This window comes from Ammospiza nelsoni, chromosome 19 (assembly GCF_027579445.1).
Source record: "Ammospiza nelsoni isolate bAmmNel1 chromosome 19, bAmmNel1.pri, whole genome shotgun sequence".
Taxonomy (NCBI): domain Eukaryota; kingdom Metazoa; phylum Chordata; class Aves; order Passeriformes; family Passerellidae; genus Ammospiza; species Ammospiza nelsoni.
Genome location: NC_080651.1, coordinates 3,072,680 through 3,144,011, shown reverse-complemented (window position 1 = coordinate 3,144,011; position 71,332 = coordinate 3,072,680). Strand labels below are relative to the sequence as shown.

The following is a 71,332-nucleotide window of genomic DNA, read 5'->3' as shown; positions in this document are numbered from 1 at the left end:
CTGTGATTTATAACTGCAAATACAACAATCCTCTCCAACTGCCCTGGTGTTGCTCAGGAACCAGAGTCCAGCTCAAGAGCAGGCTCAGGTCACTCGAGTTTAAGGAGCACTGACTTGGGAAGGCAGATAAATTGCTGCCCTTGGTCCAAAATCCCTGCAGCTGACTGCAGCTCTACAGCTGACAGATGGGATGGTGTGGTGGGCACTGCCCTGTCCTGGTGACCTGAGTGACAAAACAAGGCTCAAACTGCAGATGGCAGGGCTCATCCTCTTCTTCCCATCCCAGAGGCGTTGCTGGCACCAACAGCCACAGCAGCTCCATCCTGGCAGTTTCAGCACCTCCACTTGAAAAGAGGAGGCAAGATTGAAATTTTATTTTTGATTGACTGAAAACATAGCTCAAAAATTCTTTTTTTCCCACATTTTTGAGGTTTCAATTTTTAATATTTTTTTTAGCTTATTTCTCATTTGGAGGAAATGCTGGAACTATTTCCACCTCTGTTCTAAGGCATCACCTTAGTTTTGAGAATGTCAGAAGAGGTCATTGAAGTTATTCTTAGAGGAAAATCTGAAAATGTAAACAAAATCTTCAGCAAAATACAACATAGGCTCAGAAACATCCTAATATCTACAAATCTGTACTTTTCACTGGAAAAAGATGCATGAGAAACTATTGCCTGTGTTTACAGAGAGCTGATGGGAAGAGTCTGGTTGCTGCTACCCCACAAGGGCCTGTTCCTGTCCCATCCCATCCCATCCCAACCCATCCCATCTCAACCATCACTTCCAAACTGGGAACCCCCAGAGCCCCTCATGGTACAAAGGGCAGCACCAGAGTCAAAGGGATGAGTCAGAGGATCAGCAAGGAGCTCAGATTGCCCAGAGTCCCACCAGCTGCTCTCTCTGAGGGCCACACTGGCTCACAGCACATCCTTGAAACCACTGTTGGAAGCAGCCAGCAGGAGCAAAACCATCCTGTATTCTGTGAATGTCCAGAACAACTGGGTATGTTATTTAGCTTAAATGACACACTAAATATTCTGGGCTTTTTTCATATCCAGCAAGGCAGGGCAGGTGAGTCAGAGCTAGGGAATTCACAAGTCAGTTCCATTGGAATAAACAGCTTTTCCCAGAGCATTTTCCAAACTGCACCAGAACTCAGGGAGAGCCTGGGCTGGGGTTCCTCACTCTGCTGCAGTTGGGTGCTTCCCTCTGTGGCTGTGTTCCCACAGGAGAGGGATGGACACATTGGAACATCCTTGCACACAGACCTGGCACTGTGAGTGCCTGGAGCCTGTAGGGATGCCCAAGGAGAGGGATAATGGGAACACTGATAGAAACCAGCAAGAGGGGCAAAATCTCAGACTCTGCTCGCTCACCACTGCTGCAGATAAATCACTGCTTTTACAAGGCATTATTGAATTCTTTCCAGGCTGGCCATCCAGCCCCTCCACCACCATGGAGCAGACTGGCACAGAGCTGTCCAGACAGGATATCCTCCAGGGAACAGCCTCTGCAGAGCACAGAACAATAGAGCCCTGCCTCTGGAGCTGTGGATACACAACGTGCCCAGCCTCTTCTCCCCCAGCCCTCAGCTATCTGCTCCCAGCACAGCACCATGGGATCACATCTGCATCAGCATCTATTTCCTGTTTGTGAGAGTCCCACCAGTGCTGCAGGGAGCAGAGCAGGCTTTGTCCTGCGCCTCTGCCCACCCTGTGGATGCTGCAGCTTTTGGGAGCTCAGGTGTCTCCACGTTTGCTCTCTGAGCACAGGAACCCACCAGCCAGTCCTGCCCATGGCAATGGCAACAGGGCTTTCTGCAGCTCCTGTTCCACAGGTTCCCATCCCTGTTTTGGGATCAAGCACATGTACATAACATCATAGCAAGGTTTCTCATGAGGGCTTTGAAGAAACCACAGGACTGAAGCATCTTCCAGTCACCTTGTGGAGAACATTTCCAGTGGTTGTCAAACACCCAGCCAGTTGCTCACAGTCTCCTTTGTTAAGATGCGCTGAGTCAACTGCTGCCAGCTCAGCTGCCTGGCCCTATTCTGCTCTCAATTATATAAATTTGGCAAATTTGGAACAACTTCACTTTCACAGCATAACCTGGTTTACTGGAGAGCAGCATCTGCTGTGCATTCGAGGTTCATGCTGTGTAACAGGGAACAGACTTGGACCTCTGACTCATCAGCAAGGGAGCATACATTGAAATTTAGCTCCCAATAGGTAAACATCTCTTGAGCACAATTTTTTCTTGCCCTGGTTGTGGAAACAGTGTGACTTAGCACTGAACTGCAGCCTGACACCCACTGCATGCAAAGGGCAACTTCTGTAGCACTGAAAAGTCTATCTTCTGCTTGACAGTGAAATGGAAAAGTCTCTTTAAAAGCCATTTCAGACTTAATGCAAAGCCCTGACATCCTGCCCCTGGGAGCAGGAGCACGCTGATGGGCCCAAAGGGATGGCACAGCACTTGCTCCAAGAGCCCCAGGGATATTTCTCGTGGTGCATCCCACCTGGCTCTCCCTAGTGACTCTGCTGAAGCTGGGTTTGAATTGTTAATGTATTCATCAGCATGGGAACTGTTTATACAGGATTGTGGGAAGAAAACCCTTCAGAGAGGGGTTGGCTGCCATGGGTTGGCCATGTGTGGGGCAGGTGGCTCCTTGCTGGCTGCCAGTGTCCCAGGCATGTCCTGCCCTGCAGCACCCACATCTTCTGCAAGCACCTGAAGACACAGAGCACAGAAAGAAGCTCCTTTTCTCACACAGGCAAAGCAATCCTGTGCTGCCAGCACAAGCAGGAGATGCTGTTGGGAATGCCCAAGCAGGGGGGCTCCGCCTGGATTTCTGCAGTGCAGCACTAACTGGCCCATGATCACTTTAATCCCAAGACTTGGCCGTTGCTGAGGATTTTGATCCTGTGGGATCTTTGTCATCTTGAACCATCCCTCAATTTCCCAGCCTCTGCAGCAGACAGTGTAGAGCATCATGGAAGCGTGTGAGAACAGAATGGAGTGAAAGCCCTGTGACTGAGGAACATCTCCCAAAAGACTTAAAAGAGGCTCAAGCAATTTTTTTAGCACTTGTTCTTGTCTGAGCCCCAGCAGTCACTGTGACTCAGGTGTTCCCAACTGTTTCCCCATTCCCTTGGCATCCCAAGGGGGAGCAGCCAGACCCACTCTCCCCACAGCCCCTGCTGTCTGAAACTCAGCTGCTGCTACTCTTTATGGGCAATTTTTTAGAAAATGTCTTTTTGAAAATTATTCTTCTCTCACGAACTGATTTCTTTCCATGTGCTGAGTACCTAGGGTATCACGAATAAGAAGCAGGACACAAAAAGAACCTTAAAATCCCCTAAAATCCCCTTAAAATCCCCTAAATAATCTCTGGTGTCACTCCATGACAAACAAGACTCCCAGCCTGTGGTGCTGGATGCATTTCCCAGCAAGAAGAGCATTTTGAGCATTCTAAGCAGGAAACACCCATTCCAAGATTTGCTTTCTTTGCTGGGTGCTTGTCTTTCATTCTGCATCCCTGAGCTAGTGCAGGACTTGCAAACATTTTGTAATTCCAAGAACAAGCACATTAAAGCCTCAGAGCAAGGGGAAAGCCCTTTTCCTGCCAACGAGGCACTTTATTGTCAATACCCCATTGTTGTGCTCACTCTCACCACCCCTTAAAGCAATTAATGGATAAATCACGGATTTTTCTGTGGCATTTCTGTGGGTGGAGTTTATTCCCATCCTTATCTGAGCAGTGGATCTTTCCCACCAGTAACCTGGTGCCAGGGTGTCCCACAGCCCGTGACGCCGGTGCACGCTGCAGAACAAACAAACTCAATTAGGGGAGGATATTTACAATTGCTGACCAAACTCTCGATTTCCTTGGAAAGCTCCTCCAGACAATGTGCTCCAGCCCCCAATTGTACTGTCAAAAATTCATACAGGCCCAAGAATGAGAAAATATTGTGTTTAGATTCATGATAGGCAAAGCAAAACAAGGGAGTGATGTTTTTGGAGGGTTCTCCCCCAACCCCACGTGTTTGTTTATTTTCACAGCCACAGAATGGAGCAGGATGAGTGCAGAGCCTCCCCTTGCCCACTGTCCTGCTCCTGTCCAGAGCCAGCCCTCAGTGCTGGCAGTAGCAGGGCAAATTCCCTGGGAGAACAGAGCTGCACCTTGTGCATGAGGCTTGTTGTGGCCCCAAACTCCTACTGTGCCTTCACTGGGCTCATTAAAACAGCTTTTCCCAGATCTGCCAGGATTCAAACAGGAAACCGTGCTGCCAACATGCTGGCATTTGCAATGGAGGATAAAGGAAGCCTTCACCTCTCATCACAGCTGTAATTCCTGCTCTTTCAAGGGGAGCCCTGCAGGCTGCAGCTCCCAGCCCCATCCCACACAGCACTTACAAGCTGAGATAAAACACCCATGTTTGCAGGGCATTTTCCCCCCTCTGGGAAGGCAGACTTTGCTCCCTTTCACTCCCGGTTTGTGTCAGCATCCAACCCCCCCTGCAGGATACGCTCACCTCAGGCTGCTCTCAGGTGTAAACTGAAATCCCTGAACTGAGAAGTCCCTCCTGAACTGGAGCTGCCCTGGGACAAGCAAAGTGTCCCTCCTGGAGAAGGTCTGGCAGCCATGCCCAGGTGGGTGGTGCTGTTCCCAGAGCCCTGAGCTGCTGTGGAACACAGCCTTGCAGAGGGTGATGCATCCCTGGTTTATTCCTCTGCTGAACAGCCTTGCTGGGGCCATGCTTCCCACAGGATGCTGAAAGGTGCCACATTAGGGGCAACATCTTTGGAGTTTTCAGAATGTTTTCCTGTGAGGAAAGTTTATCAGAAGATAAACACAGAGGAGATCACGTTCAGCCCTTATTTTTGCCCCAAGCAAAATTCAGGCTTACACCTTCATTAACACAGACTAACAACAGAGCTTAACTCTGTGTGGGCTGATGGCTCAATGTTGGAACCAATTCTGTTTCTTATTAAATCAAGAGCAAATCTTGAGTGATGGCACTGCAAAAAGTGTTTTCCATATTTTCACCAGTTTAATGAAAACCAGAATTTGGCTCTACATCTTAAGAGATAACACTCTCTGTACTTGTGGCCAATATATGAATGTCTTCCAGCATTGTGCATCTCTCTCCAAAACCCTTGCAAGCCTTCCTTTATAGGTTATCCAGGGATCAAGGTCTGAAAATCCATAAAATACATGGGCTGTGCAAGATTTGCATTTAATTTAACATGGCTTTTCTTCTCTTGTTTCACTGAAAACCTCCCTTTGTTATTTAGGGGATTAGGAGCGTTCAACGAGAGAGGAGGAGAAGGGGCTGATGGCTGTGGGACCTGAAGTCAGTAAAACACAGAATTATAGTTGTTCCTTCAGAGTCACAGCAGACTAACACCAACTTCTGCTTCAGAGAAGGAATATAAATTAGTTGGTTAATAAAAACTGGATTCCAACCAGCTGGATTAGGGTCCTGTAACACTCATGTATTCTACTTCTCTCTCCTTGTCCTGTTAATTGACTGCAGGCCACCCAGGGTAACAAAGACATATGCAGAAATATAGTGTATATTTATGTTGGCTCCTCTTGCTGTAATCTCCTTCAGGGTATGACCTGATTTTAGTAACTCAGACTTATCCTATCACTTTCTGGCTCATTTCTTTATGTGCTTATAGCTTGTATAATGCCTTTTGGTTTATTCTTTCAGCACATTTGGAAAAAGAATTTTTAAAAAGAAGCAAGAAAATAAAAGGAGAGAGGAAGAGGGAACATGGCTACAAAAAAATCATTAAAATCCATCTCCATCCTAAAAATATTTATTAGCACAGATCCCCTCCTGACAATGTTTTCCCACAGCCAGTAAGAGCATTTTCAGAACAACTGGAAGATGTGAGTGCTGCCATCTGTTCCAGCCTCAGTGAACTGAGAACTGTAAACATCTCCAAGGCTGGGTCATTTATCATTACAAGAAAGTATACAAAGAGGCAGGAGTTGAAGTAAAATCGGTCTCATTGTGGGAAGAAATCTGATTGTAAAGGCACACTAAAATATCTTCCAATGTATCAGCCTTCCTGAAAGCTTGCAGTGGCTTGTACATTCAGTTATCTGCAGTAGAGACTGCTTAAATTAATTTAAACCTGCCTGTTTATAATTCTTTGTGTACTTCTGATATTTTAGTTTAGATAGTTGTGTGGTGTTGATATAATTATGCTGCTAGAGTACATTCAGAGAAATTATGAACTTTAATGGGAATTTCAAATATGTTACTGAGATAAAGAGGAAGAAAACCTACTGAGCCTCAGTTGTTTAGGATGGAGCAGAGAGGTATTTGGGGTGGAAGTCTCCAATCTTTGATTTTACCTCAAGACATTTTAGATTCCACATCCTCTGTTCCACACCATTTGTTCACCCTGTCTTAAAGCAGGTACTTCCTAAATCTGAGATTAGAAGAATTAGAGTATGAAGAAAATTTCAGACAAAGGTAAGCTCATCCCAATGAGAGGAATGAGAACTGCCAGCCAAAGAAAGAGAAAAAGCAGCTGAGAGCAGATTGAAGGAGAGATCCCCAGGCACAGTGGTGCCTCCACGATGCAACAAAGGATTCAAAGGAGCCAAACATCTTGAGGAAAGCAAACAAAAGAACTGGCCTCACGTGAACTTTAATTTTGTCCAGAAATTCCACTCTGGATCAAAGAGCTACAGTGAAAGTTTAGTTGGAAACAGCATTTTCCTGCACACAAGTTCAGCTTCAGCTAGTGGAAAACTTTTCCCCTCCTCATGAAAGACTAGTTTTGTCAAAATCCTGGCCTGTTCTAGCCTAAGTCCAAAGGCATCTTTTGAGGAAAAAACAAGTGCAAGCCATGTCTGGGCTGTTATCTGGGCAGGCAGGGCAAGGCACAGAGGGAACATTGGGACACCCCTTCAGCAACTGCTCTGCCAAAAGCTTGGAAGCCAATTATGGGTTACAAAAGCCAAGAAAGAGAGAGGCTGGTCCAAAGGGAGATGTGGACGTGTCCCTGGGCCTGATCTAGGAGGATGTGGAGCACAAGGTGACCTAGAGACAGAGTCATGAACTCTGAGATGTGTCTGCTGAGCTTGGTGCTGTTCCTGTGAGGAAAGGAGCTCCTGGAGGATGCTGAGGGAAGAAGCTTCTGCAAACACTGAGGAGCAGAGAACAGCAAGCAGGGACAGCTGTCTCTTGTGTGCCTCCTGTTGAGTCATTCCAGTACCACTGGGGCACATGGACACATCTGTGAATTGTGTTCCATTGTGGGATGAAATTTCACATTTCAGAAAAGCAAGAGCCATAGCAGCTCTGAGTGTTAACCACCCATGCTGCCCTCTGATGAGGATTTCATCATTTGGTTTATAGAGATCAGACATGATAGATTTACTGCCTTCTCCCCCCCCCCCCCCCCCCCCCCCCCCCAGTTTATTGTCTATTGACATGGTTTTCTTTGCAAATTTTAGTTTCCAATGACTTGCTAGTATTAACACTGGAAAAGCAAAGTGCAGAATGATGCCAGTGAGCTCTGCTAGATGTGCTGTACATGACTCTCTGGCTGCTGCTCTCAGTTCTTCTGAATAGATTCAAAAAGTTATTGGAAATCTAAAGACTTTTGTTCAAAACTGGCATTACTATCATTTGGGTTTTCAAGGAACTGCACAAGGAGTTGTTTATAAAAATTAACTGACAAAAATCTGCCTTTATCCTTTGAAATAGGGGCACAGCTCAGGAAGGGATCCTCAGCACTGTAGACACAAAATTGTTCATATCCACCTAGTAAACTTCATCTTAGGGGGGCAAAAACCCCAACCAACAGTTCCTTTCCCACACTTCTTGAATGAAAGAAATACTCTGATGGCTAGAGAGACCTTCTTCCAAGAATTCCACCAAGAATATTTATGGCCAGCCTACACTTATTTGTTCTTGTGCCAATGTTGCCCTGTTGAAACAGTTCTTTCTCCCTGGTGCTTTACCCCTCCAAAGCATTTATTACCTTCCTGATATAATCCAGTGAGGATGGCTTCTACTCAGAAAGCTTTTACATCTTTCCCATTGGTTTCTCTCTTGCTGTCAGAGATTGTCAGTACCTGTCCCAGAGTTATTGAACACTTTTTAATGTGAGTTGCGAGTAACTGTGAGTTAAAAATTTTTAATTTAACTGTGAGTTAAAAGTTTTTAATCTGTGAGTTGTGAGTAACTGTGAGTTAAAAAGTGTTATTGAACATCTTCCTATAATGTCCTGTTTGTTCCCTGTTAACTTCTCTGAAAATGGATACAGGAAGAGGAATCTGACTTTTAGTCACAAGGCTACCATTGAGTGACACCTCAGCTATTGGAAGCCAGGACAGTGAGACACCAGCACATAAAGAATCTCTGGAAGTATAAATGCACATCTGCATTAAAAGTTAATTTATAACTTTTAAAAGTTAATTTATACCTTCACAACAGTGGCCACAACTGGAGACAGGACCTGATGGGTCAGTATTCCAGCCCACAACCCCTCCCCAAGGTGCTGCAGGTACTCAGTGCTCACACAGCAGCTCAGGGCTCTGGCAGATGTGTCATGGCATTCATGGCATTTCAGAAGCCAAGAAAGTGATTTGTCATCCTTGCAAAAAATAGGTTACAAACGTAAAGAAAGGCAAAAAAAAGTCACACCACGCAGATCTGAATATTGGTTCTGCCCACCTCAAGATCTGTGGGTGTTTGCTCCTGAATGTTTTTGCTCAAGCTGAGGTTGGAAAGGAATCAGCTTGGCACGTTCACACTTGATGTCTTTCTTTTGCAGTGATCCCATTGTTCTGAAACATAATGGGGCAGAGTTTTCTATAGTCCCACTGGGACTGTATCAAAATTGAAATCAGCACTGAAAAGTGTGCTGTGTAATGCTGCTCCCTGCTCTTAACACCATGACTTCAGCCAAGAAACAGTAAGTTATTCACATTTACGCCCAGTGAACTGGAAAGTCTTTTATCCAGGCTCCACATTAAATTTCAGCTGCCAAAAATGGTCTCATTCTTATTCAGGTCAATACTTTTGACTTCTTAGGCTTGTACAGTTCCCAGGGCAGCCCAGGCCTGCAGCAGCTCTGAGGAGCTCTGTTCTCATGGTGTTGTTACTTGACAGCATGCTGATTTTAGGGCACTGGCTTCCTTCAGACTCCTTCAATCAATACCCAGTAAAGGAGTATGGAAAACAAGCTAGTCAAAGGCATTGTATTCACCCCAATTTCTGAATTCTTGTCAACATCCTCACCTTTGACATTAAATCTTGAGGCTTCAGGCTAGACCCGACTGCAAAGTATTTTGTGCTTTTCACCTTGCCCCAAACACATGTACAGCTGAGGTGCAGCAGGTCAGACTGACCAACAGCCCTTCCTCAGTACCACATTCATAAACCCTCTATTAGTGTCCTCACAGTGCCTCATTTCACAGATTACATTTCTTTAGAAGAGCCACTGATGAACCTTTTCCCTGCCATTTACACTGGTGACATTCACTCAGGGACTGAATTCGTGCTATGTGCTGAGGGACAGAAGAGCACCAGGAGCCCAGGGAGGATGCTGGGGAAGAGATGCTATTCAGGGCTCCTACCCTGGTGAGAAAGGGCTCACAAACCTGAAGAAGCTGCAGGTGCTGTGGATCTATAGGAATTTAAAATTAAAATATTAAAAAACTACCAAAAAATAGGGTCCATGGAAATAATGATAAAAGATGAAAAATTATCAGACTGCTTATCCCTGAAGAAACGATGTTTCTTCTCAGTGATTTCAGATGAGGTTCAGGGATATCCAAGAAGCCAAACTGCCTCTTCCCTCAAGCAGGTAGGGTCTGAAAGCACTGGCACAGAGTTAGTGGGGAAAAACCCCAAGTTAAATTGCAGCCATTCAGTAAATGCTGTCTGGTCCTCAGTGACAGCCATGTGAGCAGCACTGTGGTCTGCACCAAGCCCTCTGAAAAGGAGCTCTCTTTGTTTTAAATTTCCCTTTCCACAGAAGTTGTTCCAGCACAAAGCTGGGGAAATCGAGTATTTTCTTTGGAAATGCCTCAGAGATAACCAGGCTCTCAGAAAGTGCTGCAGCTATGGCACCTTCCACACACACACCTCAGCAGAGGGCTGAGGGAGCAGCTGAATGTCCCCAAGCTCGCTCTGCTCGTGCTCCATGCTGGGGCAAGGCCTCACAGGCCTCACCTGGTGGGGCACCCAAGCTCTCAGTGCGTGCTGGCCTCCTCTCTCCTGGCAGCAAACACAGACCAACAGGCTCCTGTGAGTCTGTACCAGGAGATTTCCTGCTCCTGGACTTGTCTCATCATGGTAAAATCCATTTCACCACACCAAGCTTCCCCCCAGCTGGACACAGGCTGTATCAAGGGTCATCTCCTCTGTGCCCATAGGCTCTGCTGGGAGCTGTGCTGCTCTGGCCAGCACAAACCCACTTTGGCACCTTGACATAAAGCACCAGGCCAAAACTGAGCAAAATCCACAGCTCACAGCAAGAAAGGGCAGAAGGTGCTTTGCTTCCTTCTAAAGATCAGCCAAGGTGGCATTTGAAACCCCACCCAATGATGTGTGACACACCTGCACAGGATGGAACACCCACACTCCTGAGCTCACTGCTCTGCCCTCCACAGCTTTGGGTGCTGCAAACCCCAGAGATACACACCGAGGAATTTTGGGACCTGTGGATGTTTCTGCACCTGTTTGTAAATGCAGCTAATCCAAAATTGGCCAGGAGAAGTGGAAGAATCATTTGTCAGCTCCTGGTCTCCTCAGCCATCTTGAAAAAAATGTCACAGATACATTGACACTTCTGCTGCTGATTTAAATAGCAGCCACCGGCCAGGATCCACTGCTGGGTGAGGGCAACGTGGAGCTCCTGTCTCAGGCTCCTCCTGTATCAGATGACTCACCAACATGCCTGAGAAACTCCCTTGGACCACAGACTCCAGTAGCAACCCCACAACAAACACTGTGCAGGGCTGCAGCCACCCCTGGCGTTTGGGACATGGTCCTGGCACAGCTCTGCTCCCTTCTGCTGCTGCCCTGGGCCCACACTGCTGGGCTGGCACTCAGGGACATGGAAACCACTTGGCCACCATTTCCTTTGCCCCCTAGTAAGGTGTTTAGTCTCTCAGACCTGTTTTTCCATGAGTACATTTGTGGCAGTAAAATGTCCTCCCCAACCCTTCCAGCCTTTCCTGTGAGCTCCTTGAACAAGAGGACGCTCATCCATGCCCACATTTAACAGAGCATTGCTCACTGTGCTGGCTGGGCCCTTGTGCTGCCCCATCTCTGGACTGTGACGGCTTTTGTGGGGCTCCACTGAAGTGTCCTGATGCACAAATGCATCCTCAGAACACTGGGTTTGTGAAGCAGAAAAAGCCATACCCTGAAGCAGCTCCTGCAGGCCCCCAGTACCTCAAAGCAGCTCCTGCAGGCCCCCAGTACCCCCTGTGTGCAGAACAGGCCAAGGAGGGGTTTGTGCTCCAGCCCACGCTCTGGCAGCAGGACCTGCCAAGCCTGCCTTTCTCACATGGAAATGGGAGCTCCTCGGAGTGACTTGGAAAATCATTTCCCCTCCGCCTCTCCTATCACGCTGAGGGCAGGAGTGCTGATTGCGAGCTCCCAGCCCTACCCCAGGAGAGCTGCAGCTCTACCCCCAAAATGCAAGTTAAGCATTCTGCCTGTGTGGCTCCCCAGCTCGGAGAGGACACTCCTAAACAAACACTTCTCATGTGCACCAAGAGAAACTACAGAGCTTCCTATGAGCTCATTGTGATCTGCACCCTGACCCTCTGCAGCTGCACCAGACACACCTTCAGCCTCCTCCAAAAGCAACTCTTGTGCCCAACTCCAGCTTTACTCACAGGAGTAATTTCTGCTCATTCTGTTTCACCAGAATTAGTGGGGCTGCACACAGTGAAGGGCAGTACTTTAATATGGGTTTACAGGAACAGGCACTTCATGGTTTAAGCTATCCCAGCAAAACCTTAGCACACTAAATATTTTCTCTTCATCTGTCAAGAGAACTTGACCAATATCCAGGGATTTCCCCAGAAAGACTTGGAAAAAAACCCTGGAATACAGATGATGTATAATTTTCAATACAAGAGTGAAACTATTACATAAAGGACTTCAGAGCCAATACAAGTCAACATCCTATAAGGTTCTCATATATTTTCCAGATGAGTTTCTGCTCTGGCCACATCAGTTCTAGTTGTTTTTTTTTTAATATTGGGATTTTTTTTCCTTTTAAGATGCTAGTTAAAGCAAGGAATTACCTACAATTTTGGTAGAAAAACAATTGCTGAAAGAAGCAGCTACTAATCCTAGAGTATAACCATTAAGCTAAGTCTGATGATCCTTCTTAACAAGAGAAAAAAGGGCAATCTTTTGTTGAAAACATTACATGTAATTTTAAAATTGAACTTTTCCTGCTGTAACTTCACTTGTGCCATCTTGCCTCCACTGGTAATTAATTCTCTAAACACACAGTAACTCAAGCCATTACAGTTAGAAAGTTACTTTGTGGGAGTTTTTAATGCTCTGACAATAATGCGTGTTTATATCCAAAATCATGTCTTTATTTGGAACCCCACTCTTCAAGCACATAATTATGTAAACAGTTCTTGGCCAGGCAAAAAAGAGAAAATCTTGTCTTCAGGATTTGTCAGCTGTGAGCAAAAATCCCAAATCTGCTGTGGCTGTGCTAGGAAGGAGCCTGCACAGGCAACAGGGCAAGAGACACACACCCACCTTGGGCTGGGGGGCCAACATTTGGCTGTATTTATTATTCCCCATGCAATGCTCACCTTTTTTCACACAGTTCAGGAGTCTGGGGTGAGCCAGCCACAGCATCACTGAGTGTGTCCCTGCCCACCAGAGCTGCCATCCTTGCTGTGCCAGGTCAGACACAGGTGCTGCCAGCCCAGAACCCATCCCTGGTACCAGTGGTTGTGGGGTTTGATGTCAGCAGCCCAGGAGCCAGCCCTGTAGCTCATGATATATATAATTCATTGTTCTCACAGACCCAGGAGAGGCCCAGGGCTGTGTGTACATCCAGATGGAACCACAACCCTTCCCCACTGCTATCTACTGCACAATGTTTATCAGGGCTTACAGACCACTTCCTTTTCAAAACCCTTATTGAAATCTGCACAATAAACAATTTGCCCAATTGGGTTTAGGAAGCCCTCAGCCCTTTTCCTTTTGAGGCAAAAGAAAAGAGATTTATTTATTATATAGAAGCAGCCTGGACTCTGGAGGGGCTGGGGGAGTCAGGCAAGAAGGCTCAAGGCTCTGGATGTGAGCACAGACATTAAGAGGGGACAGACCTGCCCCAGGAGACTGTAGGACCTCTAGAGACAAGAACAGATAGTCTGGACAGTAAAAGTCACCCAGATCAGAGGTTAAAGCCACAGTGCTGGAGTGTGGCAACAGCACAGGTGTCACACAGCAGGGTCAGGAGTCACACAGAGCATGGCCTCAGCCCCTCTCTTCTACAGGAGCCTGCCCAGCAGGAAAGGCTGAGCTCCTGGGGACCCCGTGGCCCAAGTTTGCTTAGCCAGACACAGCTCTGCCCTTCTTTCTGCTTTTGGTCCCTGGATTTTGGTTTTGCTCCCGAGGAAGCTCTGGAAGGCAATCCCAGGAGCACAGGGGCTGCCAAGAAATCATCTCTTATCAGATATGGGTGGCACAGGAGGGAGCACAGGCACTTCCCCCTTACTGGGTTCAACTTTCAAGGGTCTTCCACATCTTCCAGGTATAAAACTCAGAGGGAATGCTGCATCTCATAGGAATGCCTATGTGCATGAAGGATTTGAAGAGCAGGCACTACATGCCAAGCATGCACTGCTGCATTCAGGGCATCAAAAGGGAGCCTGAGAGACAAAGGAAGAATCTTCCTGAACAGAAAAGGTACATTTTTAACACCATTACTCCAAAAAAAAGGGGCAAAGAGAAGCAAGGTAATGCTTGATTTTTGGGAGAAGATGCCCATTCAAATGAGATTTTCTGAAAGCCACACAGATATGAGGAGGACTGAGGAAATCTCAGTGAGAGCTGCTGAGACCAAAGCCCTGCCCCAGGTGAGCTGTTATGGGGCAGAGATGCCAGTGCAGGAGCAGGGGAAACTTTGAGCCTGCAGCAACTCCCAGCTACAGAGGACTCTCAAAGGGGAACAACAACTTTTCTTATTCTTTTGATAAACCAAGGATTAATACCAGCCCGAAGTCTGAAGAGTTCCCTCTCCTTTTTCTAACATGAAAACCCCTCTGAAAATCTTCTGTTGGAGTTTTGGTGGGATTTTTAGCTTTTCTATCTCAAGCTGCTTGTAGTACAGAGTACAGTGGGGAGGAGACACAGCTATCACCCAGGAACAGTAACTTTGATGCAAGATAGAAATAATTTCTTTTCTTCTTTGAACTGCCATCATCTGCAAGGGGCAGCAGAGCCTGGGTAGGGCAGGCAGCTGCTTTGGGCAGGAGCTCCCACACTGCCTGCAGCAGTGGGGAAATGCTGACCTTTCTGCAGGGCAGGAATTCAAGGCAATGCTGAGAATATGAGAAGTGCAGCAGCACTTGGTATGAGCTGCCACATTAATGATCCACATAACACCAACAGAGGGGCTTTCATGTTAAAGAGCTCAAACACTTCTTTTAATGAACTTTACACCATGGGCAGATCTGGAGGGGAAGGAGTTAATCAGCCAGCATCAGGCATGTTGCAGATGAGAGAAGTCAGGGATGGGTGCAGCGGCACCAGGCATGCATCAAGTGCAAAATCATTAGTGCTTTGAAAAAAAAAAAGAAAAAAAAAGGGAGTAGAGCACAGATTTCTGCTGGAGTGCTGGGTAGGAAGTGTCACAGCTGGGGCTGGGATAGTCCAGTCTTGCAAAATTTTATTTGTATTTTCTCAAGGCAATGACTACTTGCTGGGCAAGCCAAATGCAATTAATTCATGGTAAGAGCTGGCAAAGTACAATTCCAGGACCACATTTCCACCCTTCCTGTCCATCCTGACACACACATTCTGCCTCCAAGAAATATACTCTCATCAGGAAAGAAAGTGAGGAGGAGTTCTCTGTTCTGGGTTCCAGCTCTGCCTCCCAGCACTGAGCTCCAATCTCCAGCCTTCCCAGGGCCAGTCATTTCTTCTGTCTGCTTTGGCTGTGGTTAGCTTTCTTTGGGGAGGGGATGGCGATTAAATTCACAATTAATCACAATTTTAAAGCACTTCTCTACTTTTCAGAAGAGAGATTCTGCAGATGGGGGAGTGTTAGAAGGGAGCAGTAAAAGCCTGTGATTAAGCACCTGAAGGTCAGGGATGGCCTCGGCGAGGAGGAGGGAAAGCTTCCTCCCCACTGCCCCATCCCTTCATGATAGCACAAATTAAAAACAAAGACAGCTGTTCAGTCAGGAGTGACTTTAGTTTAAATCTTTCCGTTTCTTGCTCAATAACTCTTTCATTATGAGCTTCCTGCTGGGGGAGTTTGTGAGCCAAGGCTTGCTACTGAACACGCAGCACTCGGGGGCTGCAGAGCACAGCACACCCCTGTCCACACCTCTCGGAATCATTTCAGTTTCTAGATATGATGGGGAAAATCTACAATTAAAAAATAAAAATATTTAGATACAGGCTGTTCTCTGAGAAGCTAATCCCATGCTGGAAAGTTCTCTAGCAGCTTGAGGAGGAGTCAAGAAAACAGAAGCAGCTCAGGGATTTGTGTGAAGCAAGTTGTTCCTAGCCCTGCACAGATTACATTAATAAAATAACTTTTCTAATTGAAACAGTTTGATAATTTATAAGCTAGTTCCAAAGTCCTTTGAGCTATGTAGGAAATTCCCAGGATCTTGGATGGGCTTTTGCTCAAGTTCTCCATTGTTTGCATGAAGGGAAAAATATGAATATTGATATAAGCCCAGCAGCTTGGAGGCCTTGCTAACAAACAGGATCTGAACAAGGGAGGATGGAGACAAGTTAAACGCAGTCAGAAAACTGACCTGGTCCACCAAAGGAATGTTTGAAATGGCTGTTAATGGCTCTGGAACGCTTAAACCAGTTATATTTGGTATGTAGATGCAAATCAAAGAGCATCCCACAGTGCTTCCTAAAAGCTTCCTCTGAGGCCCTGCCCTCAGCAGGGACTGTATCAAAATCACTCAGGAGTGGCTGGGTGATGTGACTGTAAGTTTATCGGGCAGTGTTATTTTCTGTGTTACCTGCCTGCCCACATAACTCCAGGGGAAGTGCACAGAGCCCAGACAACCCAGTGTGGGCTGTGACCTGATGGACACTGCAGGCAGGGACAGCTGCTTTGTGCATCCAGAGAGTCCAAATATCCCCCCGGGCTGGGAGCATCCAGCTTCAACCTTTCCAGTACCCCTAGCTCAGATTTTTCTTCAGCTCAGATTTTTCTTCTGCTGAACCATAATTGAAGTCAATGACCTCTTCTAAGCTTCAGACCTGTCCACACAAACTTTGTTTATCCAGGCTTGTCAGCAGTTTAGCAAACCATATTAAATTGGGCTGGCTCCATCCCCACAAGAACACTGTGGCCATTCTTCCCCCTTCCAAGCCCTCTCGACCCGCACGTTGCTGACACCAGAGAGCCCAAACCCTGCTCCTCCCCAGCCCTGCAGTGTGTGTTCCATCCCAGCAGGTTCACCACCTTCACCCCAGAGCTGCCACTTCACCTCACTAGGTCACTCATTTTGGGTGTATTTATTTGCCCAAGGCTGAATATCCCGTGTCAGCTGCCGTAAGTGATTGCACAGCAGCAGAGCTCCTCTCCCACACACAGAGTGTGCTCAGGCTCTTGTGGGGTTTGCTTACACCTCACAGGCAGCTGGATCTGTGAGACATCAATCAATCTTTTGACAAATTTGTTTTAACCCAAGTCTCTAACCAAAAAATCCTACTGCTCTTCTACTGCAAAAGTTAAAGGGTGTTTTTTTCCCACCTACAATGAAACCTGAATACCAGGCCTGTTTCAAATTATAGAAAATATGAAAGTTGTGATTACAGAATTTAGCTCGCAAGTGGAAGAGGACACTGCCTTCTACCTCAGAGTGAGATTCCAGTGTGCAGCTACAAAAACACACAGGAGAAGGTAAAGGCAATGACAAGCCCTAATGACTTGCAGTAGCTCTGCAGCAGAGGCAGATTGTTCCTCCTACAGCAATGATCCCTCGGGAGGGGAACACACCCCTCTAAGATGAGCCTGAGCACAGCCCCATTCCCAGGGTTTCATCCAGTAATTTCTTCAGTTTTCCAAAGGCCTAAGATAGAATGTAACTTTACAGATAATCAAACCTACAAAAGCTTTAGAGCAGCGCCCCAGTGGGTTTAATCTCTCGGAGAGGCAGAACATTCATTAAATGAGCTCGTAATGTGCTAATTCGGGGAATATCTTTTTTCCGAAAGGCTAGCGTTACAAAATAGTGTCACCAGGCACTACCAGGAAAACAATCCAGTCCTCTCTAAAGTTCAGCAGCGCTCATGACGACATTCCTGTCCCGAGACTGCCACCAAGATGTTCTCAGACAGCCCAGGCATATGGAAATCATAGCTCCCACAGAACAGCTGTGTTTTTTGGAAGTGACTTCATATTTTTGAATGTTGTCTGCCACATGGAATCTAACATCTTCAACAGCAAATAAAGCTCTTCCTTTCATCCCCTGCCATGTTTCCTTCATGTAGTAAAGGTGGCAGATGATTTTTTAACTCCACAATCACTTTTTTCCCTGTGCTTTCCTTGGAGCACAGGGACTGTAGCTCTGTAAGTGCCTTTGCAAGTTTTGGGTATTTCTAACAGGAATTGCACTGAGATTTTACCCAAGAATGGAAGGATTCTCCTTTCCACTGGCCTCACATCTGGGCTGATCTACTGACTCACTCCCAAACAGTCACTCTGGAAAGTTCCTTTCCCAAAACCCTGTGTTTCATAATGGCAGTTCCACCACGTGTTTGCCTGGCAAGCCACACACATTGTTTGCTACCATCTTCAGGAGAGGTCCAGGCTCTGTGGGACATGCCAAAACCCATCCTGGGCCGTGCCATGCGAACCAGCAGCTCAGGAGGCTCAGGGGCTGCTGTTGGCCAGCACTTCTGCAGCCTCTGGTAGTTAAGGGGTGGTTGACAAGTCCTGTAAAGGGCAGTGAGAGAGGAGATGCAGCAAAAGAAGGGATGAAGGGCTGGGTTCACCTTCTTTATGGGTGGAAAATAGAAAAAGCTTTGTTTTTGCTTGGCATCTGCCCTTCCCCAGCTACTCCCAGCAGGTGCTGTCCTTGGAAGTGGAGGCAAAGCATCCTGGAGGCAGCATTTGTCCCCACGCCCTGGGGCAGACAAGCACAGGTACAACAGCACCTGTGGAGTCACTGAACAGCCCCACAACCATCAGCCAAGGCAAAACCAAATGCTCCAGCCATCCCTCCTGGCCTGCTTTGTGTGATAACCAAGTCCCTCCTCAGCCCTCCCTTCCTCAGTAAACAGGGCTCAAGACTCACTACAAACAACTGGAATTGTCCTTTCGTCTGCTCACGAACACACTTGGTAAATAAACCCCAAACATTTCCATTTGCAGTAACAGACAGCTGCACGGGCTCCTGCAGTGGAGCTGCCATTCCATCTCTCCAGGCAGCTGCTCACCCCTGGAAAGCAGCTGGATCTCCACAGGAGCCAAATGGACGAGCACCAAAGGCAGCTAATGAAGCACAGGGAGTGCTGCTCCCTGCCCCTGCACTCAGCATCTGCCCCAGCTCTTCTTTGAGAAGCTGTGCCAGGGACTCCCAGATCCACTGGCATGTGGCTCTTATCAATTCAGTTCCTGTAGGTGACCATATTTACTCCCTGGTGTGCCAGGAATTGACCAAAGAGCATCTGACTTAAGCATTTTGGAATAAACTCCAGACATCCATCAGGATGTTCAGCTGTTCCAGGCTCAGCTCATTTTACCTCTTCACTCAGATCCCTCAGGCAAACTGCAGATTTCATAGAAGGGTTTGAGGATCCAGATGCTCAAAACAGCACCAGGTTCCTAAAGGGCTTTAGAAAAAAATATTTTCTTTTTAAGTTTTAAATCCTTAAAGGCCTTATATGTACATTAAAGTACCTTTGAAAGTGGGAGGTATGTTGGTGTAAGCAATTAAGGCACTATAGGCCTTTACTTCAAAAGGACAGACCTAAAACATCAATATTTTCCCTCAAGATCTCCACTAGCTGCCTTTGCTTTCCAGTTTCCTTGCACTGAGAGCACTGCTCAAGGTCACAACTTGGTTAATAAATCAGGTTTACATTGAAGTTCTGCATATAATGCTGGAAAAGTCCAGAAGTGATTATATATATGTACATTTAAAAAAAACCCAAACACATAAAACATATTTCTATCTAGCTTAAAATCAAAGGCAGCAAGAGAGTGTCTTATCAAAAGATAACAACTCAAATAGATAAATGAAAGTACCCAACAGAGCCCAGGTGAGGAGTCAGACAGGGATTTGGAAGAGCTACAGACTGTTTTGTTCTCTTGGGTAATCCCTGGGTGGCATTGAAAATATGCATGCATATATCAATATATATACAGGCTGCTGCTAGCCAGGAGGGAAACAAGCAAGGAAGTAGTCAGGAATGGGGAATAGCAGGGTGTCTTTTAGTTATTTAAGGTATGAGCCAATGGGCATGCTTTTCCTGTTTTAAACAGACACAATAAGATAAAGGTCAGCAGGGGAATTGGTTACATTTCTCTTTCCCACATATAGGTATGGCTGAGGAGGATGTAATCCTCCCAGAACACTTCAAAGATACAGAAAAAGTTGGAGATTTTATAAGCAATACGTTGGCTTCCTCAGCCCAGAGCAAAGTGCATTACAGGTACCAATTCCCTGGGAAAACCAGAATTTATTGGGCTTTCTGATACTAAACAGTAAAACTAAATCCTGTTATACAAATAAGGGATCCTGTAGGAAAAATTACTTAGCATAAAAGCTAAGTGCCCTGTAAGCTTATCTTTATAAAAGAAAACATCACACTGTATGTAAAGAATATTTTCTAATCCTCTTTTCTTCAGTAGATAATTGAATTAGAAATCAAGCTCCAAGTGCACCAAGAGTTTTAATAAACACAAAAAACCCCCAATAATTGCTTTGGCCAGGCAACAAGATACTCAGTGACATTCTTCCAGATCTATTAACATGCAAACCTGATACAGACACCAGCCCAGCCACAGAACCCACCTTCATTTTCCTGACTTTCCTTCTCAGTCCTTCTCAACCCATATTTTTTTTTCAGTTCACTAAACAATTATAAAAACAGCTCTTTCAGTCAACAAGATATAAAAGGTACCACAGTCTCACATACCTGCATATCCCACTGGGATCAGTAGGAGCCTTCAGCTTACTGGGAGTTCAGGCTGACTTGAAATTACATTAATAAAGCACTTGGGCTCATTAGAAACCAATTAAGGACTGAACTGGCTTCTGAAACTGAACCCACCACAGACAGTTAATCAATTCCTAGTTCTAAAGTGCAAAGAAAGTTATGCTTCTTATTACAAATTACTTTTAAAGACTATTTTATTTCTTAAAGGAAAGAACATTAAAGGTTGAGATTTGTGTGTATCTATACACAAACACAGGTACACATTAACACACAGACACGTGAATAAAAGCCCAGGAGAATTTGTCTCATGGGGACTTGTAGAAGGACCTTTCCAATGGGCACAGTGGGATTCTGAGTGCTGCTTCTGTAGCCTTCAAACATGAAATCCAGGACTGGCAAATACCCAGCAGTCTGGCTGAGGTCTCAAGCGTGCTGTGTCTTGTGTCCAGGTCCCCTTTTAAGTTTCCTTGTAGCCTCCAGGATCAATACTCTGGAGAGCTTCTTGTTAACTCAGCAAAAGGCAGAACCCTGCTGTAAGGAGCTCAGGGAAAAGCTATTACAGAAGCCAAAGCATAAGGTGGGATGTTATTGGAATGTTCCTGAATAAGCAACTTTGGGCAATCAATTAGTTCCACTTTTGTTTTGGAAAGAGAGTAATGAAACATTACTCTTAGGGCCCAAAATGAACAAGAGATCCATTCCCTCCCTTTCTTGTAAAAAGCCCTGCATCTTGTAATATCTGCTGTAATGGCTCAATTCTGGGCCAGGGATTTCAAAATGTATATGGCTGTCCTCCAAACCTTCCTTGAAATAAGAGTGTATTTTGGTTTAACTTAGAAAAAATATTCTCATTGCGTGCAAATCCCTTCCCTGGCCTGCAGCAGAAATTAATCAGAGAGACCAAGAGCTGTGAAGCCTTCACTGGACAAAGCACAATAGTTGGAAAGACACCTCATTGCATCCTTCTGCCCTGTCACTGAAGGGCAGGGGTACAAGGATATACTCAGGGACTGGTTCAGGAATGATGTGTATTAGCTCAGGTTTGGTCCAGCAGAGCATCAGAACCCAGCTCAGCCTTACCCATCTCTGGATTCTTTGCTTAATCCACAACAACAGCAGAAAGTTCCAAAGTCCAGCCCCTTCTGTGGCTTTTATCCCAAGAAATGTATTCAGTGATTTCCAAATCAAATACGTAGGGCAGGGAATAAGGGGATTGGATACTGAGCAAACTGCTGCTCTTTGGATGCACTCAAATACCAGTTTTTGGAAAGGCTGTGTCTGCAGCTCATTGTGATACTACCAAGAACCTCTGGCATGGGAACAAACAAAAGAAGTGTTGAAGATGCCAGGGCTGGCTCTGTGAGAGGGCAATTTAAAGAATAATGGACCTCCAGTGGTAAAGTCTCCATGCTGTGCTATTCTGCTGGCAATTATTGAGGAAGTTTGTTTAGGATTTAGGCCCAAGAGCTCCTAAGAGAGGCTTGTAAACAGCATGGAAGTTGAGTTTCCTGTTGGTGATAGGGAGATTGACAGCTCACAGCAACCTTTTGTGTTGTGCAATGACAAGTGTGATTGCTGTGCAGTTCCCCTGCAATGTGATTAGATTGTAATCAAACTGTGGCTCTGCTGGATTTCTTGATGTCTTAATTGATGGCCCCAAACCAAATGTCTTTCACCAGAAAGAAAAAAACCTGAAACTTGAATTCCTTGACACTGAGTAGGTTTAACAGCCTCTAGAGCCAGGTCATGCTTGTGGCAAATGAACCTTATGTACAGTGGGTACAACCCATAGAAAGCATGGAAAGATCCAGTGACAGATTCTGTTTTATATTTTAATTTAGAGAATAGGTATAAATTTCTTTTCTCAGTTCCACAAAGTTGTTATGAAGATGAAACTCCTTTTAGAATTAAAAAGCAGTTGTCAACACTTAAGCAACTGTGGGTACAGTCTGGGGCTTATGGAAATCTGAAGGTTGGGTTACTATCACCAGTGAGATAAAGACATCATCTGGTGCATTAAGGAAAAAGTAAGTGCTTTCCCCAAAAGGTAGTTTATATATATTATATAATTTTATAGCTGTGTTGCTCAGAGCACATTTCTAAATTTTGAGAAATAATATTCACAGATCACCTACTTTAGTGAAGAGTAAGGCATAACAGAATGACTGCTTATATGTAGAAGGATAATAAGTTTAATTGAACAGATGTGAAAAACAAACAATAAAAACAAATATTGTCTGTAAAAATAACTGACAAAATGAAATCAAGCTAAATTAACTAAACAAAGAAAAAGTGTCTCATGGAAAGTATAGCTAATAAGATCATCTTGGAAATTTTTAAATTATCCAGAAACCTGAGACACAAACTTGTATTTGACAAACACTGCCAAAATGTTCCAACATCATATGGTATAATACATATGGTTCATATAAATATCATATATAAACACAGACCATGCATGAGAAAGTTGCCTATTCGTGCTTCATAAATCAATAAAGATGATGGAAATAAACCAGTATTTAAGAGCTGCTATTAAAACAGAGACTCCTTTAACCATTTTCCACAAGAAAGAGCAAACTCAGAGATGGGAGCTGAGTTCTCTTCTTGGGCGCACAATCACCATTTCCCTTCAAACAACCAACACAGCTTTTTCCTTTTTGTTTTTCCCCTTTCTGGCATCAAGGTTGTTCAGTATCACAGGGGAGGAGGCCACTCTGTGGCTGTACATGTTCATTTACAAACTTATAAACCCATAAATGAGCTGATGTTCTAGCACGTGTCCTTCCTCTGAGGGGAGCCTGGGGTGTTTCTCTACACTTCAAGGCTTTCCATTAGAGCTGCCAGCTCTGCCACAGGCCCCTCTCTAATCTCTCATTCCATCATCACTTGAGGACACTTGTAATGCTTGATGGGGCTTTAATATAAAACTTCCCAAGGCAGTTGTCAGATGGCCCTGGGTCCTGATCACGACACAGTTCACATGTTCAGGAATATGATTTCATGCTATGTGTGCTGCTGAACTGCAAGCTTTTGGTTCAGGCTTCATGGTACTTAATCTCTTCTCTGCCAAAAATTGCTTAACAACATCTCTTATGTTCAGCTGAAGTGCTCCAATAGCCCAAAAGGAAAACTTTGTTTCAAGGTGGATTTAAACTTTGCTGGAAAAAAAGGAAAATCTAATTAGACTACTTAATGTAATTTACACTGTTGTTCATTCTGTCTGTGATGTGCAGGGGATGCAGAAGGGCTCTGCTGACCTCAGTGAGCCACTCACAGGCAAGGCAGATCAAAAATCACCACCTGGGTTGTGTCCACACACCCCACAAAGACTGGGAGATCTAGAAACTACATCCAAATCCCCAAGCACTGTCATACCCACAGAACAACCCTCCCACTGCCACCTTTGAGCTGGGGAGAAAGTGAAGAGTCACTTTGCAGGATGTCCTTCACACAGCTCCTGCTCAGTCTTGTCCTGTGATGAAATGATCCCTCTGCAAAAAGCCCATCCAAAAGCAGCTAAAAAGAGTGGCTGAGTGAGATGGAAATAGCAAACATCCCTCACAGGTGGTGTGCCAACATCAGGGGCTAGCAGGGCTGGGGTCTGAAGAGCAGCCCTCTAACTCCTGGGCAGAACTGGCCACTTTTGCAAGTTATTTGAAGAGCAAGCTGTGACTGCAGCTCCTCCCCCAAGCACGTCTGTGCTTCAGTCTCTCCAAATCATTCCCCAGCCCAGCCGAAGGTCTGCTGCCCTGTGACCACACTGCAGCCTCCTGCAACAGAGGCTGGCTCCCCAAAACCTGATATTCATTGAGGACACAAAGCTGGGGAGACCGGCAGGGCATTTATTTCTTTCGAATACAGATCTGCACAGATGAGAGCTCTCCAAGTGCTCTGCAAAGCTGATGCCAGTCACATTTTCAGAGTTCCAGTGTTTAACAAAGGCTTCACTCTGGGGATAAGAGCATTGTCCAGCAGAGGAGGTGACAGAGACGTCAAATCGATCTGCCAGATGTCGGTGGCGTAACTTGTACCGAGCCTCCTTTCTCTTTGTGCACTTGGCCCTGCCGCCTGCAACGTGCATTTCCCAGCTGGAAAGGCCTCACACACTCCTATTACTGGGAAAAAAGAAAACTGCCCAAAGGGAGAAAGTACAAAAGGTTTGCCTGTGCTACAGGAAGCTGGAACTGCCAACAGTCTTGCTGAACTGAGTGCGTCGGCAGAATTAGGGTTTAGCAAGGTATCAGCAGTGGGACAGAAATGGAGGGAAAAAATTTCCCAAGTCAGGCTATTTTCTCTCAAAACCAAGTAGAATAGAGAAATAAAATTCAGTGATCAGAGCTTTACATAGTCTGGAATTTCATTGCATGAAAAACTCCAAGGTTATTCTTATTTTCTTACTTTCCTAAATAAGGATGCAAATCTCAGCCTCAGGAGTTTATCTGTGCATGGATTTAGGTACAGAGCTTTCATACTTGTGCATATTTCATTTCAGCAAAGTGAAAATCTTTCGTGTTATCCTGCTCTTTCTGATTTTTTAAATACAATGCAGTTGAAAATTAAATGTGGTAATGCAACGATTACAACTTCCTGTAAAAATGAATAAGCAATAAAGTTTACATTTCTGTGAAATGTTTTGACTTAACAAGATCATAGTTTTCCAGTGGAAGACTATTCCCTTGGGAGTTTCTGACCAGCTGTAACTGCAGCATTTGGAATACATCTGTCATCCTAGGAAATGAAGGATTATCAGAACCACAGGAGCACAACTAAGTGTTTGTTGTGGTGAGGCTGAGGGATGCTCTCAGTGGTGGGTGCACCAGGTTCCTTTTTCGTTCTTTGCAATTTTAAAGCTCTCCTAAATCTGAACGCAGAGTGTTAAATTATTGAATCGGTGTGTGAATATAAACACTCAAACTGTGCAATTAGAAAACAGAAAAAACTCCAGTAGATGGCGCTCAAAAATATCCCAAATTTGTGTCCCTGCTCGGCTGGTGCCGTGCGAAGGCCTGGAGGAGGCAGCTCTGCCAGCAGCCCTGGGCAGCCCCCTCACCATCACTCAGAGCCAGGGGATGCTCAGAGCTGTAACAAAGGTGGGCTCGGCAGGGGCTGGAACACAGAAAATGCACCAAAAGCAAGTGCATTAAGAGATCTGGGTCCTGTAAAAACACAGCAAAGTTTTGGAGAAATGTTGGGAACCAGGGCAGTTGTAGAACATGACTTTCCAGGCAGGGGATTGCCTGGCTGCCAGTTCCTGTGCAGTCCTGTTGTTCAGTAATGGCCAGTTCTGGGGTCACTTTTAAATTCTGTAGCTCTGGAAGGAGCCTGTTGTATTTCAAAGGCTGTTGAGTAGTAATTCTTCCATAGAAGCACAATTGGTTTGACCACCACCAGGGGAATGGTTTTTATTGACCATTCTGATCAAAGACCAGAGTGAAAGTTGATCCCATCTGATTGAGTCCCTGGTTGGTGGCCCATGGGAAATGAGCTCATGGCCAGTTAATTCCTCTGCAGTGCCACAAAGCCACTGCCAGAAGGGCCTCAGCCACTCCAGGGACACAGCTCTGGGGTGGCAATGCTCAGTGTGGGGCACCTGGCTGTCCGCTCTTTGTGCAGAGGAAAACAAAGCCCTTCACACAGCCAGGGAAGAGAAGCCTCCCCAGGCTGGTTGCCAACATGCTTCAGTCCTCCTCTGCAGTACTTATCTCTGCTTCAGCATTAGTGTGAGCAAAACACACATGGGCCTGTGGATCCTCCCTGGTTTTTCTGTCTCATCCTGAGCTCCAGGCTTCATGCTTTCACTTCTGGTCACTTTACAGACCAACTGCACTTTTCTGTGTCTGTGTCTGTGTCCCTCTAGTCCTGCTTGGCATGGGGCAGCCCAGGCTGCAGTGAGGAAGAGGTGGCAGCTCAGAAAAGCCACCTCAGCCCCACTGATGTCAGAAAAGCCACCTCAGCCCCACTGATGGCAGCTCCCAGAGGGGCAGGAGATGAGCAAAGCAGTGACTGTGATGTGAATGCTGAGCTCAACACCGATGGTTTGTGTCTTTCACAACACTTGGAGCTGGTGGCAGTTGAGGCTACCACACCTATCATGGCCCAGCTGCTGCAATGGTGGAACTTGAGGGTTTTGCCAGGGGAAGAACAGTTTGTTCTCTAAGTTTTTGGGGGTTTTTCTTATAAAAGACTAATGAGGTGTTGGTCCTATATGCATTTAGTTGCTCATTTTGCAAGAGCCTAAACATCAGCAATAACTTGACCACCTTTATGATCTTTCACATGAGTTACTCACTTCAGCAGTTCTGCCTTTGGGGATAAAAAGGGAAAGGGGCAACAAGATGCTTTGCTTCAAGCCTGCATTTCATTAAGCTTCTGCTGTACTGCTTTTTGCTCCAGATTAGGAAACAATTTACTTCCAGACTTCATTAGACTTTCTTGAGAAAACTGTTTATAGAGAAACAGTTTAAGAGATCAGGATATTTCTTTACAAGTTCATTTTGCAATCCAGAGTGAAAAGTCCTTTGCTGGTATGCTAGCAGAGGTCATTCTTTGAAGCACCATCATTTGGTAGGCAAAGAATGAAATTACCTAGATAGAAACAAAGCAGAAGTGGCAACAGAGATGGTCATCCATAACATACCCCATGGATTCCAGGGAAATAAGTCTGTTCAGGGGAATCTCAGCTAATTCACATGGATGTCTACTTTGTCCTTTTTTTACTGCGTGAAGCAGCAGATTTCTCCCTGCAGTGCAGCGAGGGCGCAGGGGAGAGAACAAAGAGCAGCAGGCAGTGAGAATGTGACACCATCCCTTCCCACAGCGCTCTGGGCTGCAGCTCTGCTGGCTGGATGTTATTTTAGTGGCTGTGCCTCCCTCCCATGCTGTCCCAGGGCCCGGGAGCAGCAGCTCTGACGCCCGGTGAGCCCGAGGCTTATTCATGTTCAGGAATGGGAGGGTCAGGGCCATCGACACACACCAGCATCCTGCTGCCTATTATTTCCTGCCAGCCCTGGCGTTGCACCAAGCCCTAACATGACAGGTGGATGGAGTTCACAAGGAAATCATGTCATGGGCCAGTTTTCCAGGAAAGCTGTTAACTCTATTCACAAGCCCAGGCCTTCAGATGGAAAGGGAACGTGGCTGAGAAGAGGCGGTGAAGGGCTGCTCTGCTGTTATTGATGGTTTTGTCACAGATTATTCACTGACATCTCTTGCTGCAGCACAGAAATCTTTACCTCTGCACAGTGCCTACACCTTCAAGAGGAGACTGTGGCTGAATGCCTTTTAACTTAAAAAAACATGGGGACACTGCCTCTGCAAATCCCATATGGGCATTCGACATCAGTCAGGCTGCAAAAGATGGTAAAAGAATCTGCTTTTTGCTGAGCTAAATGCTTCCTGGGAAACAGAAAATAAATATGAGGTGAGGATCTAAGACTGATGTTAACCTGGGGACTTAAAATATTTTATAAGGATGAAACTGAGGATAAAGTCCAGGATGTATCAGAAACAAGACTTACATATTTTTAAAGGTCTCAATCAACAAGGCACACTTACTATCTTTCCATTACTCCATGCAGTGTCCAACGTCTGAAGTTGTATGTTCTTCTTTTTCTTTCCTCTTTTTCTGTTTTTAAAATGTAGTAATTTTGATATTAGTATAGAAAGCACAGAAGAATAGTTAAGAGGAAAGGCAGTCAATGCAAAAGAAGTGTTTTTCAAAATTGCCATGTTTGCTACAAATGCAAGTTTTAGGATGCACAGAGTCAGGACAATAGGGGTCCAACTGGCTGCTCACAAGAGGAAGGATTAGGTCCTGTGTCATGTTAATAGTGACATCAACAACCTGAATAAAAGCCAAAAATTCAAGTTGATTTTGCAGTTTAAGATCATTGTTCTCCCACATGGTTTAGCCTGTAAGATTTAGTCTACACACAGATTTCTGCCAGAATTTATAGTTTTCACACCATACAGTGCAGTTCTTGATATGTAATGTACTTCAATATATAAAAGCTCTTCATGACTGGATAATATTTACATTGATATAGCTAAAATGTCATACAAGCTAGAGGCAACAAAGGTATTGGAAATATAAAAGCAAAATTATATCTGTCAATGCTTAAAGGTACCGGTAATATCTATGCAAAATGATGGCTATCAATATTGTTCTGCTCTTCTTATTTTGCAGCCCATTGTAAAAACAAATTAGGTGAAACCTGCTGATAATATGCACCAACTTCCACCTCAGATACCAAAGGAGCAGTAACCCTGAATTTGACTCTGGATAAGCAAAGCTGGGGCAGGAGCACGGGATATTCCAGAGGGTTTGTTCCTGGCCTGACTCTTCCGGATGCTGATGAGCCTCTCAGGCCTCTCTCCGTTCCTCACTCCGAGCTGGTTCCTGTTCTCTGCAGTAACACTGCACATTTGGTGTTTGGTAACAGGAGCTCTCCCAAGTGTCCATGGCAGAGAAACTTAATTCTTGACACAAGTCCATGAAACTAACCTTTCTTTCTCTCTTTCTCTCTCTCCTTTTTTTTTTTTTAACCTGGAAAATTATGGTATTAGAGCCAGAGTCATGTACAAAACACAACACGTGAAATGACTGGGGAATCGCAAATTGGGCATTTTGACTTGAACAAAATCTAAGCATTGTCATACCAATCTGATTATTATTTTAAAATACTGTCCCAGGCTATAACTGTCTTTGTGTACAATAGCAATACAGGGTGTAGTTACAGACACAATTTCCTGTGCTTAGGGTTTGCAATTATTATTTAAGATCACTGTAACATTTGCCCGGAGCACAGCGCAATTCCTCTATTAGATAATTTTCTATCCTTGTGAGGCCAGTTTTGCTTGTGCAGTGCTGCCAGGGCTTTCAGGAAGGGATAGACAAGCAATTGTGACAATAAAATTTGCACCAGCTCCCACCCAGCCTCTCCCAGAACTGAAACACCATTTGTGGCATTCAAAGCCTTTTCACACCAGAAGGGAAGGTGTTTCTGAGCTGGAAAGTCACTTTGATCTCCACAGGGTTGCATCCTTCTGCTTCTCAGATTCCCATGAGAAACACCAAGCAGCAATCGTGGAGTTCCAGTTGGCTCTGCATCAAAGACTTGGTGCACTGCAGCACCCAGCACCCAGGCAGGAAACTCCAAATCAATCCAGATTAGGTCATGGGGCTCAAAATTTGAAGCAGAAATTTTGGTTGGGCTTTAAGGGCTGAAAAGGATGTGTTGTTCCTGGGTGTGTAGAGAGAGAGAGAGAGAGAGGATAATAATGAAAATATCTAAAATAAATAGATTTGCAAGAAGAAAAAAGCATAGACTGTGAGACATGGGTAGGATGTCATTGCTGATCAGTCAGAAGAGATGATGCTACTGCTTTGGACTGGCCCAAAATCAATGCAAATAAATCATGGGGGAAAAGTCAGTTCCTAAGGCCATGTGAACACCTAGTGATGAAACCTTTGAAAACACCTTCAACAGCCTAAAACTCTCTGCCTGAACTGCTCACAACCTCTGCTTTGCTCCTGCAGGACACCAGGATCGGGTGCTGGGATTCTCCCGCATAAAATTACTGTTTTGCTCCTCTGAATGAAGGACAAACAAGCCTGACTGTGCACAGCCTTTCATTTGCTTCTTGGGATGAAGATGCTTGTGCATGTCCCTGATCTCTAAAGGACACAGACGATGCTGCTGAGCTCAGCAGCCCCTCTCACCCAGAGGCCTCCCAGCCTGTCCAGTTAGGTGGTGCTCAGGGGAGCACGGTGTGCCTGAAGCTTTGCTGTGCCAGGGTCACATCCAGTGTCACTGCAGTGTGTCTGTCCCTGCACACAGGCTGGGTAATGCCCAGGTGCCCACAATTAGCAAGGCAGAGGGTGATCCAGGAATTCTGCTGTGTCCTTGCCTATGCACTGCAAAAGTCAAAGAGAGCAGAGATAAGGAAAGGGAAATCATCTCTAGCAGCAGCAGAACAATTCTTACTCACTCCTATTTACCCTTCCTGAAAAAAAACTGCTCCAAATCCCCCATCATCTCCATTCCACTGAGTCTGGCTTTTCTTTTTTGACTTGGAGCTGAGCCTCAGCTTGTACCTGTACCTTCCTTTCACAGCAAGCTCAGCTGTATCACAGTGATGGCCAAAGGAGGACCCATGGGTGGGAAAGGCTTCTGGAGAGGGCAGTGGGCAGCTCCTGCTCTGGGCTCAGCCTAGGGAGCCAAGCTGCCACACATTAGTGGAAATCACTGCATCTCTGCAGCCCCTGCAGTTCTCTCCTCAGCAGCCCCCGAAATTCCACTGATGAAAAAAGAAATGGGGAGGGGAGAGAAGGAGTCAGAAAAACTATTGTGTTCCCAGGGAGGGAAAAAGATGAACAGCTCTATTTAGCTTCTCCAGCTTTGCTGATGTCAATCACTTCTCTCATTTTAAACAGGAAAGGCACCACTTTAGTCCACCTGTTCCATTATTTATCATGCTATGCGTTTCCCATGAATTGTCACTCATGCAAAACCTGTACATCGTAAGGGGACACCCTAATATTTTTAATGACCTTAAGCAAAGTGATTGACACTAGACACCGGTGTCAGATGTTCTGGTGACGCAACATGTTCTCCTAGCAGCAGGAAAGCTTCCTGCCGTGATTAACTGAGGGCTATGGAAGTGCTAAAATGTGTTGTCAGCTTTCCTCTGATGCAAGTGATTTTATTATAGCGTCTGGTAACCATGGAGTGTGGCAACGCAAATACTGACCCCAAACATCCCCTCCTGCACATATAGCTCACTCTATTTAAAACACAAGGTGCAGCTTGCAAATCCAGGGATAAGTTATGGATGTAACAAGCTTAAAGCATGGAGGGCAGAGGAAATGGTGCCACCTAAGCCATGATTCCTGGTGGTTTCAGCAGGAGAAGTTTAGGGATCCAGGATGAGGTGCAGAAGGAACCCCCTGCAGCACCCCTTTGGCAGGTGGGCTCTGCAGCAGCATCACCAAAACTGTCCTGGCTGCCAGAGGCTCTGAGGGCACAGAGAAGGCACAGGCCTGTCTCACCTTGGTAGTGGAAAGCAAAAATCACACCCAGCCCTTCTGAGTCTGGAGAAAGTAAGGAGGAAATTAAAAGAGAGGAAAAATAGAAATATGGCTCCATGCAGCCCCTTTGCCTTCTCATACACAGCAGGGTGGAAACCTGTGACTCAGCTCAGCACCACTTGTCCTTCAAGAAGGAGAAATCATGTTCTGTTTTGCTTCCATTTGGGACAAGCCTGTCAACAATCCATTAGCTGAGAAAAGTTGGAAGACCTCTACAACACAAGAGTTACAGAATCAACACCTCAGCCACAAGTGGAGGACACCTGGACCTGGCACCTGCTTTTCATGAAGATTTGTAATCCTAAAGCTCAGTCACCAAACACTACACATAGCTTTGCTTCCACAAGTTATTATTAATAGTTATGTCTCAAACTGACTGTGACAGTGAGTGTCTGCAGAACTGTCTGCTATGATTTTTCAATAATAGAGCTGTTAATCAAGCTGCAGAGGGTTGGACTATCAAACCAAAGTCCAGAGGCTGCAGAGGTTTCTGTAAGAGATCAGCAGTACATGTGTTCACAGTTATTGTCACAGGGGTTGTTCTACAAAAATAGAAATATAAAGCAGTCAGAATTGAAGATACAAGCTATCTTGATAGCAATAAAGAAATATTTTCTAAAGGTCCAGCAGCACTGGATATTATTTTAATGAAATTTATTTTTTAATTTTTATAGCAAAATAATCAAAAGTGCTAAACCTGACCACTTAATTTACAAAAATTCTCATGTTTTAAGCTATGATCATACCTTGTTATTTAGGTTAAACAACATAATTACACATTTCTACTGATTTCTATTCAATACTGAAACAAAATCAATATTAGTTGGTTTAAAAAAGGGGGAAAGTACCACAGGTATTGGGAGGGGGAAGTTACATAAAATATAAGAATCAGCTTATTGAGAAAATTGCAATGTGTTCTTATTGCTTTTTTTTTTTTTTTTTTCAGCTACAGTTTAAGTCCCAGATACTCTGGCCATAAGCTTGTAGTCACTTCAAATGCTATGACTTCTCCCTTGGTCAAATGTCAGTGTTTTAAGGAGACCTCTGGCATTTCAAGTCAATTCAAATTATTTTCTCAGTTCCCACACGTTCCCTTTCCAACACGATCAGCATGTTGGAGAATGCAGTTAGGATGGCTGCAGTTATGTGACACAGTTTTCTGTGAAGGAAAAATGGGTTTTCCTCTGTCTTGAAAAGAATCACTACCAAGTCTGCAGTAAGAAATATATTGAGAGCATTTGCAGAGTTGTTACAAGTATTTCTTAATCCGTTCCATTTTCATTTCAGTTCGTTTCCACAGTTAAATTAAAACCTGCAATCTCTCCTACTGATAAATAGCCAAGTTGACTTACAAAGGTTCTGCCTTCTGTCCAGCCTTCTCCTGGCTGCCTTTAGCCAAACAAGGTTCGCTGGTTCGCCACGAGCGCCGTCTGGCTCTCCCGCCTCTTTGCCTTCTTCTTGTGCTGCCTGATCTTCCAGCACACGGCGCTGGAAGCCAGCAGAACGAGTCCTGAGGACAAGAGGACCAGGCCAAAGACGGAGATGATGGAGCCATGGGAGTTGAAGATGTAGGCGACGGCGGTGACCACGGTGCCGGCGATGAGGATGACCACGCCGAAGGGAATGGTGCAGCGGTAGCAGGAGAGCTCGGCTCCCCCCGTGGCTGCCGTCAGCTGGCACTCGCTGACCAGAGGAATGGTGGTTATCACACAGTCATTGTTGTTGCTCTTCTCTGGGGGTACAGAATCAGGGAGCTTTGGGGTGCCCAGGATCTCTTTGATAGGCTCGTTTGTCATCTTGACTGTCTTGACTCGGCCGGTTCTTAGGCTAGAGCAGGCTCTGCTGAGCTCGTGCTGCACTGTGGAGAGAACAGCATGAGTTCAACCAATAATTACCAATTATGTGTAAGACAAATGAGGACACAGAAGTATCCCCTTGGGATCACAAGCAACCACACATTCAGACCCCACAAGGATTTATGCACAAGATCAACAGTGACACGACTGATTGTGAAGGATCTGAATCACTTCTTGTAGTAGTCAACAATATGTATGTAAGTTCTGGAAATAACAGAGTCACAGACCAAGACAGGCACCAGCATTAAAGTGTTGTGGGCTAAATCCTACATTAAGTTACATCCTGAAGTCAGCATTTCTGGACATAATTTAGATTTCAATGGCATTAAATTTTCTCACAAACAGGTGAAGTTCACACACTGTTTTGATTTTGGCTCACACACTTTTCACAGTTTCTTTATACACCTACACACAATATATTACACAGATTTGCTCCACTGCACATCACAATAACACGGTCAAGTATTAGCCCAGCAAAAACCAGGATGAACAGTGAGCTCTTTCTCAGTGCAAGTGCAGCTTAGGGAAAAAATTTGAATGATCACGACAAGGTGTAGATGTGGGGGGAGTGGGGATGCAAACAGATTCCTGCACTCAGCTCAGCTCAAGGCTAGTGAACCTCCAATATCAATGCCAGACTGACAGCTTGCCATTTACACTGGCTTCATGCAAAAGCAACAGGTCTCTTGTAAATCCCTGAAACCACATCCCTGTTACTGTGGGAGGTAGATTTACCATCATATTCACTCATCTCAGATAGAGCAGGTTGTTTTCCTCCTGTTTCCAGACTGTAAACACACTCTCAGTCCTGAAGGCATGCTCACTTTGACTGCATCTGCACAGGACACAAATACCTTCTGGCTCTGGGCCCAGGGAATAATCAGAGCCCACCTGCTCAGAGCAAGAGGAGCTCATAGCCCTCCACCATGCCAGAGCTCGGCCTTGTCTCCAGGGCTCTGGGGATGTGGGGTGACTCTGGGGCCTGCAGTGAGCTCTGCCAACACCGAGGCTGCACAGATGTGCTGTCCTGGCCCCAGCTCAGTGCACCCCAACACACACTCCAGAGACTGGGACACTGGGGAGCCACTGGGTACCCCCTGGCTGTCCTGCTGTAGCAGCTCCCAGCACTCCTCCACCACCCTGGCGTGGGCTGTGCCTCTGTTGCTCTCATGAGCAGCACGATATGCAGCTCAGAGAACAAGGAAGAGCGTTGGCAGTGCAGTAATGCTTTTATCACTTTTATCACCTTCACATCTGTGACTAGGAAGTTAATTGCCAGATACTAGTATTCTCCTTTTCCTTTCCCACCACTCCACCCTTGTTGCTAAGATATATTTGCTCACTGTGGAGAGCCCTTGGTTTTATGTCTCAGTACCTCCTATAACTGACTGTGGGTTTTACAAGAAAGAGGATTTCACTCTTTTTAAAAAAAAACACAAGCACAAACAGGCTAAATGCTGGATATAGTGTTTGCATACAAAGTCCCTTTGAACCCTCAAGAGAGAAGAAAAGCCCAGATCTGGTTTGCTAAAGCTTTTGTTGTACTGCTCTGGGAAGAGTGCTCAGCTCCCTGTTGGATCTGCTGTGCAAAGCTGCCTGTGGGCTCAGCCCTGCCAGAGGAGCCTGTCCTTGCTGGGCACACACAACACACCCAAGCACACACAGTGACAGCCCAAGAGGCATCAGCACACACTGAAACACTCTGATCACCAGGAAAGACTTTTATACTGTGAGGGTAACTGAGCACTGGAACCTAGTGAAGTTTTGGAGCCTACCCTCGAGGTAATCCAAAGCCATCTGCACAGTCAGCATTGCCTAGGAGCAATAGGGGGTCAGACCATATGACCCCCAGAAGTCCCTTCTAACCACGACCATTCAATGATTCTGCCTGTTTCTGTGAGAGTACTCGGTATCTCCAAGGTTATATCTGTATCTCCAGTGTTATATCTGTGCTGACACCTCAGATATCCTAAATTCTCCTAGGTTCAGTAGCTGTGTTCTTTGAGTCACAATTCATGGTTAAATGCCTTTTAAATCAGACAGAAAGAGCCCAGGAAAGCCATGGGTTTGCTCTTGAGTGTCATTAATCTGTTCCCATGTGGATCTGAGCCCAAGTTCTGCATTTTCAATAATGATTGACCCAGCAGAGAGATGTACACTGGTGCCATTATGTTGCTGCATTGCTTATCCATAAAACATTACAGAAGTTCAGCATAACATAAGAATGTGGTCCCTAAATGTCACCTTTTTTTAAATATTACCATTCAATTAATATAACATTTTATTATCAAATTTGACAGAGAAAAAATTTAAATATTTTCCATATAAAAGGTCTATTGGCTCAAATACACTGTAATAACTATTCAAAAGTCCAAGAACTCTAACAGTCACTGAATTAGGGAACTGCCAAATAACTTGAAAAAGCCCACAATATGCATTATTATTCTGAAAAATTTTAACCTCTAATCAAAATGTATTTACTCCTGTCTCTAAAGTCCTTGTCCCTCTGCTTCAGCTGCATCTTCAATGAGCATTAAATTCTCCTAGACCTCCTGTACAGAGATTTGTGAAGAAAGGAGATATATTTATACAGTCAAATTTATCAGGAATAAAAAAAATATTCTAACCTATAATAATTAAGTCAATGGCAAAATATCTGTTGATTTCTGAGGAGCACAGTTTTTTTCTGGAGTAGGATGCAAGAAGGCAGGCATTCATATAAAACAAATAAACAACCCCCTTCTCATACTATTAAATTAAATAAACAACAGAACCTATTTGAAGTGTGAGCAAAGGTATCTAGCCCTAGAAAAAAGGGCGCTGGATCCTCATTGCCAGCAAAGTCACTTCTGACTTAAGCCAACAGGTGATTTGGTTCAAGTTTCAGGGTAAGAAATTTAGGCAAAGACACCCAGCAACACCAGCATCCTCTCACTAATCACACCACAAGTACTATCTTAAGGAGCTGCTTTGAGTTGGAGGAAGAATGTGCTTCTGTGGCAATCTCTGGCTAACCCTGGGTAAAGGGGAGAGAAAAATTTTAGCTGCTAAAAAGGGTAAATTTAGATGTATCAAAATGACATTAAATCCATCAGCATGCACACCTACCAGATCCAGGAGAAATCCATGGTCAAAGAGTGCTGAAGATGTCTTGTGTGACAATTCAAGGCAGACAGAGCTGCTCGAGTCTTTGAAGCGTCAGATATTGCTGAGTGATGAGCTGGAGGTGCTAATATTTAGCATGGAAGTTTCCTGCAAGAAAAGTTGTTGGATATTTATCAGCTTCTTAAGAATAAAAGCCTTGAGTGTAAAGCTTCTGCTGTGGGCTGACTCCTGCTCCTGACCTAACCAAAGCAGGAGATGTTCTCCCTCTGGCTCTCCTGGTGGCCTCTGCCTCTTTTCTTGGAAGCAGCCACCCATTTCTGGCCCAATGGAACGTTTCCCTTTGATGCTGTGACGTCCCAGTGGTGAGTATCATAACCCAGTCATGGATTATGGCTCCACAGAAAGAGCCAGGCAGGAAAAGGCAATGCACAAGAAATATTGTAGATAAAAATCTTATTTAACTTAATTTCTATTGCTCACTTCACCTGTGTGAATAATGACTCAGAATACATGGGAGTTTGTCTCTTCTATGAGTCCAATTTCTTTGAGCAAATCACTCCATCTCCCTGCTCCTCAGACTTCCTAGCTGTGAACTGACTGCAACAACACACCACTAAAAAAACCTGTTAGATCTCTTCCACTATAAGAAAACCTAAGTAACATAATCCCAAAAACTCAGAATAAAAAAAGGCAGAGATTTACACAGTCCAAGAACTCTCTGTAATAAACACAAGTCCACTGTATTTACCATTGTTCATTTCTGTTCCTGGATTTTTAAAAACAAGATTCATAACTTCACGAGGGACAAGGGGGACTCTGCAGCAGGGCAGTGACAACTCTGCAGAGAGCAGAGCGATGGAAATTGTTATCAACTGCAGAAACAGCTGTGAAGTCACCAGGCAGCTGGGTAAAACACAAAGCAGCAGATCTATGTTGCTAATCTTATTTGACACTCTTTCTAGAAGTGTATGATCACGGGAGATGATTTCAACATGGAAGCAGGAGTCCTAAGTGGGGATGAGAGTAAATTCACGAGAATAAGTTTGTATAACATTAAACTTTGAGGGTTTTTCTGTTTTTCAGTTATTTAGACCCTGCTAACATTTCACAAACACAAACTTTTACAGGCACAAACTGCTGCTGTTCTCCAGATGATCCTTGGAATAAGCCTGTGACATTGCCAAAGTATATTTAGCTGATTATTGAAGTTAGCTAATAATAAGGAAGTCTACTTGCTTATCTCATTGATTATATTCTTTTCCACAGGACCTAGAAATTAGTTTAGCTTTCTGAAAAGTTTGGAGGGAATGCAGGAAAAAAAATCCTGACTTCAGATATATAATCTAGATTTCATTAAAAGAAATGCAGACCTCTGAAATGTGCTTGCAGTCAACTTCTACTTGGATTACAGCAAGGTTACATTTGTTTGAAAGCTCTTCCCAGCACGATTGTGCCCCCTAAGCCACTCTGACAGCATCTTGCTTGAAAAAATTATTTCCTTGTCAGTTATTTATTTGTATTTATCCCAGACTGCACCCAGTTTAAATATTTTTATTTCAAATTAATGTCTTCATAAAAAATTCTCACAGAGCAACTTCTTAGAGTTGAAATTTCTTCCTTTCTCCTTCACCCTCTCACCACAAAACTGAGAAGCAGAAACACATGAAATCTCTACATGAAGCTTCCAGCGTTTTAACTCTGAATCATTTCAATGTGGTGCTCTCTCAGGAGGCTCCTACATATGGAGTATCTCTGTGCAAGGGCAAAGAGCCACTACAACCCTTTCCTCCTTTTCATATTTTACTTATAACCAGTGGGACACGTTTTGAGTTTTCCGCCTTCAAGCTCTGGACCAGGTTGTCTCTATCTTACAACACTTCAGGCACCCTTTTTTGCTTATGTAAAATCCTAAAAAATCATAATGCTCACACTTCACACCATGGCTATGCATTAAAGTGACTACGGAAAATAGCGTAAGGAGTCCCTCTGTCCCGAGAGGAGAGCCTGAGTTCATTCAGAATTCAACAGACTACAGTAGTCCTCAACACAACCCCGCAGCTCTGCCCAGGTGAACGCTCCTGGAAATACACAACCAGAATTTGTACTTACAGGACTTCGGGACCATGCCCTGAGCTACAGAGGCAGCAGAAGAACGCATTGCCTCCATATCAGCTGCCTCAGGATGCAGCAAATTTCTCCCACCAAGTTTTTAAGTAAAATCATGAACAGATTTAAACTCTCGCACCTTTTTCGTTTTCCCGGCACAGCCGCGGTGTAGGATGGGAGCCAACCCAACCCCTACACAAACCAACTCTGTTATGCCCCAGTTGCAAAACTTTCGAACGTGCCTGCTGCACGCCACACACACACCTGGGCTAAAATCCTCATGTCCCCGAGCACCTCTGCAAGAGGGCAGAGGGGCGAGCAGGCGGGGAAAGCCCTGTGCCCGTACAGCCCTGCGGAACCGGGGGACACCGACCCGCACCGGGAGCGGCTCCGGCTGCCGAGCCCCCCGATGCTGGAAGCGGGGACAGCCCTGCGCCGGAGCAGAGCCCGAGCAGCCCCGGGGAGCCGGGCACGGCAGCCGGAGCTCCACGGGCACCGGAGCTCCACGGGCACCGGAGCCGGAGCTCCACGGGCACCGGAGCTCCACGGGCACTGGGAGCCGGAGCTCCACGGGCACAGGAGCCGGAGCTCCGCGGGCACGGGAGCCGGAGCCCCGCAGACAGCGGGACCCGGAGCTCCACGGGCACAGGAGCCGGAGCTCCGCGGGCACCGGAGCCGGCGGGGGCGCGGCCGCGGGGCGTGCGTCCCCGGGGCTGCCAGCGAGGTGAGCCGTGCCAGTCCATGCCACAGACTGGGTCACTGTGCCATAGCATGGGCCACTGTGCCCTAGCACGGGCCAGTGTGCCATAGCATAAGCCAGTGTGCCATAGCATAAGCCAGCGTACCACAGTACGGGCCAGTGTGCCATAGCATAAGCCAGTGTGCCATAGCATGAGCCAGTGTGCCATAGCACGGGCCAGTGTGCCATAGCGAGCCGTGCCTAGCGAAGCCGAGCCGTGCCTTACCTCCCGGCCGCCGGGCGGGACTGCGGCGGCCACCAGCCCGCAGGCAGCATAAGAGGGGATGCAGCTCGCCGCACAAGGGACTGTAAACAAAGTTCTCGGTGAGAGCGAAACAATTAAGGGACCGGAGCAAATTCAGCGGCGGGAGCTGCGGCGGGCGGGGCGGCAGCGGGACGGTCCCGGGGGCGGGGGGGCCGTGAGGGTGTCCGGGCTGGGCCGGGCAGGGGCCGGGCCTCTCCCTCCGCCCCGCGCTGCTCGCTGCCCGCCTCAGGGATGCGCACGGCGGGGACAGCACCGCGGCCGGCTCCGCACCGCGCCCTGCCCGCCGCAGTCACACACACGGGCCGGGGGCGCGTCCTGCAGCCCCTCCGCCCTCCCGCAGCCCGCTCTGCCCTCCCACAGCCCGCTCTGCCACCCTTCAGCCCCCTATGCCATCCTCCAGACCCTCTGCCCTCCCACAGCCCCCTATGCCATCCTCCAGCCCCTCCGCCCTCCCACAGCCCCCTCTGCCCTCCCACAGCCCCTCCGCCCTCCCGCAGCCCGCTCTGCCCTCCCACAGCCCCCTATGCCATACTCCAGCCCCTCTGCCCTCCCACAGCCCGCTCTGCCACCCTCCGGCCCCTCCGCCCTCCCGCAGCCCCTTCTTCCCTCCCGCAGCCCCCCGTGCCATCCCACAGCCCGTTGTTCTCTCCAGGCCCCGTGCCCTCCCGCACTCCCAGCCCCATGCCGGGTGTCAGGGCCATCCCGGCTGCAGCAGCGCGGGTCAGGGTCCGTACCTGTCCTGTCCTGAGCTCGCTGGGTGCCCGTGCTGGGTCACTTGGAAGCACAGTCCCTGCCAAAATCCAGATGAACCCCTAGCTCAGGAAGTAAAGGAGGAGGAATATAGCTCCGGATGGCATTCTTAAAGGATAAAGTTTTATGTATCATTTAGAAATATTTTAACTGGCTTTTCTAAGCTTTAATTACTCATTTTTGCAGCACATGAAATACTACAGGGGTTTGGAGAGGGTGGGTGTGGGTGTATGTTATTTTTTTACCATGATTTCTGTTACTTCAGACAAAAAGCAGACGAATTATGCTTTTAAGTCTTGTAAACGGACATATTTGAATTTTGTGGTTAAGCTCAACCAAAGTTTATATTTAAAAGGCACTATTTTATCAATGATTGATAAAAGAACAGTGCACCAGATGTATTTAATCAGCCACTCTGTCTCTGAAAGCATGCATGTACTTTTGACTCCCAGGGTGAAATCCTGGCCTCACAGAAATTAATGGCAAAACTTCCACCAACTTCACAGGGGCCAGGATTCCGTCCTGTGTGTTGTTAAGAACCGCCCAGTGATGGAGACCCTGCCAAGGGTTCATGTCCTCCAGACAAATCAACCAGGTTCTGGAAAAGCTCCACAACTTTCTGCAAGAAACTGTCATTTCCCCCCCCACTTGCTGCTGCTCCTGTCAAACACATCAGCATTTGAGCAGCAATGACAAAGAAACTGGATCTGAGGGGAACTCCATTAGGCAGGATCTCCTGACCATTGTCTGCTCCTTCCCAGTGCAGGCAGCCATGTCTGTAATATCTTTATTAGATTTCACAAGTTCCACCTCAAAAATAACCAGGTTTCCCACTCCTCCTGTTGGAGACTACCAGCCTTATTATTTTGGTATCTAGGAATCTTGTTTTTAGCTGAGTGGGTTCATAGACAATTATACATGGGCAAGTAAATGTTTGGCTGAAGCAGCTACTCCCTCTTTTGGCAATTAATCCTCTAATGCCCTAAGAGGGAGAAATTAAACTCTCTCAGGCTTGTTTTCAATCATTTTTTTACATGTCTTACCAGCTTCTTCCACAGAAGTACAAGTATTTTTTTTTCCTGGTCTACTAGAAATACTAACATTTCATAATTTTCTTCTGATTGTTCAGGATGTCTGGTTTGTTTTCTCCAGTATCAGTTTCATTTTTCACTTTATATCAGAAATTCTTGCTGTTTGCACATGTGCATGACCTAAATTTCACCCCATTCTTGTTACATCAGTTCCTCTCTAGTCCTTCCAGTCTCGTATTTGGTTGTCCTCTGTTGACAGAGAGCCTCCCTCTCAGGCTTACACCATCCACAGCTCCACTAGTACATTCTTATTTTTTCATGCCAACTCCATTACTGAAAGTCTTACATAAAATACTGAAAGTTTTACATAAGATATCTCATGAAACTGATTTTTTAAGGAGCTATTCTAGTACACATAAACAAGCACCGAAGCTGGGCTTAGAATTGATGTTTCTGTTCAAATAAATGCCCTAACAACAGGCAAAAAAAGTCACACACTCTGCTAGACCTCATGCAATTCTTATTTCTTGCTGTGAAGCATAAAAGCTGCAATAGAAAGCGATGGGAATGAGGGAATGGCTGAGAGAGCAGTGTGCTCTCCCCTAGAAGGATGGCTTTGTAGCACTCAGGCACTGAAGGGTTTGAAACAACTTGAGCACCAGCCCTCTGGCCTTTTCAAAAAAGGGATCACTGAAAACCTCTGTCTTTTAAGGTCCCGCTGTGTTCTGAGCACGGCTCTCCAAGGATGTAAGGAAAGAAGGACCAGACACACCCGGGGCAGCACGTTCGGCACCTGGAGAAATTCAGTGCAAACAGCTGAGGAGACTTCAGGGCTGAGCAGCAGCTGCACGGAGGGGTTACAGGTTCACAGTTTTGGACTGCCACGCTTCAGTGATACATAGCTCCCCTTTAGGACCTGCCCTAAATGACAAAATCTCCTCCCTGCGGCCCAAACACAGCTGCTTAGAGGGAAGTGCAGCCCCAAAGCTGGGCTGATAAGCAAGAGGCGTGTGTGATTCTGGAGCTCTGAGAGAGCAGTTTGGCTCCTAAACTGAGCAACGCTGTTGCTCTGCTGACTGAAACACACTTGCAATACTTCATGGCTTGCTTTGAGTTTCTAACAGTCTCCTGGGCCTTAACAGCACAGCAAACAGTGACTCACTAATCTGCCAAAGTACAACTATTGTGGGCTCCCTATTCACTTAGTTTTTCTTACCTTTTCCCTAACCCGCCACTGAATTTTCCTTTTATTTTATCCCTAAGCCCACACAGGGACACAACACATCAGTTTACTGCATTTTGTGAAACTTTCAGAAAGTGCCCTTTCAATGTGTTCAATATATATTATAAATTGTCCTTACCATGCCATGCAGTGTATGAGTTTTGTGATGAGGAATGGAGTCCAAAAACAGCCCAAAGCCAGAGAAGCAAATAATTTCTCATAAAATGCTGTAGCTCCCCTCTCCTGAACACAGTTTACCCCCCAGTTGGTTGATAGCTGTGCAAACCAGCCACTCTGTGGGTAATCAGGCTCATGAAATGGATGTGCTTATAACGACTGTGAGAAACCTCTCTGGTGGCTGGGAATATGGAAAGGAATTTTCTTTGAACTCCATTAGATCCTACTTGTGCTTTGGTCAACATCAGCTATCCTGCTGTGCATGTGAATTTTGTTATTGCCTTGCTTGACTTTCACTTAATCTTCCTGCAGTGCAGAAGAAGACAGGATATCTGGAACTGAAAACAATTATTCTTATCTCCTACTGCTTTCATAATTACACCAAGTTCCCATTTGAAGAGCTGCATTCCTTGTGTGGACATGTGCTTTTAATTAGCAGAGGGATGCATCACACCACCAGAAGCCAATTCCTCAACCTTGCATAAGTTGGTTACAGAACCTCTGGATCCTTGGCCAGACCTCTGGATCCGTGGCAGCTTTCTGGCCAAGCTGGGGGAAGCGTGGGAGCAAACTCCAGGCACTGTAATTCCACCATAACCAGGATTTTTATTAGAGACTATTGCAGTAGCATGCAGCAGATTCAGCTGAGAGTCAAGTTCAAAATAGGAATTATTTCTTTTCTTGGTTTTCCACCTGCACTGAGTCACCCAAAGAATTTACAGGGCTCTAAGACATGAAGGGAAATGCAGACAAAAAGCTGAAAAAGTGACTAGTCCAAGTTAGTGGATAGGGTCAAGAGACACTTTATTTCATTTGCTTCCCTTCTCAGTAGGTAGGGTATAAGGAGCATACACTGTTCCCTCTGCAAATGGTCTATCTAATGAACATGGAGCATTTCAGCCAGCTTTTATTGACTCTCCAACAAAAGAAAGAAAGCTATGAGTTCTAAAGTAAGCTATACAGGCCGTTGGCTGCATTACTTCCTGGCTGATGAGTCTTTCTGTGTCCTACATCACTACAATCCTTAGGACTACATTTATACACAAGATCTATCTAACATACTGCACAAAGTTAAAATACACAGCTTTTCTCTTACATAATAGATGACTGCTGTGAAATTTACAGTAAGTCAAGTGTCTGACCTAAAGGGCAGTTAAAAAAAGAAAAAGAAAAGAAAAGAAAAAAAAGAATAATTGCAGTAAGACCAAATTAAGTTCTTACTGTTCCCACAAAAGAGAGCTTTTCATATATGTCATCTGCTTCAGCATCACCTGCTAAGGGAAGTTTAGAAGTATTTCTACATCCATGTAAACAAGTTAAGAAAGTAGAGGGTGTGGTAGTGATAACTATTTACCAAACCAAGTGAAGATCTAAACAGGCTGTCTTATCTTTTGAATGAGTCATTTTAGGTCATGCAGGTAATGGTGAAATCCCTTCCTTCCTACAGTGAAGTTTAAAATTACCCCTCTTTCCTCAGGACCAGGTAAATACATTGAACCTCTTTATCTCCAGTTTATTTGCACTGGGAGTGCATTACTTTCCAGAGAAACTGTGGCTACAAGATGGAAATCAAAGGCAATAATGGCCAAATGAAGGAGATGGGTTCTGACACCAGGGGTCCAGCACAATAAACCATCTACCAAAGGTAAAAAACACATCATATCAGAAGGCAGAACAACTGCAGAACGCCAGTTACCCTCTAAATCCTCTTCTATTTGGGTGGAACTGTTGAAACTAGATACTCCATACAGAAACAGTCATAGTTTGGGGTTAAATTCAACTCTATGAAGAAGGCCATTATAAACCAGTATTTAATAGCCCCTTATGACAGCTCAAGCAGTGCATGTTTTGTGCTATTTCTCTGAAAAAAATCACCCTAGGTGACCCTCCCTGCCTAAGTACTTAGGAATAAAATATATACATATATAAACATATACAGAACACATAAAATATATAAAGGTTTTGATGTAGCAGACAGACTATATTTTCTGTGTACTCTAAAAATGTTGAAAAACCAGATTTCCCTTTGACTCATACAAGAGAGGAGAATATAGACTGCCTTACACATGCGTGGCTGAGATGGGAGATGCTGTTGTTACTTCTCAGCTTTTTGGATGAAGAATCATCTTCTTGAAACTGTAAAAGTCATGAAACAATTTGTGAGAAAGACTTTTACATGATGCAGTCAATAAAGAACAGCAGCAGAAGCTTATAATTGCCTTGGCTGTGTATACTAGAAATGCAAATGTACAAATTGTATAAATGGTAGGACAGGACTACTCAGCAGCTTTGCAAAGTTTTTGGAATTACAGTAGTATATAAATGTCTGCACAGCAATTTAATTCATCAAAATCCCACATCTTTAGTTCATCTCCAAGAATTTTTCAAAGTGCACCAGTGCCACACAGAGACAGATAGAGGAAAACACAATATAGCTGGGAACATTCTCCCACATATGGATGTCCATATCCAAAACAAACACTGAAAATCACCTGGGGCCTGAAAACATCAATCTGTGTTGATTGCTGGTTTCAATTCTGGCCAATATGATTTTCTGATGTAGGAGTTGTCCAGTTTCCTGGTTTTGTGTTCCATGCCACAGAATTCATTGGATTACCCAGCACTGATTTCAGTAACAGAAAGGTTAGGTGTTAGTAGGGAATTCATACAGATTTATTTCCATTCTAAAAAACAGGTGGAAGATTTAGGTATATTAATGCCACTGATAGCCCAAATCAGCAAGTTGCCTTGAGGTACATTTCCCACTCAGAGCAGCAGCAGCTAAATAGAATAATAAAATCACAGAATGGTTTGGGTTGGAAGGATCCTTAATGATCATCTCATCTCATTCCAACCCTTTGCCATGGGCAGGGATGCCTTCTACTAGACCAGGTGCTAAAAGCCCAGTCCAACCTGTCCTTAAACACCACCAGGGACAAAAGCTAAACCTTCCCATACCAGAAAGCCTGGCTGAAACCACGTCTGCTAACTACAACACCACAGGGTAACTAACCTGAAGCCTGAGATCCACCAAATATGTAGAACAAGTTATGGGCACTTCTGAAACTCCCCCTCATTGCCCCAGAACAGTAACGCTCTATTTTCCCTTCAGTGGTATTTGGGTCCCTGGTCCATGTGTGGGACTGGACTTTGCTGTGTCCAGGCTGCCTTTGGGTTCATGTTCCCAGCACAGCTGCTGCCCACAGTGCTGGGGCAGAGCAGCAGAAAATCAGTCCTGAACTCATCCAGCCCACAGCCACTACCCAGCAGGGAAGATTCTAAAGGACTTGGGCTCAAACTTCAGCTTCGATCCCTAAGCTAAGGGCAATACATGGAAATACAAGGGATAAATAATAACACTTACGTAAACATACGTGAAAACAGAAAATAAACTCTCAGAACAGCTTGTGCTTTCTCAGTAATCACCACTCCTTATTTACCAAGAAAAAAAGGTCACATAGTAATGCCTTTTTTGAAAGCTTTTGTCCCTAGAGTGGCCTTGTGAGATAAATCTATTTTTCCATGAAAGTGCTGGGGAAACAGGGAGTGGTCAGGCAGATGAAGCCAACTTCCTGATGCCATGTAGACAACCATATAATGCAAAACATTGACCCTAAAATAACAGGCAACATGGAGCTGTGATCACTTCAGTCCTTTTGCACAAACAAGGAGATCAGGTAATCTCACAGGCATGTGCCCTTGCTGCATGTTAATGATCAGTTCTTTACTCACAACTCCTTTTTCATAGTGGGCCAAAGTCACCTCTGTGCAAACAAGAGCCACAAGCTCTTTCAGTTTCACTGAGCCCTATTTCAGAGAAAGAATGGGACTTAGAAGTGAGACAGCAATCTGATAAAAGCTTTGCAAAAGTAAAGAAATATTTCTTCAAGAAAAAAGAAAAACTAAATTATTCTCACCTCCAGGCCATTGCCTCAAATTCCATTTTAAAGACCAGCTCCTCAGCTGGGTGGGCAGCACAGCTTCACTCAAGTCAACTTAGCCAAGAAATTACTCATAAGGGATGAGCCATAAGAAATGTATTCCCTTGATATCTGGAGAACCAACTGGGCTCACTGAGAGCATGCCATTTTAAGTAATGTTTAAAAAAAACAAAAAAACCAAAAATAAGCCAAAATATTTATACTTATTATGTAAATATGAGTAATAATAATACACATAAGTTTACTACAAAAAATAAAAGAACTGAAATGTTTGCCAAGCAGTCTCAGTGGGGAGGTGAGAGCAGGTAAAATATGAGCAGATTTTTATTATCATTACTGACATTATTTTATGAAGATGGTACAGGTCAAGTTCTGGCATCAAATTTACATACTGGGAGGAAGTTTGTGAGATGCAATCTTGCCTTCACAAAATGCTCTCTGCAAAATTTTCTGGACTGTGCAAGGATGAGGGTCAGCCTGTATGTCCAAACCAGTCAGCCAGAAATCTTCATGCTCTGCTTGCAAACCAATTGACTGGAACTGGAAAGACAGCTGACATAAGTGAACTCTTTGTCAAAGACCTCAGCCACTTGGCAGGGAAGCTAGAAACACTGCATTATTCCAGCCTTGCACAGAGGTTACCACCAAATACATTGGCTGGTGCTGCCAGTCAGTAGGTTTGATGATGTCCCACTGCTCAGAGCTGCTTGTTTTATTCTGAAGACACGGTGTTCAGCAGGAAAATCTCACAGGAATTAGAAGAATAGAGCTGTAATGAAAACAGATTTACAACTCCTAGGAGAAAACCTGCCATAGTCACATTTTGAAGGCTTTAATGCTTGGCTGAGTGTGATAGGTGGTGTCACTGCAGAGCCTGAGCAAGATGCAAAATGTGTCCCTGGCAGTGGATTCCTCCTGCCCGGGAGCTCATCCCAGTGCAAGTTTTTTGCCTCTTTCCATCCTGCCTACCCCAGTAGTGCAGCCCAGTGCAGCCCAGTTTGCCATGGGCAGAGCCTGCTGCCTTTCCTCCCTGCCAGGCTGGTGGGGCCTCGCTGGGTGGGCCAGGGCCACGCTCACCTGCCAAGCAGCTGTACAGCAGTTTTGGGTTCTTTATATCATACTCTCATATGTACAGTCCATAAGGAAAACTGCCTGTCCAAACGTGAAGACATACAAAAATACATGTGCCCATAGTGTTCAGTCTGTGTCCTTGGGGGACACCCCAAAGGGAAGGCCCTGACCAGCGCACCCACGGACCTGTCCCGGTTCTGGCACCAGGCTGATGTCTCACACATTCAGAGGCACCACCACGGAGACCGCGCCTAACCCGGGTGCGCACGGAGCGCACCTGCAGGGCAGAGACGTCCCGAGAACCGGCCGAGAGCGCCGAGCCCGCTCCCTCGGCCCCGCAGGCTCGGCGGGCCCGGCCCCGGGGCGGAGCGGGGCGGGCCGGACGGGGGCAGTGCCCGGCCGGGGCTTGAGCCCGCCCGGCCGCCCGCCCGGCCGGGGATGGCGGCGCCGCCGGAGCTGGAGGCAGCGGTGGGGACGGCGGCGCCGCCGGAGCTGGAGGCAGCGGTGGGGACGGCGGCGCCGCCGGAGCTGGAGGCAGCGGTGGGGACGGCGGCGCCGCCGGAGGCGCAGGAGGCGCTGTCTCGGGGCTTCTCGGAGGAGCAGTTTGGGGCCGCCTGCCGGGAGCTGGACCAGCCGGCGCCGGCCGCGGCGGGGCCCTGGCAGCTCCTGGTGGAGACCATGGGCGTGCGGATCTACCGGCTGTACCACCAGGTGGGCGGGCTCCGGCTGCCGGCCCGGGGCGGCCGGGGGGCGGTGGGTGGCAGGGATGCCGGGGCGGTGGCGGCGAAGATGGGGGCGGTGGATGGCAGGGGTGCGGTGCTGACGGGGATGCGGTTCCCGCGCGGCCCGGCCCGCAGCCGCGGGTTCCCCGCACAGGCCTGGGCTCGGTTTCTCCAGGCTCGCAGAAAGCCGCTTTCCGGGTAATGCCATTAAGTGCTGATGAGAAAGCTGCTGGGCCGCAGTGACCCCGCGGAAGCGAGCTGGGGAATCCCGGGGGTTCCGTGTGCCACCCTCTCGAACCCCTCGGACGGGGGTTTGTGCTCAGGGGAGCGTGTCCCCGAACATCCCGAGCCCCGCCCGTGTCACAGCATCCTCTCTCCAGGAGCCCGCCTCCCTTCCTGCCTCTCTCCAGACCACACTGATTTCCCACCCTTTGCCCTCTAAAATCAGGTAGTTCAGAAAGGGTTGGAATGAAATTCTTCCCTTTTGGGGTGACTAACTTCTTTAATGAACTTCCGTGGTTTAGGAACTGACTTGTGATTGACAGTGTCTTCATTCTGACAGGGATTTACTATTCAATACTGACTTCTAAATCCATATTTAAATGTATATTTATAAATATCCTGGTTTTTAACTGAGTGATCATAGTTTCCTCTCAGCTCCCTCTGGACTTCATGCTGTTCTTTGCACGACAATTTTGTATTTGTATTCTGAGAAATTATTTCTGACATGGTAATGTTAGAAAAAACCAGAAAGCATACAGGGCTGTGCTAAAATCACAGTGGGGTGGGGAAAGCCTCTTTAAAAAAACATCACTTCATAGAACTTGGAATTTTCTTCAGTGATAAATAGTCTATGTTGACAGTGTGGATGTGGTGACTGGCAATGGCCAGAGGAGTTTATCAGTCAGTGCACACAGCTGGGTGAGACTGGGGTGCCTGCCAGGTATCCATGCAAGGATCAGTGAGTTGCTGGGGGTGTTCCTGCTGGAGTGGATGAAGTAGAGGATCTAGGATTAGATCTCAACCCAGAGCTGTGAATGCATTGTGCAGTGGATGAAGGCAAAGGAATTTTGGGAAGCTGGATTTGGCCAGGCTCATGGGAGCAGGGAAGCCCTGGCTCACTGCAGTGGCTGTGCTGCTATTGTATGAATGCAGCTGGTGAGATGGAAAGCAGCTCAGGCTTCTCCTCCTCATCCTTTTGTGCTTTTATGCACAGGGATTGTAGAGCTAAAAGGACTATTTGAAACTAAAAAAACCTATTTACAGGTGTCTGTCATTTTTAATGTAGTGTACGATGCCCCCAGTTTGGGCTGGATGGACAGACTACATAGGATGTGAGGGACCTTTTCAAGTCCAATCTTGGGACTCTTCTAGGAAATAAATCTACTGTTTTGTCTTTCAGTTGCTTCAGATTGCTGCAAGAGAAGATGAAGTCTAGAAGTAGGATCTTTGTTTAAAGTTGTTACTGGAAAAATTAGCTTTTAGCACTTACTGAACTGCAATTCCCCTGCAGCAACAGTACTCCAGGAAGCTGAAAGCAGCAATTATTCTTCCTGTTGCCTTTTTGCCTTGTCTTTCCACCTTCTCTGCAGGCTGCAGAAATAGATCTGGGCCTTCCTGTTCAGTGCTGCATTCCAGCCAAGCTGATTGACTCTCCTGATGACATGCCTCAGAAAAATGGAAACATTTCACTCTTGTTTTAACCTTCTTACTGTAAATTGCTGGTTTTCTTGTGAGAATAAAAATGTTGATGCCTCTTAGAAAGATGATGAGTGCGTGGGGTTACACAGATGCTGAATAGTTCAGGTTTGAAGCTGGTGATTGGTGCTCCAGAGAAGGCACAGTGAAGATGAGTAACTTAAGTTTCTTGCTCACATTACTGTTTTCTGGTACTTCAAATCCTCATCTTCTGGAGTTGATTTGTGAAGGCAAGGTAAAGAAGAAAAGAATGTTGTATAAGTCTTCTTTTCCTTTCCTTAGGAATGCTTTGATTTGATTTCTACACTATATATTTGAAATACTCTCATTGTTTTAATTTAGTCCTGAACTGTCATTGCTTTAAAATAGTCCTGAACTCGTACTAACAGTGGTACAAACATTGCTCCATAGGCACAGATGGAATTACCATATGTTGAAAGTGACATTAAACAGGAGATATCCTGCACCTCACCCCTTCAGTGCCTACAGCTTTCTGAAAGAAAATAGCTGATAAATATTCAAGGCAGATATGAGTGCATTGTATGTAAGCATGGACATTGTAAAGCATTCTTGTATCCCAGCCTGATGTGTAAGCAGAACTAACTTGCCACAAGAATTTAATGCTTCTGGTAAACCTCAGTGTGGGCAGGATTCAGTCCACACTGACCACTGGAGCTGAAGAGGGGACTGTGTGAAGAAACATGCTCCCTCTGGAACTCCTGATGAAGTAAAAGGGTACTGGTGTAAGGGAAGGAACAGCCATTGTGCAGGGCAGGTCAGCCTGGCTGCATTTACACTTTCATGTGTAGATCAAAAAGTCGAGAGGTTAAAGACTGAATCTTATATTGTTTTCTGAGCACTTGCTTTCACAGCTCTTGAGCATATTTGTAATTTGTGCTCCACCTAACTTCCTTCAGCTGTTCTCCCTGATGCAGAGTACTTCCCTTTCCTGTGTGACTTTTCCTCTCTTCATTCTGTTTCCACAGCAATCAGGACTTTATGAATATAAAATCTTTGGTGGTCTTGCTGACATTCCCCCAAAATTGTGTGCAGATGTCTACATGGACTTGGATTTCAGAAAAAAGTGGGATCAGTATGTTAAAGGTAAGCTCATCTAGGCAGTGTAAAAGCAAACTGGAATCCACATTAATTGTTCCCACTAAAACTTTCTTCAAAGGTATTTCGAAGTTACTGCCTCCAAAGACTTTGGGTCAGACTTAAATATCTTTTGGGATAAGGTTGCACTCTGCAAATACACCAGTAAACACTGATATGCAATCTCTAATGTCTCAACAGTATTTCCCTTTCCTCTGGAATGAATTCTTTCCATGTTGGTTAAAGCATATGATTGGCATCACTGGTTATGCTGGAGCACTTGTAACTTCTAGTTGTAATACTTAGGTTAAATTTTAGTAGATGTCTTGGGGAGAAATGGGGTGGTACCTTCTGTGCATCTTTGCACAGGGCGGTGGAGCAGTGCATCATGGAATTGCAGGTTGGAAGGGACTTCTTGGATCATCTGGTCCAAACTTCCTTGGTGAGAGCACAGTCAAGACAAGGTGGCCCCGCACCCTGTTCAGCTGAGTCTTAAAATTTGTCCTTGGGGAGATTATTTCAAAGGCTAATGTCTTTATGAAAATTTTTCCTCAGGCTTCCACCAGTTTGATGAATGGTGGAATATCTTTTCCTGAAAGCATGGGTTGTTCTTGGCACCTTTTACAGTCAGGAATGGGTGTATCGAGAGCGTATGGCTTTTACAGAGAAAGGAATAACTAATTAGTTACGTTTATTTAATGTTGTCTTTGAAAAGGGGCATTAAAACTGGATATCCATATGGTGCTAAAACATCCTAAGTCAGCAGTAACAAGGTAAGGGTGCAGCTGATGTAGGTATCTAGTAATCCATTTATTTTAAAGATGGGGAGCATTTTCTTTTTAAGCCTGTGCTTGAAGTCAGAGCAGGCCAGTAAAACTGAAAAGTGGTCTGAGTGTTTTGCTGAGCAAAGAGCAGTGTTAAAAACCAAAGACTTGTTAAATGTTGTGCTTGTAAGGTTTAGGACAGCTCCAGGGTGAATGATTGCTGATAATGCCAATGGCTGCATTGATACAGAGACCCATAAATTAAACTCATGTCAGTCTTGGGCAGATTTAAGGAGTAGTGTCTTCATGAAGAAGTGTTAATTGTCAAAATGCTCAATAGCTTTCTTGTAGCAAAAGCCATTTTGCCATTAATGAAACAAAGAGTCAGAGTGGGACTCAGCATTATTGTATTGGATGTAAAAATACTCTCTTGAGTTACTTCAGTAGTCTTTAAGTGCATTTAGGAGAAATGAATGCTTCTTAAATAAACACTTTTTTTAAAATTCCTTCATAGAGAAAAGAAAGGAAGCTGCTGGGGGAAGCTACACCCTTAAACTAAAAACTAGATAATGTTGCAGAGCTGACATTTGTATCCTTGCTGACCATGGTTTGTTCATCTCTTAATTTCTACTTGTGCTGGTGCTTTAAGTCCAGCATTTCATAGAAATTAACTCTTAGAGGGCTTAAATATAACATAATGCTTTCCTTCCTACTTAAAAATTGACACAAGCCCACCTGTTTTTTGGGATGATACATATGATGAAAGTGCTAGCCAATGTTTTAAATGTAACCCCAGTTCAGCCTGGGTTTTTTCTTTCACATTCGGGAAGAAACCCCAAAAACTTCCACTGAGAGCCTTCTTGCTCTTGGTGTTACTGTTTTTATTCCTTGGTGCTCTTACAGCCATGCAAGTGGCAGTCCAAAGGAGAAATCTCTGCTGAACATTGAAATAAAAACCTGATCAGAGCAGAAGTAGCTGGCTTTTTAGCTGAAAAGGCAACTGCTTCTGCATGCTTCTGAATATCCACAACATGTGGACGCCCTGAGGCCTGGTTTGTGCTGCAGCTGCCAGCTCAGCAGGGAAGTTGTGACTGAGGTCCCACGTGCTTCTGTGGCGTGATGCAGAATGGTTGGGCCTGAGCAATACTGAAACTGGCTCTACTCCTGATTGCAGCACCTTCCTGACTGAGATCAGACTTCCCAACAATTTCACAGTGATAACTGACTGCTGAAGCAGTAAGTGCTGCTGTCCCTATTATGGATGGAACAGACTTGTGATCTCTTCTAGTGGTGCTAAATGAAATCAAATTATTATTAAAATGCACTATATTCTGGCTTGAAGTGAATGCAGGTGGGATGCGGTTTATGTATTGTGGTTTTTGTCCTGTGTTTGCAAAAATACACAGGTAAATGAGGTAGCTAATAAGAGTTGTTTTGGGGTCTTTAAAACACTGTCATGGTGCCTTTGTAAAAGGAAATCTCTGTGGTTAGGAGCAAAAGCTAAGTGAATAGTCCAATGCTCCAGTGACCTCTGGTGGAAAACATAAATGTTGTGGGTTATTACAACACCAGGTGCATGCAGTGCTGCTCCAGCTGGAGAAGAGGAGAAGCTGTTTCTGTGGGTGACAGCTGGTCTGCAGGGCATGCCAACAGAATCCTGGTTTGGAATATATTATATAGGGAAAGAATCTCCCATCTGGGGCACTGTTCTTGCCTTGTCAGTGAGATTATTGCTTTATTCTGGCCTCACTTCCAAAAACCTGGCTCTGGAGGACATAGAGCACCTCAGGCACAAGTCTGCTGTAAAGGAAGAAGAGGCCACTGTGGCTGTGAAGGTGAAGCACCTTTCTGGATCCCACTGTCCTTTACTGCAGACCCTGGGCCAGCCCTGGCTCAGCCCCAGGGCTCATCAGGTTCCATTGCTGCCTCGGGGAAGGAAGCTGTGCTGTAGACAGGTTTTCAAACTCGATTGTGTGGTTTGATTAGAACTAAATTTTCTCCTTCAGACTACTCTCCAACTGAGTCACTGCCATGTTATAGGCACTATTCTTAGGTTACTTTTTTTTCATATTCTGCTGCCTTCTGATTTGAGTTTCCAGGCAGACTGAAGGTGGTGTAATGAAGGCTCATAAACTGCTCAAGATTCTAGTTTGCTGTTGCATGTATGTACTGCTGCGAAATTCCTGACAGCTTTTCCAAAATTCATTAATCCCCATGTAAGATGTCTTCAGGTGTTAGAAAGCTGCACTCATCCTAGTTCCATGTTAATTCAGTATAATTTACAAGGGTGATGACATGCCTGTGAAAGAGCACATTGTACTCTTAGATTGTGACTTAAACTTGTGCAGAACATGCACAGGTGAGGAAAAAGCTTTGAGATGGAAAAGCTTTGAATGAGCAAACTGTTGGAAAAGGAATTTGACTCTGTTGCCCTCAGAATTGTTCTCATTTTATGGTCTGGGGTTTCTGGATTTTTTGGGGGGTTTCTTTTTTTCCACCAATTAATCCAATAGCCAAAGAAAAACAGGCCACCTATTTTTGTGTATTTGATTCCTGAACAATCCTGGTACAGAACTTCTTAATGTCTCTTATTGCTAAAATTCTACATACATATCAATTTTGACATCAGGGTTGCATGTAAAATGTGTACATGTCAGAAATCTGAGCAGTTCTTGATGCCATCTATATTTCTGTTGCAGTAGACATTAAAAATATCTAACAGTCTTCTTCTTTCAACCGTAGAACTGTATGAGGAAACATATGATGGTGAAAAAGTAATCTACTGGGAAGTGAAGTACCCTTTTCCTCTCTCAAACAGAGATGTATCCTTTCAAGTTTTTGTTCCTCTTGCAGTTTCTGCCACTTGGTCATCCAGGAATCCCAGCAATGAACTGATTCCATCACTCTGCTGCACTGATCTAAGATCTTGCAGTCCTTGTGTTAGATGAATGTATGTGGCACGAAGAGGAGCGTGGGTGCCTCTTCCCACACAGAGCTGGAGCTCCCATAGCTGAATTACTGCTCTGCAGGATTGAATCCTGTAGGGACACGAGAAAGAACTTGAAGGAGGGGCTGTTTGTGATGGAACTCTCTTGTCAGCTCCTCATCCCTCCAAGTGACATTGTTTTGACGTGGCTCCTCAACTTGCAGTGCAGTATGTCTATATCCGGGAGAGCCGGGAGATGGATGTGCAGGGGAGGAAGATCTGGGTTGTGTTGGCAAAAAGTGTGGCTGTTCCTCAGTGCCCTGAGAAGCCTGGTATTATCAGAGTTAAGAGCTATAAACAAAGCCTGGTAATTGAAAGTGATGGCAAGGCTGGAAGTAAAGGTAAGAGGTCAAGAAAATGTGTGGCAAGTTGTGTAGGCAGGGAGTGTATATATTAGCAAAACACACAAAGAGGGGGACTGGAAATTTTAAGCCAAGGTTTACTTTAAAATGGATGAAACCTTTGGAAATGTCCAGTGCAGTGCACTGGTGTGAAGAATCTTTTTATGTAGCAGTTGGGCTGGGTGGTTAAGAATAGTCCACTGACCACTTCCTTCTGCCCTCCCATGCCAGCCCCAGTCTGTGCTGCTTTTCCTGCCAGACAGTTCAGCTGGGGAGACTGCTGCAATTTCCTTAACTCAGCAATGATTCAAGTATTGTGTTTGACAGATGTATAGATTAAAGGGTTTGCCTAGAGCTTGACTTCTGTCTGAGATTAGTCTTTTAAAGACAGTCTTCTTTTATAAGACATGGTTTACAGTAATTCAAATGCCTTTTGTGGCTCTGTCAGCTTCCCAGAGGTTAACAGGGAATGCCTGTATTTACTTCACATTTCACTTCAGGACAAGTTGAATTTTTTGTGCAGAATTTAGACTAGAACTGTTGTAGTTGGTGCTTCAGGATGCACTGACAGCTTCTGCCACAGTGTGTTAGAGCTGAGGCTCAGGTCACTGGTATCTGGTAACTTCTCTCTCTTCTCTAGTCTATATGTACTATTTTGATAATCCTGGTGGCATGATTCCAACCTGGCTGGTCAACTGGGCTGCCAAGGTAAGGAAAGGATTCAGATAATGATCTTTGGCTTATCTGTTTCAAGCAATGAATTCACTGCAGTCATACCCATCCTCTAGGTTTTGGGCAGAATTATTTTTTTCTGGAACAGATGCATCAGTGTTCCTAGCTTTTACACAGTCCCATGTTTTCTGTCTCACTATTGTATGCTTTCATGACAATGGTCTTAATTAATTTACTTATTTTAATTCCTGTCAAATTCCTTTGGTTTTTCAACCAGGCAGGTAAATTTCTGCAGCAAACCCCAAATAATCTGTGTTTCAGAGAATATATGAATAGCCTCAAGACAAGCAAACTTCAGTAATGCAGTTTATTCCCAAAATATTCAAAGAATGGCTTGATGCTATGTATCAGATCTTAGACTTTATCTTAGACAATTGGATATTGGATCTTAGAACTGTATCTGTTTGATGTCCTTGATCTATATAAAGGGAATGCTCATTTTGCTTATAGTTTTTATTGGTTTCATTATGCAAGAATAACTTTTCTGCCTTTCTCTTTACAGAGTGGTGTGCCTGCTTTCTTGAAGGATATACGAAAAGCTTGCCTTAATTATTCTAAGACACATGGGTGTTGAAATTGATTTGAATAATTTAATTCCTAGATCTCTGCTCTTACAGGAGCAGATGTTATATATTACACTGGATAAAATCTACCTCTAATATTGGAAAGAATTCTATTTTAGTTTGAGTTATGCCTTGAGTTTTATTAGATTTTTTTTCGACTGAAGAGCTGGCCACTGGCAAAGTAGCACCAATATCAGCTGCAGCTTTTGAAAATACTCAAGTTTTACCTTGTTCCCCATGCTTTGCTTATGCTGGTTGTCAGGTATCAACTAGAGGAGTTCTGTGCTGGATATGTTGCATCCTTGCACAAGAAACAACAATCTTACCAGAAAAATGTCTGAACTTGGACTTCAAATTATCTGCATGTGTTATGCCTGGATCTGCTTTTACTACCCAAGTTTGTCATTCTTAAACTCTCTGCCTGATATGAACCTAAAAAATGCTGAGGAATGAGGTAAATTACTAGAAATGTGCAATAGGAAGTCTGTGATGCTAAGCTCCCTTAAATCCAGCTGTATAAAGATCAAGCCTAAAGCCTTGCATTCACAGCTCCATACTTCTGCATGAAATGTAAAAACTTTTATTTGTGTCCAGCTAGAAGAAAAAGGAGGTGACTTCTTGCATGTCTGATTTAAGGGGAACAAGTTTTATCTCCAGAGTCAGTAGCCTTATCTATAAAGCAGCTTGGACACCAACTTGAAACTGGAGGTAATTTTAAACTGGGTGCTTGCCACTGAATGTGGATGAGCTTGATGTGGAACTTGGGCTTGCTTGCATTTTTAAATTTAATGCTGATATAAAGAATGGATGGTGACACACTAAAAGCTTAACTGAGCAGGAGATTAAATTTCCAGCACCTTTTTTGGGGGTGGGGTGGGTGGAGGAGGGACAGGGAGTGCATATAGGAATGAGAGGACGCCATTCTCAGGGATTTAAAATATTCAACATTTTTCCTAAATCGAATGCTGTTTCTGAATCAGTCTGGTAATGGAGTAGCTTTGTGTTGTAAAAAATAAACAATTGAAACGATGCATTTACACCTTGTGTGACTATTTCCAATAAATCATTATTTTGTCCATGTAGTGTTCTTGTTCTGTCTCCATGGTTTAAGAGTTCCATGCTGGGCAGGTCACACATGACAGGCTGATACCATGAGCTGCCTTACTGTTAAAGGATTGTAAAAGAATAAGTTGGATTAGAACTAAGCAGGATTCTTGTGTTCTGCCAGCAATTCAGGCATTTTTCAATGTGTTTGACTTGGAGGCTGTCACTGGATTGGATATTACAGTGTTACACAACATGATATAACAAAATTATAAAAGGAGGATGAATCTTCCTGGGACAATGATGCAGACTATTTAATTTGCAGTTTTTTCTGAACAAAACTGACCTCTGTGCCACAACAGTCCAAAACTTCCCTGTAATTGTAAACCTACCTTAAAATTTGAGTTGAGTTGAAATTTTGAGTTGAAATGTTTATAAGCAACATGTACCTAGTGAGCTGAGTATGTGCACAGAGATGAATCATGTATAAAATAGATCATTTTTTCATTCTTTTTCTCCAGACAATCTAATTTTGTTTAGTCTTTTAAGGAAGTGAAAGCAGGAGGAAGACTGAAAGCATTTTATAATCATGAATTCACTTTGTCTTAGACTGGGTATCCCTGTGTGTGCAGTGTGCTGAGACACTGAGGCTGAGAGCTCAGGGGGCTGAATGGCTCCATTGTCAATCCTTCCGAAAATTGGATTTCCTGCAGGCCCTGCACTGAGCATGCAGAATACACAGCCTTTGCTCACATATCCACGCTGAAACCATTGCACAGGCAGCTTCTTGTGCCAGACACAACTTTCTAAATTAAAACACGTTTGATTAAACAGCAGATACTAAACCCAGCTTTTCCACTGTTTACAAGCAACTAAGCTATGATGTGAAGTGAAAGCAACATCAGATCTTGTCTTCAGTTCCCTGTGGGCTTTTAAAGTAACATAAATATGCAGTGACACTTCAGTTTAAGTCTGGGTTACTACACCCATCTTGTATTACTCGGGAAGAAAAGTTCCAGCCTGTGTGATGAGGCTTCGTATCTGCATGGGAGATTGTGACTAAAAAGAGTTGGTATTTTCAGTCTTTGGATGTAAAGACATTCTTAAATAATTTTAGAGCATTATTAATGACTGATTAAATATTGATCTTCCATAAATTATACATGTGTCATGTGAGCCTTGTATCAAGCCATGATAGCTTGAGCAGGAATTTACCTGCAGGGAAAGTCACCATGCATTATGAATTCTGGTGCACAGGGTTATGAAACATGAAACCCCCTTCCCATGCTATTTGTTCATGTAGCACCTTGAAGTTGGTTTTGTTTCATCAGCTTGCCTAAAACTGGAGTGCAAAGTTAGTTCTTTTAGTGATCTGTTGTAAGGAAATGATTGTTTGAATAAAAAAGGAATGAACATTTCTGTTAGGTGATGACTGAGCCTCTCATCTTCTCTATCCCACCCCAGTTAACAGATTGGGAGGTATCACACTACAGATTACCAGGGACTAATGAAGTTTCTCAGCAGTCAAATAGAACTAGAAAAATGCTGTAGTTTCAGTCAACAAGGGCATCTGCTCCAAAGTGCAATATCAGAATTTGCATAAATCATAATAAGCTTTGGATCTATTCTCATATAGAACTTCTGTTGTAAATTTAGCAGCTCTTACTGAAACATGTTTTGGCATGTTCTCCACAGAAAGAAGTGGTGGTTTTTTTGGAATGACTGGTTCCCCACCCCCTGTTTCCATAAGGAATGATGCTGTAACAAAATGAATATAAATCATTCTTCCACAATGTGTTCCAGCCATTCAACTCCATTCTTTCCATGCAATCTCTCTATAAAATGAATGTATTTGAGTTGGAAGGTAAAGTAAGGCAAAGATTCTCAGTAACCCAAAGTCAACACAGAGAATGATGTTAGATTCACAGTCACTGGAGCTGCCTCTTAGAAGATGACGTGCAAAGGGAAACACAAATTATTTTTGCTCAGGAAACAAACAACTGGTTGATGCTTCACTTCTCAAGCAGGTCATCATCTGTTTTATGATTTAGTGGAACAAAAAATGTGGGAAGACAGGGGGATAGAGTGCTGATGCTAGTCCATGCTAGTAGATGATCTATCTTCCCAGCAGCAATTTTGCTTCCCATTATGTCAGTTTTCTATGTACAAAGAACATTTTCAAAAGGGATCTAATGATACTTAAATGTCACTCAGCTGAGAGCGATTTCTCCCTGAGCACAGATTTGCCTTCTTCTTATCTAGATGATAATTCATAACCAAATTTACTGTCTCACTGTAGTTCTCTGATCAAACTACTACACTTTCAAACAAAAACCTTTGTTCTCACTCCTCTCAGTTTAAATACGCTGAAAACTTCCACAGAAGTTAGTTTCCAAAATAGAAAAGAAGGCTTGTGGCAGGAGCAGAGTTGTTATAAATCCAGATGGACTGCATGAAAGATAAATGCATTTTGAGGAGCAATAAAAAGAACAAATCTCTACAGCAAAATTGGTTTTGCTGGGTTTTTTCATACCACTCTTGTTTGCAATTGCACACTTTGGAGTCCTGATCAATAAGGTAAATAAAACTGGTGTTAAAGCATCCTACTCATTCTTCTCTGTAACTCCAAGGAACGTATTAATTAGGATTACATTTGCACACATAAAGAGAATGTTATCTTTCTGTTAGCTCAGTATTCTCTGTTCTTTGAGAACTTGACCATAAACAATTATTCTCATTTGGAATGTGAATGATAAATGTATCCTTAAATCCTGCTGTGAGACAGGAACATTTTAAATGGGAACTCTCCACTGGAAACCTTCATTTCCAAAGTAAGGACTGCATCCTGTGAATAAGTGTTCCAATAATCATGTCAGAAGGCCTTAAACACACATATTCATTTTAGCTGTGAAAATTTTCCTGCATCCCAGCTGTGAAGCGGCTTAAGCTGAAAGCTGTTCCTGCATTGTAAGCACAAGTACCTGTAATATTAAGGTTTAAGTGAGTTTGCCTTTATCTGTACTCTCTGTATTTCCTGCAAATTCCAATATTTTTATAAGGCCTGTTTCAGCTCTGGAGGCAAAAGAGATTATGTGATGGACTGTAAGAATCAGGTTTTGCTCCAAGCTTAATTGTCCTATCATTCTTCATGTATGGAAGAAACCCATGAGAATTAATCATGTTCTTCCTAGGATGACAAGTTTGGGATTGAAGCAGTTCTTCTAGCACACATAAGGCCAAGGGTTCCTCTGTTCTGTGACCAGAGGCCTGCTGTGAAGTTACAAGGCTCACTGCATTGCTGAATATTTTGGAAATTTTAAGTCTTTCCCTGTTTAGATCACTCGGAGCCATGGGGAGTTTGACTTTTATTATTCCTGGTGCATATACATGTCTTCCAAAGCATGATAGAAATTGTGTGTAATTGCCTGGAAATGGATATTTCACATTCAGCTGCAACTTGGAGTTATGTTTTAAGAGTGGATTTTAAATATTATTTTTATTGAGACCAGGCTACTGCTGTGCATTTTGAAGTAAATGTGTTTTCTCAGCACGGAAGCCATAGAATCCATTTGTGCATTTGAGTGGATCTCACAAGAGGCCAAAATTGCCTGGCCAACCATTAACCCTGTGAAAGGCTCATGATGCTGTTCAACGATTCAAATGAAAACAAACAGTAGGAACATGCCTTCAGCAGGAAATTACTGTGGCACTAGAAGGGCCCATTGTCCCAGAGTGTCAGTGAGTCTGTATAAGAGTACATGGCCTTCCACTGATTTTTTTTCTTGATAACTGACCCTTGATAACATTTAAGGTGTGGTTTTAAGAACCATGAAGTTGAGAGCATTACCACTGAATAATGAGCTTGATAAATTCACTACGATGGCAATCAGGCATTTAGAAAAACAACTTTTAAATCCATTTGGAACAAGTTAGAGAATAAGGATAAAGAAGTAATCTGAGGATCTTTTAAGGTCTTTCAGCAAAGACAGGCCTAGAAGTACCTGCCAGGTCACCAAATGCAATTTTAGGCATCACATAATGTAAACCTTTCCCTTGCATAAAGTATGTTTCACAATTTTGTGCTTAACCCATCCTCTCTTTCAGACTTGTAATTCTGTATGCTCAATATCTTTGTTAGTAAGTTTGTTGTGAAAATATGACTTGTGTAGAGAACTTGCATTTTGCTCTTTTTTTAGTAATGTTTTTTTAGTGGCCAGTAGATATCAGAATGTTTTATGCCAAAATAAAAAAGGTTTTTTATCAGTGATGATAATCAGCAATGAAACAAATTGCTTTGAGAGACTGAAATCTCTGGTTTTGGAGATACTCAGGGCTGAAGTGGACAAGGCCCCTGGAAATTTATCTGACCTTGAAATAAGAGCCAGCCTCAAATTTGTTGCTGCTCTGGTCATTATTTGACTGGATGATGAGATGATCCCGTATGTCCCTTCCAAGCTGAATTATTACAAGATTTTCAATATTGAAAAGCTAGGAGATTACAGTGTGAATCCTTCTGAGAAGGCAGCATTATTTTCTTTCCAAATGCTGTTATTTAACAGACTGACTTCCACTGAGATACAATGAGACACACAAGTGTAGGAAAAACCTACAATCAAAATCTGTATTAAAAACAGGTACTTAGATATTTTTGGCAAGATACTTTTTGGAAGCTGCTTTGTTGCTTTAGTTTCTTATTGTGACTAAAATTACTGGTATGAAGTCGGTGAGAAATCTGAGAAATTTAAGCTAAATTAAATTAAGGCAGACTTTCTGAATTTTTGTTAGTGAAACAATATCATAATAAGCATTACATTACATTCCATAAGCAATAACATTATTGAGTGAGAGCATGGTGACTAAGTTTGGAAAAGGACAGCAAGAGCAGACAAACTGAGGCTGAGCTGCCCACTCCCAGAAATGTTACTGGTGCCATTTGTTATTGCTCGTTTCCTGTTGCATCCAGCAGCTGCAGATCATATCTGAAATGTTAAAAGCTGGGAAAGGGCCAACTGGGCAAGGCTGAGGTGTAATCAAAGAGAAGATAAAATGCAGATTTAGAATATCTAAGAATTCCATGATGATCCTGTAGTTGTACCTAACTATCAAGGCAGTATTTTTAAAGACAGCATGCTAAGCCAAATAGCATTCTCAACATTTTAGCCTTATACATTGTGGACTCTCTTTTTGTCAGGTGGGAATCTATATTCAATCACATTTAATTAAAATTAAATTCATATTAAAGGATATTTACTGTTAGTAAGTAGACTCTTCTTCTCCAGATCTGGTGCTTATTACCAGCCCAATTCAAAATATAGCAACAGAAGAAGAACAAATCTTTGTGTGATGATCCCATCGTGGACTTTCTTCTCCCCAGCCCAATGATGGATATTTCCAATTGACATTTACTGCTGAATGCAATGTCCTTTACTGTCACATGTCTTCCCCTTTCCCTTCCCCTTTCAATACTGTGTCAACATTTGGGATGAGCCCAAATCCCAGTGTGTGATCCGACCTTGTGACATCGCAGCCCCCTGAGCTGCCAACCTGGCCCTGCTTCCTGCTCCAGAGAGGGAGCACAAACAGCCCTCTCAAGGATCATCTGCTGCCCAGATATTATCTTTATCTCTGTTGCTGCTTGTCCATTTTAATGTGTTATAAAAATCTTACACGGATTCACAAACAGCCCTCTCAAGGATCATCTGCTGCCCAGATATTATCTTTATCTCTGTTGCTGCTTGTCCATTTTAATGTACCATAAAAATCTTGCATGGGATTCACGGTTGCCTTCCCAAAATATGTGTTTGGATCTGTGGATCTGTACTTATTGGGGAATAGGAATTATATCTTTTGGGATTTGTAACTGTTGAAATTAAGAAAAATGAGGGGGAAGAATAAAAATCACACTGAAGACACAGTAGTAAATATGAAATGATGTTGGTCAGTGTTAAGCAGGGCAAGAGCATTCTGAAAACAAACTATGTTTTTGTTTAAAATTATGTAATTAAATATATCCAGTATATTTGATAATAAAATATTCAATTTAAAAAACAGGGCAGTTTTTCGGGGGCATTAATCTCTTTTTTCATTTAGCAGAGACATGTTTTGAAATATGCAAATTGCATGTTTTCATTTTCTGGGCCAAATAATGAAGGAACACAAATGTTGGCCAGAGTCCCCAGAAACGGGACTATTTTCTAATTTGTAAAGCTGCAAAACTGTGTTAGTTTAGCACAGTGGCTCTACTGGAAACATCAAATTCTTAGGGTATTTTAGATAAGATAGCTTCGACTTCTGCTGTTTCCTGTTTTCTGCTCATATTTTGAAAGGTAAAAAAAAAAAAAAAAAAAAAAAAAATTTGCATTGCTCCACCCTTGCCTTGCAGAGAGGCTCCGACTCAAATATTATTTTGTTTGGGAGTAAGTTTGTTTACAGCTGCAAATAAGGAGAAAAACAAAAAAGGTTCCTTTTAAACTGCTCAGAATGGCAGTTTCAGTAAAACACCTTCAGTGCTTTCCCAGCAGAGATCAAAGGAATGAAATCCCAGAGGGCTTGGACACTGGGGTCTATTTTTGGTAGTGAAACATCCACACAGTTCCTCTGCTGTACTGGGGACATCAGAGGAAAGTGCAAATGCTGTAGAAGCTTATATTCTGATGTGACAGGCTTTTGGGTGGGTTAAAAGGACAAATACTGAGCCTTTCACTTTGGATTCCTCTTTGTTAGCTGCTGCTTATCAAGCAAAATGGTGTTTTTGTCTACCTCACCTTCATTGTCCCACAAACAGCAATTACTTTTTTCAAGTATTGGGGAAATCTGTAATACAGTGTAATACATGTAAACTACATGAATAAATAAGTTTTAATTTTTCACTTGGTTTTACAACATACATTAAAAATAGTCATTTGATTTGTTTCAAATACAAATACAAAATATTTAAGCTTTTCCCACCTCATTTTCTTCCCACTTTTCAATTATTAATTACTAAAAATAAAGTGGAGCTAGAGAAAGATGCTAAGAAAGGTATAGCAGTGAGGAAAATAAATCTTCTGATTTGGGCAGAAAATGGGCACAATGCTCCAACTGTCATTGAAAAATGAGGGGAAAACTATTTTTACTTTTGTGAAATAATTTAACGTTTATCAGCTCATTTTTCCACTGCTGCAGAACAGTTAATCCTCTGGATAAAACAGAGGCAAAGTATTAAGCTAGCAGAAGGAAATAAGCCTTTCCTCCTCTCCCAGCTGTGTGGCATGGGCAGAACATGAGACTCATCCCTCTCACACTGCTTAAGAGTTCCAGCACTGGCTTTGCTCCACATCTCTGCTTCCCTCTCAGCAGATCCTTTAGCAGAATCCTGCCCCTTTTCCCCTGTGTTGAGGAGTGGCTGCACAGGGCAGCGCAGTCAGGAATATCCATCTCTTCAAAGTGTTGATGGTGCTGCCTCGTGAGGGAGCAAACTCAGAATGAGTTGGAACACCCCAGTTTGCCAACCGAAGGGGCACTGCAGGATAGAAATAAATATATTTAGTACTATCCTAAATTTGGTCTCAGAGAGCAAACCACTGTCTGCACAGGGAATACGATCGTTCCTTAATGGACTTCAGGCAGCAGACGCTGATAATTCGAGGATGCTGGCAAACAAACCTGCTGTGTTCTGATGCAGTGGGTGATGCTCTAAATTGGCAGCCTCGTTGTCTTACAGCATGACCTTGCATCTGCAGCCCGGTGAGTCAGCTGGCAGCAGGATCTCTGGCTCTGCAATGTGGCAGAGGGGAAGGAAAGCAAAAATACCTTGGCACAGAAAGGCATGCATGGGAATTAACTGAGGGCGAAGCAGCACCTGGAAAAGGGCAGCAAATAGAGCTTAGTAGTGAGGAAACACTGCAGGAAACTGGGCACCCAAACACAGAAGAGCCAGGAAGGAATATCAAAGCATTTGCAAAGGGCCACAGGTACCATGTGATAAACAAGGGCACCAGCAGGCACACAGCCCTCGCTGGTCTGTGCAGGGACAACAGGAGCAACGTAGACACAGTATCTTTTCTCTTTTTTGATCTGAAAAGTCACATCAGCATTTGGTTTCCTTTTTCCTGATACTTTCCTGATGTTTCATGTAGCTTTGGGAAAACACCAGAAAAAATTTGAAAAAACAAATTTCATTTACATATAAAAAGTAAGCATTTTCCTAATTTATGCTATTCAGAGACTAAAGTACATCTCTAATACTTTTGTATATTAAAAAAATGTAGGATCTGGCCATCACTGAAGAAACAACTGAAGCAGACTCTGAGTTGGGACTATCAGTCATTAGGAAGGACCTCACTCAAGTTTATGTGAGACTCATACACAGAAGTAAATTCTGGTGCAAATATTATACAGAATTTTTACCCTGCAGTTCTACTGTCTCAGTGAATTGAATAAGAAACCCCAATTCAATATTTAAAATCTCATTAAATCCCTCCTTACTCCAACACATGTGTGCACAAACAAAACACATCCCCTCTGGTCATAGGCATCTTTGAGTATTTGCTTAATGGCTCCCTAGCTGTGAGGATTGCAAAAATGCTTGAAAACCAGATACACCCTAAGATCTGGCAGCTGGAAGTTTTAAGTCTTCCCCAAATAATGAAATGTGGCTGCGTTTGGCGCTCGTTTCCAGGTCCCAGAGAGATCAGCAGCGTTTCCCTGCAGTGCAATAAGGCGCTGCCCTCTAGTGCCGGACCCGGCTCTGAACAGAACTGTGTGACAGCGCAGGGCAGCGTTGGCTTAAAAGATTTCATTTCCTATCCCCTGCTCTCTGTGCCAGCATTCTGCAGAGGGACGTGGTGACTTTCGGCCAGGCCCTGGTATCTGTTTGGTGCTTATATGGAGTAAAGTGAGGATGCGGCAATGAAAAACTCCAAAATCAGGCAAGAGGCGTGAAAGAAACTGCGCTAAAAAGTAATATAACATCAGAGAAGAGGAGTTGTTCAGTGAGCCAATAATCCCCAGGCAGGGTGGGGTTGTCTTTTCCTCCACTAAATAAACCCCCCAGAACTCCCAGGTGGCTTACAGATGGTTTCCCATCGAGTTTTTCCTGAGATCATATAAGAAAAATTTGTCAACATTCAAGACTAAGGCAATTTATTGGTCAATATTGAGTCCCTCGACTCGTAATGAAAAGAATTATAATTAAAGTTTTGCTTTATGAGGCCAGCTTCTGGATGCTGATAAAACACTTGGTGGGAAATGATTCTGAACCACAAATAAAAGGCTTCCAAAGGAAAAACACATTGGAACTGCATGGGCTCTGAGTACAGTTAGGTATGATGTGACTAAAATAACTTTGGCTGTCAGCACTACCTCATGTTTATTGATGGCTGTAATTGTTACTGCTGCAGTAGGAGTAAAGTTGAAACAAAAAATATTCACGCTGAAATAGTTCAAAACTTGATCGAGAACTTCCCAGAGTCCATGAGATCTTTGATTTGCATTTTGGGCCAGTAATTCAAAATGTGTTAAGAGAACTCAAGCATGGCTCATAACTGGCATGAACAATGTAGAGTTAAAATATCTGCAGGGGAAGATTCGTGAAAAAGTTTTTTCTGCATTTCTGTCATTTAAAACCTATTTTTCTCCAGATAGAGATGCTGCTCAGGAACTAGAAAGGTTAGGATAATTATTCATTCAATTTGGACAGTACTGGGAAAAGCCCCTCATCTATATTGTTCTTTTTTAAAGTATATTCCGTAGCAAGGTGATAAACTGAATGTAAGCAGTGTGAGCATCATTCAACATCCACTGAAATCTTTAAGTGTTCTCTTTTTACTTCAGTAGTCATCTGACTAAGCTCCGAAGGCAAAATTTAAAGTTAAAATTAAAATTTGAAGTTTTTTAAGGATTCACAGTTTTTTTGTTTGTTTGTTTTTGTTTTCAAACATGGCTCAAAATAAAAATGAAACAAATGACATTTTCTCTGATATCTTTATTTTGGATCAAACCTATGAGCTCTTATTTATGCTTTCCTTTTTACTGAAGCAACTGAATAGTTACTTCATGGTTCGACCCGCTGAGATGCAGTAGTTTGATAAATTCTGTATTACATCAAAACGTGATGTTGTAAAACTGCTTTCTTTTATTGACAAAGGATGAAATGTCACACCAGCTGCTGCCAAATACAGTCACTCATAAGACATTTGTGACAATCTCTTAGTATAATCAGTTTTATATAATTTAGGTAGCTGTCTTCTTGTCTCTGTTTGGTGAAAGTACTCCATAAGAAGTAATACTTTTTGTCTTTTTTTTCCAGTTGATTGAATTTTATAGCTTGGAACAAGAGTAGAAATAATATTCAGAGTTATTTCTAGGAGAGCACAGAGGAAAGCAACACATTGTCATAGTTCAAAGCAAATATTTTTCTATTTTTAGACACTCCTACCTTGCAACATGCAAGAACCCTACAATAACATCTAGCCAAGTACACTTCAGCCCAACTTCACCCTATAGCAAATGGAATGCTAAAAATGGTAAAATCCAAGACAAATTTGTAACATTTTTTTCTTGAATTTAATAAAAATACCAAACAGGAGTGCTGGTGAGATCTGCAACAGCCCTCTGGTGTTACAAGAAGCAGATTACAGATCAATTCTTCATTTCCTTTTGCCCTGCACTGGGCTAACATTTTATGACCTTTATAAAAGATCAGAACCAGGGCAATGCTGTCATTTTGCACTGTTTTGTGCAAGAAGAGCCCAGAATCAATCCTGTTTTGAATTTACCATTCAGCCTGCAAGACATCCTCAGTGCTTTGCAGGATTGCAGGAGCTAATCATTTACCTCCGTGTTATCTCCACAGGATGTGGCAGTGATGTACCTATAAATGATTTCTTGAGCAAAGGCCTGCGAGCTTGGCTGCTCCCTCCCCTTCCTGGTCCCTCTCCCAGCTCTGTGTATATTCAAATCATTATTCAGGCTCTTCTGATACAGCATTTTCCAGCATCAGTGTCAGTTCCTGTCTCCCAGCCCCAGATGGATGACCAATAACATCAGCTGGGAATGAGCTTTTTATTGCTGGAATTCCTTGTGCAGTGCAGAACCATTCACTCAATAACTCAAACCAGGCATACAAATCTCCTGGCTTGGCAAAGAATTCATCTTCTTTCAAGCTACCAAAGACTGAAAAGAGCACCTAAAAACCTGGCCATTAGCTGGTTCTTTTATTTGCAATGTACATAAGGCCAAAGCAATAGCAAATGGAGTTATTTCCCACTGAGGAGAAATTATGTTTTCTCTAATCTGCAATCAAAAGAGGCTTGACACACATTAGTACAAGAATATTGCTTTCAAGTCAAACATTTTCCTATTGTTGCAACCATAACAATGGAATAAGGAACTGAGTGACAGAAGTTGCAATCCTGGGAGCTGTTAATGATGGATCTGAAGCTGGTTTTGTTCTGTGACCTTAATGGGAGGTGTGATCCAAGAAGGGAGGCTGCTAAGGCATGTAGGAAACAGCCCCTTTCACAAATCAGACTTAGCTAAAATCAGCTTCTAGAAAAGATTGGGTCAGACTTATTAAAAAAGTTAAGGCCATTCCATCATGGAAATAGAAAACAAATATTCAATTCCTGCGAAAGCAGCATTACTCTACTGATCCAACCTATGTCTCTTTTGGAAAGACCAACATCTTTCCTCTGCAGTAATTGACGTCATGTAAACTTGGCAACACAATGGCAACTGCAGAAGCTGATCCAGAAGAACACAACCAGAAATTGATTCAGTTTGAGAAATCAATTAAGCAAGGACTTAACTACAAAAATGGAATTGCTGGTCTGAAGTGTCAAAAGCAGCCAGAAAGATCATTATTGTTGATTGTAAGCTCAATAAGTGTTACTGACCAAATATGCAAATACTTCCCTATCTGAACCTGAAAAAAGGGGTGTGTTGTGACAGCAGGATGAGTTTCCTTCAGATTATATAAAAATGATGGACGGGAATGATTTGTGGCATGGGAAAGTTTGCTCTTGTCACAAGGGAAAGAGCTACTAAAAAAGCAGCCTTGGGTTGTCTCAGGGGTAAAGGTTTTCCTGATTGAGATTATTTATAGAGAATTAGTTTTTATGGGGGGCGTTTCATTATTTTCTTTTTCTCTTGAAAATTCCTTCCGTTCCTTGTGATTCATTTCAGATGTTCCAGATGAATGAAGCATATCAAGGTGTCCTTTGTAGAAAAATTCCAGCAGCAACTCAGTAAACTCACCATCACTGTAAGTAAATCCAACAATCAGAAAATTACTAACATTTGTCAAAAAGGTTCTGTCTTTTCCCTGCAATAATACTGGAAATAATACTAAAATACTGGAATAAATGGTGTACTTTGAAGCAAATCCTCCACATCCCAGAGTGCCTGTATATGTATGTATGCTGTAATGAATTTCTCTCCAGCTAGATAAGAACTCTCATGAGCAGTCTGCATATTTAAAATATTTTCTGCCAGGGTGGACACTTTGCATGGGAAGCTGATTGCTGCTTCTGCTTTGTTGTGCTTGCAGAACAGGCTCATTGCCATGGCTGTGCTGTGCCAGGGTTAGTGCACCACACTTTCAGCAGTTCTATTATATTACCATGATTATAATCTGAGTGTCCATTCTCTGGAACATTTATTCTTCTAAATTTCTCATCAGTGGTTCTACGGAAAATAACACTTTTTATTCCATTAAAATATCCCATGTTCATGCTTTCATTGATGGAAAAGGCTCTTAAAAATCAAGCCTTAAAACCCTATCTAATAGTGTCTGTTTCCTAAATCTTAAACCACTTTAGGATAATGATGATATGATTTAAAATTCAGATTAAAAAGAAAGATACAATCAAATTCCATTAAAATTTCAGGACAATGCTTAGAGGGCTATATTGATAGATTATGTTCTTGTCTGTCTTCCAATCTGTTCTTCAGACTGTTCTGACTCTGTTCTGGACCTTTGATATTTGCTGGAGATGAACTGGTGCACCATATCCCACAAAATGCTTTATATCTCCAGCCTCACCTTGTCCCATGACCATTTTCTGAATACAGAGGCTTCTAAGGGTTGTCAGGAGGCATAAGAGCTGTGGGCAAAGTGTTTTCTGTGCACAGATTATATGGATACAATCTCTGTGACAGTGGGAATGAGGCAATATTGGGTTTCAAGTTATTTCTCAGCCAAGTCTACAAAGTGAGGATGAAATGATGACATGCTCGTGTCACAGAAAACTGTTCAGTTGTTCTTAGAATCTGTGCTGTGTATAGAGCTTTGTTTGGCCTATTTATACCCATAAATGTTGCTTCTACACAACCCCCCACTCCACATTTGTGAGCGACTTGGACTTTATGTTATTTCATTTCTCTGCGGCACTCAGCACCAGACAAAAAGGGAAATCTGCCTCTCTCCATCCCTGGTCATTTTTAATAATTTCTGTGGACCCTTGGCCACTATGCAGTAACAGATGCTATGAATCATGAAACTGGACTGCACAGCACTGAGATGCTAAAATATAATCCTGATGAGTACTGAAACAGCTAAATCCCCCCCAAAAAACAAAAACAAAACCCCAAACAGACTAAACCCCCAACATCATGGACTTAGAGACAATCCTAAGGCTATTGTAAATCACCACTACC

At 43.9% G+C, this 71,332-nt stretch overlaps 2 protein-coding genes across 8 annotated transcripts; one reads left to right on the top strand and one right to left on the bottom strand.

Moving 5' to 3' along the window:
* Window positions 1–22,604: 22,604 nt before the first annotated feature.
* On the bottom strand, window positions 22,605–39,686 carry TMEM100 (transmembrane protein 100). 7 transcript variants are annotated; one of them, XR_009419747.1, is made up of 4 exons: window positions 36,451–36,744; window positions 32,839–33,344; window positions 27,952–28,021; window positions 22,605–23,555 (listed from the first exon to the last, which is right to left on the bottom strand). XR_009419747.1 is itself a non-coding variant. In XM_059485765.1 (3 exons), the coding sequence occupies exon 2, from the start codon at window positions 33,280–33,282 to the stop codon at window positions 32,878–32,880; it is 405 nt and encodes a 134-aa protein (XP_059341748.1). In that variant the 5' UTR covers window positions 33,283–33,344; window positions 36,451–36,743; the 3' UTR covers window positions 22,606–23,555; window positions 32,839–32,877. The 7 variants fall into 7 exon arrangements, 6 of the variants coding, with proteins under 6 accessions (XP_059341748.1, XP_059341749.1, XP_059341750.1 ...); XM_059485765.1 differs by lacking the exon at window positions 27,952–28,021 and having other exon boundaries at window positions 22,606–23,555; window positions 36,451–36,743; XM_059485766.1 differs by lacking the exons at window positions 22,605–23,555; window positions 27,952–28,021 and adding an exon at window positions 28,044–29,639 and having other exon boundaries at window positions 36,451–36,743.
* Window positions 39,687–48,226: 8,540 nt separating this feature from the next.
* Window positions 48,227–56,984, top strand: PCTP (phosphatidylcholine transfer protein). The gene is made up of 6 exons (XM_059485713.1): window positions 48,227–48,460; window positions 51,156–51,273; window positions 54,771–54,850; window positions 55,184–55,355; window positions 55,996–56,063; window positions 56,590–56,984. Exons 1-6 carry the CDS (start codon window positions 48,428–48,430, stop codon window positions 56,659–56,661), a joined length of 543 nt encoding a protein of 180 aa, XP_059341696.1. The 5' UTR covers window positions 48,227–48,427; the 3' UTR covers window positions 56,662–56,984.
* Window positions 56,985–71,332: the final 14,348 nt, after the last annotated feature.

What these genes read in the sequence shown, in the direction of transcription:
- TMEM100 (XM_059485763.1), bottom strand. Translation starts at nt 33,282, where the DNA reads ATGACAAACGAGCCTATCAAAGAGATCCTGGGCACCCCAAAGCTCCCT.
- PCTP (XM_059485713.1), top strand. Translation starts at nt 48,428, where the DNA reads ATGGGCGTGCGGATCTACCGGCTGTACCACCAG. An exon ending in TTCCTCTCTCAAACAGAGAT is followed by an intron (nt 54,851 to 55,183) that starts GTATCCTTTCAA and finishes CTTGCAGTGCAG; the next exon opens with TATGTCTATATCCGGGAGAG. An exon ending in TGGTCAACTGGGCTGCCAAG is followed by an intron (nt 56,064 to 56,589) that starts GTAAGGAAAGGA and finishes TTCTCTTTACAG; the next exon opens with AGTGGTGTGCCTGCTTTCTT.